This window comes from Nicotiana tabacum, chromosome 12 (genome assembly GCF_000715075.1).
Source record: "Nicotiana tabacum cultivar K326 chromosome 12, ASM71507v2, whole genome shotgun sequence".
In the NCBI taxonomy this organism is placed as follows: domain Eukaryota; kingdom Viridiplantae; phylum Streptophyta; class Magnoliopsida; order Solanales; family Solanaceae; genus Nicotiana; species Nicotiana tabacum.
The window spans coordinates 27,576,953-27,649,041 of record NC_134091.1 but is presented as its reverse complement, the minus strand read 5'-3'; the positions used below and the strand labels follow the sequence as shown (position 1 = coordinate 27,649,041).

General features: G+C 39.1%; 1 protein-coding gene and 1 non-coding gene across 2 annotated transcripts; one reads left to right on the top strand and one right to left on the bottom strand.

Moving 5' to 3' along the window:
• Nucleotides 1–50,332: 50,332 nt before the first annotated feature.
• Nucleotides 50,333–52,204, bottom strand: LOC142167062 (uncharacterized). The gene is made up of 3 exons (XM_075227215.1): nt 51,746–52,204; nt 51,390–51,555; nt 50,333–50,997 (listed from the first exon to the last, which is right to left on the bottom strand). The coding sequence occupies exons 1-3, from the start codon at nt 52,202–52,204 to the stop codon at nt 50,333–50,335; spliced, it is 1,290 nt and encodes a 429-aa protein (XP_075083316.1).
• Nucleotides 52,205–53,889: 1,685 nt separating this feature from the next.
• On the top strand, nt 53,890–53,996 carry LOC142167651 (small nucleolar RNA R71). The gene has a single exon (XR_012697740.1). It is a non-coding gene; the product is annotated as a small nucleolar RNA R71 (small nucleolar RNA).
• The last annotated feature ends 18,093 nt before the right edge of the window (nt 53,997–72,089 follow it).

The following is a 72,089-nucleotide window of genomic DNA, read 5'->3' as shown; positions in this document are numbered from 1 at the left end:
GCTAGGTTGATGGGGAGGAGGATGTTGCGAGAGAAACTATCTCTTTCTTTTAGAGACAATTCAAAAAGGAAAGTTGCCATAATGACTTTTCGGTTCTGAGTTGTATCCCTAAAACCATTGAGGAAGCATATAATGATATATTAACAACATTACCTACGTTGGAGAAATTGAAATATGTGGTGTTCTCTATGAGTTCACAGAGTGCTCTAGGTCCTGATGGAGTCTCAGGGAAATTTTACCACTCATGCTAGGAAATCATAAAGGAGGACCTACTACTAATGATTCTTGATTTTTTGCAGGTACTGATATACCAAAGGCACTCACTCACACTTGTTTGGTACTCCTACCTAAGGTGGATAGCCCGCAGTCCTTTACTGAACTAAGATCAATAAGTCTTAGTAACTATACATGCAAGATCATTTCTAAACTGATGAATCAGAGATTGAGTCCTCTGATGTAAAAATTGGTATCTCCTAATCAGACATGGTTTATCATAGGGAGGTCTATCACAGAAAATATTATGTTGACACAAGATATGGTTCACAATATTAATAAACCATCACTTGCTGGGAATGTAGTTTTTAAAATTGGATATGGCCAAAGCATATGACAGGGTCTCTTGGAAAAACCTCTGTCAAATACTAAGGCAAATGGGATTTTCAGAATGTTTGATAGATATGGTGTGGAGGCTCATGACTAATATGTGATATTCTATAAATATCAATGGAGTTAGGCATGGCTTCTTCAAATCTAGTAGAGGAATCAAGCAAGGGGATCCTCTTTCTCCATCCCTCTTTGTGATTGGGCAGAATTATTGTCAAAACTTATGGATAGCTTAATTGGCTCAGGATTCAATCCATACTTTACAGAAAAGAAGGGTCCCACCATCACTCATCTGTTCTATGCTGATGACACCATACTATTCTCATCCTGCGACTCATTATCATTAAATATGATGATGGACAAGTTGAGGCTCTATAAACAAGTTTCAGGACAGCTGTTGAATAAAGAAAAGTCTGGATTCTATACTTCTGTTCAGGATGATGATCCTAGGATATCTGAAATTCAAAGGATCACTGGCTTCCCTAATTGTCCATTTCCTATACAGTATTTGGGGTGTCCTATTATGTGGGTAGGAAAAAGATAATATATTTTAACAACATGGTGGCAAAGGTGGAGGGTAGAATGCAAGGGTGGCAAGGCAAATTACTACCATATGGAGGAAGGGCAATTTTGATCAAGTATGTTTTACACGCTTTACCCCTGCACTTGATATCAGTAGTTCACCCCCCAAAAACTGTCTTAAAGAAAATCGACAGAATAGTTGTCAACTTTTTCTGGGGGAAGAAAGTTAACAGAAATAAGAGGCATTGGATTGCTTGGAATGATCTGTGCTTTCTAGTGAGTGAGGGAGGAACTGGATTTAGATCACTTCAAGATATTTATAATACTTTTTCTGCTAAATTATGGTAAAATTTCAGGACTCAAAAGACAATGTTGAAAGAATTCCTGGAGGCTAAATATTGCAAGAGGTCTCACCCTTTGGCAAACAAATGGGCTTATGGTTAGTCTCATACACGGAGAAGATTAATGGACATCAAGAAGGATGTTGAACCATCTATTTTCTGGAGATTAGGGAATGGAGATGTGCATTTTTGGTGGGATAACTGGACAGGTATGGGAGCATTAGCTACAGTGACTCAGGTAACTAGAGCTTATAAGAATACAAAGGTCAAAGAATTCATACACAATGGGACCTGGAGGCATGACAAACTAATAGGTCTTCTCTTGTGAATGTGGTCAATACTATTCAAAAGGTGGAGTTTGATGAAAGGAGAAAAGATTGCCCATACTGGTTACCAAAATGTACAGGAGCTTTCACTTGCAAATCAGTTTGGGACCTTCTCAGGAAAAACAAAGGGGGGTACTTTCACTTGTAAAAAGGGCATAAAAATATGCCTTTCAAGATCTCATTTTTTATGCTAAGGTTACTTCAAAATAAGATCCCTACTGATGAAGCTGTGAGGAGGTTTGGTATTGTGACCGTATCTAGGTGCAACTGCTGTTATAATCATGAGAAGGAGACCATTGATCATTTGTTTAGTAACAACCAAGTAGCCAGAAGTGTTTGGTCCTTTTTCTGTAGTTCATGTGGCATTAGTTTTGTCCTTTTACAGATAAGGCAGAACCTCATGAAATGGTGGATGACTAAGAGCAACAATGGTGTCCACACTGTAATGCTTCAATGTTTACCATCCTTAATATGCTGGAAAATATGAAAGAGCATATGTGCAGCAAATTTTGAAAACATTCGAATGTCAGCCAGACATATCATTCATCAAGTGTCTAATACCATAACGTTGATAATTAACTGTCAATTCCCTAATCTTCAACTCCTTCAGTCTTGGATAGACAAATGCATAGTTGTAGAGAAGATGTCACCAGTAATTCACTTTCAGATAGTTTGCTGGAAGAAACCTGTGAGTGGATATGTCAAATTAAATGTGGGTGGCTGCAGTAAAGGTAATCCAGGTTCAGCTGGATGAGGTGGGATTATCAGAGACCATCATGGTGATTTAGTGAAGGCATTTTCTGATTTCTATGGCATTTGCAGTAATAATGTTGCCGAGGTAAAGGAAGTTCTACAAGGCATCCAGATGTGTTGCCATCATGGTTTGAAAATGTTGTTGTGGAGTTAAATTCATTGTTAATCATCAATATGATTAATAGGAAAACAAAGGCAGATTGGCATATCAGACATGAACTTGAACAGATTTGGGAATTGACTCAAACAAGAAACTTTCAATTTAAGCATATTTTCAGGGAAGGTAACAAGATTGCAGATCAATTAGCAAACCCGGAAAAAGTCACAAAAGCTCATGGTATCTTCAACCAAGTTGTCTCCCTTGCTAGAGAGGTTGGAGCTTCTTTGAAGTTTGAGCAAGAGGAAATACCTAATTTCGGGTTCAGAGTGAAAAGGAATTTGTTTGTAGTTAATGATATCATCAATTGATACTAGGATTACACATAGCGTGTTTGGGACATATCTGTATGTATGGCCATCTTTTGAGAATATAGACATATCAAGTAGTAGAGAGGAGTCCATCAGACTTTTGTCAATTTCTTATACACAAGTGCACTTTAGATTGGTGGTTACTAATCTACAATATGTAATTGAGGCTAAGGTGTATGTCCTCCTCCGTGTAATCAAAGTTTTTGAAATATACAGGTTGGAGTCCGGCCTAACTCCGCCATCGAGATGATGGAATTTGATTAAAAAAAACTACTTGTTGCTACAAACACAATAACTTTTGGAAAATACACAAATAGTCATTATACTTAATAATCAATACACTTTACATGTACATTAATCTCCAAAAATTCCAAATTCATATATAGAACAATACACAAATTATTATGTCACGAATGCCAGATATTTCATACTTAATATGCAAGATCCAGATATTTAACTTTTTAAAAGTTTCATATAAATCGCTAGATAATTAACAGTATGACGTGTAAAATCTTTTTGAAGTTATTCACCGCCATAAAGCAATCAATTCTAAAATATTCGCAAAGACTGTTAAAACCCAAATGCGAAGGCGCTTATAAATCTCATTAAAAAATCCTTATCTAAAATGTACTCCCTCCGTTCATTTTTAGATGACACATTTTGACTTTTCTTTCACGCCCCTTAAAAAATAATAAATGAAGTGGATAATTTATCATGATACTCATATTAATTGATGCATATTTTATTAGATTTGAGAAAATAATTTGAAATGAGTAATAAATATTGTGAGTATAACAGGAAAAAAAAATTTATCTTCTCTTGATATGCGTAAAGTGACAAATAAAAATAAAAATATATTTTTAGTATACATGTCAAGTAAAAGTGAACGGAGATAATAAAAGAAGAAGACAAATAAGTTATCAATTCAAATATCCAATTTGCGTCAGTCAAATCTTTTTTTCAGCTTATTCTCGATAGCTTAAGGAACTATTCCCTCTGGTTCACTTTAATTAATTTTTTTGATTTTTTTGTGTGATCTATAATATTTAATTTTTTCTGATACCAATAAGAATTTTTTTTTTCAAAGTTGTCATTAGAATAAAGAGCCTAGAAATATTTTTTATATTTTTTATAAATAAATTAAGGTTAATATAATTAATTTTATTGTTAATTAATACTAAAAAGTAAATTAATTAATACATATGAAAATAAGAAGTATAAGGAATAGCCGTCCTTTGTTAATAAAGTCGGTTTACTTTACTGTGATCTTTACTACTACCGTCTTAGTTTTTTGTTGGCACTTGCTCTCGCTGGACTTTTGTCCAGAATGAAATGTACTACTATTAATTATACGTTTTTGGCAGTTGAACAGTGAGGCAGTGGCAATGTCAAATATTTCGCCAATATATTCAAGATTATATATATAGAGAGTATAATTTTTTATATATAAAATATTCCTTCTGTTTCAATTTATATGGTACTTTTAATTTTTGTACAGCCAATTTGATTAACCTTTAAAGATAAATATGATTAGATTATTTTAATATTTTAAAATTAAAATTTACATATTCAAGAACTATACGAAAAGTACTATAAATTACAATTCATCTTATATCAATATGATCAAAAAATTATTTTAAAATATTGATCAATTATTTTATATTTTAAATCTCGAAAAAATAAAAAGTGAGAAGTATAAATTTTCAGAATTTTGACCTATTTGTACTGCATTATAAACTTATTTACCCCTCATACATGGGTTATTACTTAATTACATTAGTATATACAATTTACCATTTATATACAAAATAATATATTAGACTCCAATCTTATCCATTTTAGACTTCATTCTTCTCTATTTTTCTTTTCGGTATGGATATTTCTCTCTTAGTTCCTCTTCGATTCGACTTTTGTAGACGAACATGCTCGGAGCTTTGAAAAATGGTGAAGAAAAATGATTCAATTGGTTAAAAGCCATAGAATACATACACGAAGCACCAACACAATTGGGTTATCAAAACTTTTTCTAGATGAATAAACAAGACATTGTGAACATGAGTAGCGTTTGGAACTAAACAAAAACTAATTGACCGTGTAACTAAAACTAAACTGAAGTTGGTCGGGTATACATGAGCTTAAACTCCATTGATAGCCATTATAAAGTTTAGAAGCTTAGAACCTTTGAATTGGAAAATCGAAATTTGCAAAATTGTTATTTGTTTGGATTTGGTGTTGTTACAAATGATTGGGAATAAACTTAGGAGTTTATATCTCAATTGTGAGAAAATTTGGTGAAAATTCTATGTGATTTTGGTTGGAATTTCATATTGAAACTCGAAAAAGAAGACATAAACAAATTGTATATATATATATATTTTATGTTGAGTCTAGAAACGATATATAAAATATATATATAACATACATAATTGTATATAAATTATAGTTTTTGACATGATTCTATACACAAATTTTATATTTAAGTTGTAGATAAATTATAAATTTTGACCGAATTTGTATATATTTTGTAAAAAGATTTAGTTACCTTCTGTAAATATAAATACTTAGATAAAACCAAATTAAATAAATTTAAAATCTTGTATATATACAATCTTGTCCCTAAATTTTCGACAAAAAATATTCAATTGACCGCTCTTTACTGTACGTGACTACACCACTGCAGTGGAGCTAATTGGACTATTACAGACCCATCTTTGGTTATGGATCTGCAACTTCTGTAAAACCACTTTGTATGGATCTGCCACTGTTGTTTACTTGTTTTGATTTTGGGTTGTGCTTGTTCCTTTTCTGGTTCATTTGGGTCGAAAACATAAATAGGGGGGAAATACGCAAATAGCCAGCACACTAGTATTCTTAACTCTGCCTAGCCCGAAAAATTAATCTATACATAACCTTATAATAATGTGGCCAAATTAATTAGTTCCTCCAATAAAAACCCGTTACAAAACAATACGAAGAGGAAAAGAGGCCACAAAAAATCAGCCGAGAATCACGTTCGCTTCCAAACCCCAACGAATATCTTTGGTTCAAATAAACGGAAAAATCACATACATCAAATACATAATCAGGGACATTTGGACACACTAAAACTGAAAATCATAAACAGAATTTAATAATTATACATTGATTATATAATGTGTATGCCATTTGTATAACATAAAGACTTGGATTATACATCTCATATACAAATTATACTATATACATAAAATAATTATTGTATATATAGTTCTACATTAATTATACAACACATATGCCATGTGTATTATATAAAGGTCTAAATTATACTTCTCAAATATAAATCAAATATACATAATATAATTTATTGTATATATAACTATACATTAATTATACAACACATATGCCAATCGTATAATATAAAAATCTGGATTTTATCAGTGTTTTAAAAGGCGTGGGGCGTAAGACGAGGCGTTTTACATATGCCTCAACGAGACGTAAGCCCCGAGGCATGGGGCGTAAGCCCCATAGGTATTTAATTTTTAATATTTATAAAATAATATAATGACAGTAAATATTTATAAACATGTAAAATTGCATAAAAATTAAATATATATATATATATATATATATATATATATATATATATATATATATATGTGTGTGTGTGTGTGTGTGTGTGTGTGTGTGTGTGTGTGTGTGTGTGTGTGTGTGTGTGTGTGTGTGTGTGTGTGTGTGTGTGTGTGTGTGTGTGTGTGTGTGTGTGTGTGTGTGTGTGTGTGTTTGTGTGTGTGTTAGGCGTAAGCCCCATGGATCTTTAACATTTTTAATTTATAAATTAATAAAATAACATAATAACACAAAAAAATATAAAATATAAATTAAAAGTTAAAAATTAAAATAAAATTAAAGGAACTCATAGAAAATAAATATTTAGCATGATTCTTAAGTATAACTAATGCATACAAATCACGTATAACGTCTTTAACTTTCAAATAATTAAAAACTTACAATTTCTTTAAAAAAAATATCAAACTCCACATTTTACCTTCCTAAAAGTAAATAATTAATAAAATCTTATTAGTACGATAATTAAAATATTACTCCTTCATGAATAAATACAAATTAGTTTAAGATATCAAAATAAAAGTGTATAAAAATGAGGGACAAATGAACTAAGACACGACCAATAACAAATGAAGATATAAATTCGCAATACTATGTCTCACTATTAGAGTTATGCTCAATCTTCATATTTCTATCGATGAATAGAACTTTTATCATTAATTTGTTAAAAAATTTTGAAGGCCAACGATATTAATTAGGAAATTCGACATGTGATTTGCGTTAGAACTGTTAGGCGAGCCCCGAGCGTTGGGCGTTAGGCGTGTTTAGGGTGCTTTGCAAGTGCCCCGTACAGATTTTAACTCCGCCATACATGAGCCCCAGGGCGTTTTGCAAGTGCCCCGTACAGATTTTAAAACATCTTTTATTATTCTTCAGTTTACTCATGTATACTGTAACATACATATTACAGAATACACTTATATACATGTGAATTTAGTTTTACATTTGTTTTTAGGGTTTTCTAAATACATTTTCTATAACAGCCTTCACTATTCTTTTAATTGAACCATGTATGCATCAACATACATGGTTCATAATACACTCATATACATATATATACATTAACAGAATACACGTCTAAAAAATATGTGCTATATTAATATATTCTATTGGTTATATTATTAGGCCATGCAAAGGAAGCTGAACACCGACATTCATGCCGATCAACACCCACATGCTATTTTAACCGAAGACACGTTAAATGCATCTACATAGGTTAATCCTGTTTGTGGTGAAGTAAGAATGGAGGAAAAAACTACATCTGAGGTGTCGTGTACTATACCACCTATATCTGATGAGGGTATATCCAGAGAAGTACATGTATCACAATTTGAGTTGGCGGATAAGTTTCTTCCAAGTCAAATTTCAGAAACTAGAATTCTGTTACATCATGCAGCAAAAAAATGTTGATTCAACCCCTTTACCCTCTCATAGGAATCGGCGTCCAAGTCGATGGTATTCTTCGCCTTACGAGTCAAAATTCGACTCTGCTGGTTAGTAAATTATTAAACAAAAACTATGTATTATAAAGTTATGATCTATTTTCCCATGATATCTATAATTAAATGTCTCTATTAATGACTTCAATGAACAATAGGTACCTCAGTAAAGTTGACTCCCATATTTGATAAAAAAAATACCCCTTTGAAGATGATTTAATATCAGGGCCACATCCTACATTAGTCATTCAGAAATACGAGAAATGGGTTCGTGATGGTCTTCTTGCTAAACATGATCAAAAGTAAGTTTTTTCCCCGATATGTATAATATGTATTTATCAATTAGAAAGTGGATATAATATTTTTTCCAATTCCTTGTAGAAATGATATGGAAGACCATTACAAGAAAAGCAAGTCAACACTGCCTAAGCCGTTGGATTTTGGAGTTGATCAAGTCACTTCAAAAAATTAATTTTACCTTCTCTCATTTGACGGTAAACTATGGAATGACAATGTAAGATATAACCCTTCTAACTTCAGTTTAATTTATTTTTTTCTGTTTGGTTTGTCTAATTGTATATTTCACAATTTTGCTAGTGACATACAAATTCTTTATTCATTTGTATTTACATAGTTGATGTGGTATGTAGACAAATGTATTCTATATTAACAGAAATAAAGTTAAATATTGTATTCACCGTTCCTAGGACAGTTTTATCTGTTGCTGGTTTAATTCAATGAGTTCTGTGTATTCAGTGTATTTAATTGTATTCAGATTTATATTTGTTTCACTGTTTTCTCTAGCAATTTGTTAAAAGCAGTATGTATTCTTCATTAGTTTCTTAATTGTACGACTGATAAAGAGCAATATTTTAGTTATAAGTATGTATTTAACTGTAAGCAATATTAAATACTCAAATATATTTAGTAGTATGTATCTAACTGTACACACTATATTCAATTTGTTTTCAGCAGTACTGGCTTCTATATTCAACTTCTTCAACATACAATACATGTATATATAAAGTTTCTTTAATGAAGTTTGTTTTCTTTGATTTCATTCAATGTACTAATGCTATGTATTCAATTTTATATATAGCATATTGATGTCATATTTTACTACCTGAGAAAGAAGGGCAAGTACAACCAAACTACCAACTTCAAATATACAATTGTTGATTGTATATTCAAGACAAGAATTGCTGAAATCTTCGACAGGTATGCTGATACAGATAGTAATGCAAATGTAGCTAAAGAAGAGGATGTGGTATGTGAGTACATAAGGGGCTACAGATTGCTAGCTAATGTACCATGGCATACTGTTGAATATGTCTTAATACCAGTCAACTTGAAGGACAAACTTCATCGGATATTGGTAGTTGTCTCATTCAATGAGAGATGTATCAAAGTATATGACTCATACAGATCAGCAGGTCATGATGCCTATGTGGGTTCTGAGATAGATAAGCTTGCTAAGCTTGTACCTCTGTATCTATCGATCAGTGATTTTTATAGAGATAAGCAAGGCATAGATTGGTCTCATGACTCAGCATACAGTGACAAGGCACAAACTGATTCCTTTGATGTTATTTTCATTTCAAATCTTCCGCAACAAAAATCTGGGAGCATGTATGTATTCAATCCTCTTGCTTGTATCATTTAAAAATCTAATAATATGAATTATTTTTAATTGTTTCAATCTACATTTTCAGGAATTGTGGGTTGCATGTCGCGGCATACGCAGAGTATCTAAGCACTTTTGGTTTGGTTCCACAAATAACATTTGATGCCAATTTACTCCGTCAAAGATATGGTGCCCTCCTTTGGGACTATGCTATGCGGAAGATAGACGATGATTCCATAAGTGAGAACAAAGCACCCTCAAATATTGTTAGGCAAATCACGTATTCGGATACTTCTGTGAAGATAGTTTTAGAATAGTTTTCAATGAATATAGTTTTGGAAGATAGTTTTATGTGAATATAATTTTTTTAATATTGTTTTGGTAAAGATGGTGTTCTGTTAAGAAAAACTCATGTTTTCACTTTATTCACTGTATCCACAGTGTTTATTCAGTTGTTTATAATTTCAAATATTCATGTTGTTTCAATGTTTTGTGCAACAGTTAATATTCAGCAGTTTGTATTCATATGTATTCATCAGATGTATATATACAATATGCATTCATCAGTTTACTAAAAATAATTCTTTAACAGATTGTATTCATAAGTGTGTGTATATATATATATATATATATATATATATATATATATATATATATATATATATATATTCAAGAGATTGTACTGTATGTGTACTGCATTTTATATTCACATGTATTCAAATATATTCAGGAGATTAATATATTCAGGAGATTACTTATGTATTCAATATATATTCTGGACATTGTAATATATGTGCTCTCATTTTGTAATCACATATATTCAAATATATTTAGCAGATTGTATTCATATATATATATTCAGAAATTGTATATATTCATATATATATTCAGCAGATTGTATATGCATCATGTTTTGAGATAAATTGCAGAGATTGTACTGTATGTGTACTGCATTTTATATTCACATCTACTCAAATATATTCAGTAGATTAATATATTCGTGAGATTGTACTCTATGTGCTCTACATTTTGTATTCAGATGTATTCAAATATATTCAGATTATACTATATGTGTATTGCATTTTGTATTCATAAGTATTCAGATTATATTGTATGTATAATGCATTTTGTATTGATATGTATTCAGCAGATTGTAATTATGTATTCAGATATAATGCACCTGTGTATATTCATGTTTATTCAAAATATAAATGATGTATGTATTCAGCAGTTTACTAAATTATATTCAGCAGTATGTATTCACGCAATAATCCAATACACCAACTAATCAATATGTAATATTTCAAAATGTCACCGGAATCTATGACACATCGTTATTGCAGTAATACAAGTCAGAATGTGAACTAAGTCCTACGTGGAGCATTTCTACAAGTACACTTATTATGTCCTCCCTGCCCACATATGCTACACGAATGTTGATTTTTCTTCTGCAACAATTCATTGAACGGCTTATCGCGCTTCTTCTTTGGCCTTCCAGGAGGTATTTTCCATTTGGGTGGTAAGACAACTTCCTCTGATATATGTGCTGGTATATTCCATTTATTTCGGTCAGGCAGCGGATACACGGACACCTCGTATGTCATTACAACAGACTTTGATTTGTAATAGTCCGAGCAATAATCTTCTGGCATTAGAAACTTGCTCTTCAAGACATCCCAAGCGTGTGGGCATGGTAATTCGTCAACTTGAAATCGCCTACAACTGCATTTTTTCTCTAAGAGGCAAATGGTGTAATGCCTTCCTTCATCGTTCACCGTATGCAAGTATTTAGTCGATGGTACAAGCTATATTTAAACATAGACCTATAAGTTTTGAACATTTTTAAAAAAAGTCATATATATATATATATATATATATATATATATATATATATATATATATATATATATATATATATCAAATAATATTAATTAAACAAAGAATACAATTTATACAATTAAAAAACAATTTAAATATACAGCAATAAACTTTATTTATCTTTCAAAATTATAATCTATATTGAATTCAAACAAATATGTATGTATAAAATACAATGAAATACAAACATATATGTAGATATAAAATACAAAGACATACAGTGATATACAATAAAATATATTGAATACCGTGGAATACAGTCTATATTTAGGCTGGCAGAATATTAAAGATGATGACATTTTAACTGTTGAATATAGTGATATACAGTAACATATAGGCTATTGTAACAACCTGGCTGGTCGTTTTGGGAGTTATAGCTATGTTTCTCCTATTTCTGCTTCCTTTATGCTTTTAAGCTATATTATGATATACCGGGTTGGTTGGTTCGGGTCTGGAGTGGTTTCGGGGTGGAATGAGATACTTAGTCTCTAAAGTAGAAGCTTAAGTTGGAAAAGTCAACTGGATGTTGACCTATGTGTAAACGATCTCGGAATTTAATTCTGATGGTTCCATTAGCTTCGCTATGTGAATTTGGACTTAGGAGCGCATCTGGAATGTGATTTGGAGGTCCTGGATAGAATTAGGCTTGAATTGGCGAAATTGGAAATTTGGCAATTTTTGGTTGGCAGTGGAAAATTTGATATTGGGGTCGAAATGGAATTTCGGAAGTTGGAGTTGGTTCGTAATGTCATTTGTGACGTGTGTGCAAAATTTGAGGTCATTCGGACGTGGTTTGGTTGGTTTCAGCATCGGATATCGAATTTGGAAGTTTAGAAGTTCTTAGGCTTGAATCCGAGGGTAATTTGGTAATTTGATGTTGTTTTGAGTGATTCAAAGGTTCGACTAAGTTTGTATGTTGATATATGACTTGTTGGTATTTTTGGTTGAGGTCCTCAGGGCCTCGGGGTGATTTCGGGTGATCAACGGAACAAGTTTGGATATTGGAGGATTGCTGAAGTTGGAACTCAGCTGTCATAATCGCACCTGCGGATGTCTCATCACAGGTGCTAGCCCGCAGAAGCGAGCAGGATGTCGCAAATGCGAAGTTGGAGGAGCTGGGTAGAAGGCGTAGGTGCGATGAAGTTCCCGCACATGCGAGGCCGCAGAAGCGCACAAGAGGTCGCAGGTGCGGACAATGTCGAGGTAGACTGGATCCGCAGGTGCGTAGGATAGGTCGCATATGTGAGTCGGCAGATACGGATAGGTGATGCAAAAGCGGAAGTGAGAAAGTCAGGCAGTGGCCGCAGGTGCGAGGTATTTTTCGCACCTGCGTGGTCGCAGATGCAGAAATGGAGCGCATGTGCGAAGTCTGGGCATTTAAGTGACTTACGCAGGTGCGGTTGTTCGGACTGCAGGTGCGGTAGCGCAGAAGCGAGAAATTATCCGTAGGTGCGAAAAACCTGGGCAGAAGCCATAAATAGAACCCTTCGCGAATTTAGTTCATTTCCACCATTTTCAAGTCGGTTTTTGGAGCTTTTGGAGTGATTTTTGAAGGAGTGATTCAAGGGTTATCAGTGAGGTAAGTTGCTTGAGCCCTAATACTCGTATGTATGGTGATTTCCCGTTGTTTAATCATGTAATTAGTAAAAATGAGGGGTTACGGCATGGGATTTTAGAGAGTTTAATTTAAGGATTTTGAGGGACCAAACAATGTCGGATTTTGATAAATTTCATATGTATGGACTCGTGAGTGAATGAGCTTCCTAGTTTTGTAAATTTTGTCAGATTTTGAGACGTGGGCCCGGGGGCGGGTTGAGCCAATTTTGGGTTTTGGGCTAATTTGATAGTTTTTCTTGTGAAATTCATTCCATTAGCGTATATTGATGGTATTGTACTGATTGTGAATAGATTCAGAGCATTTGGAGACCGAATCAAGGGGCAAGAGCATTACAGAATAGGAGTTCTACGCTGTTGAGGTAAGTAACAGTTTTAAATATAGTTTTGAGGGTATGAAACCCGGAGTTTGGTATAATGTGACTGTTTGGGGGTGGCACCCTTGCTAGGTGACGGGCGTGTGGCTGTACACCGTGGGGGATTGAGACTTTGTCCGTCTCGGGAGACTGTGAAGCCTAATAGCCTTTATTTGTGTTTATGTGCATTCCTGTTTTTACTAAAACTTGACTGCCTTTCATGTTAGAAGTCATGCTTAGGCTATATTCCGTTCATGGTAGTTATACTCAATCATAGTGATTCTTGTACATGTTTACCTTAGTCTCTATTATTTGTTTTACCCTGATGATATACTGTAACACTTTGATTTGGGCTGATTTCCCTTTCTTTATTGAGAGCTATGAGACTAGAGAGGTTCATGACTGAGTAAGGCCGAAGGCCTGATTGTGAGGTATTGTTCTATGGCACGTGAGTAGTCCGTGCAGCGCGTGAGTTGTCCGTACAGATCCTTATGTTTATACTATGGCACGTGAGTTGTCTGTGCAGCACGTGAGTTGTCCGTGCGGATCCAGATATGATATTTTAGCACGTGAGTTGTCCGTGCAGTACGTGAGTTGTCCGTGCTTATAGCGCTTGGGCTGTAGGAGCCCCTCATGAGTCTGAACACCCCCAGTGACCGCAGGTACCTATTGAGAGTGTGTATTGAGGGCTAAGAGCCAAGAGTGTGAGGTTGAGATGGGTTGAGTGACTGCTGCCTTGAGAGGCTGTACCTGCTTTATTTATTGTTGCACTTGGTCGTTATCTGTTGTTGTTGTGAAATTTCTGGAAGATTCATATCTGTCTTACATGAGTGCGAACTATTTTGACTTATACCACAAGATTTGAAAGCACGTTCACTCTTTGCTGAAATTTTTTAAAATGAACTGTACTATATAGCTCGTCACGGCTTCTCAGTTCCTTATTTATTTCTGTTACTTGCTGAGTTGGTTATACCCATGCTACACCCTGCACTTCATGTGCAGATCCAGGTGTGTTTGATTACGGAGGTCGTTGAGTTCGGGAAGATCGAGTACCGGAGACTCCGAGGTAGCTTCCAGCGTCCGCAGGGCCTTGTCTCTCCTTCTATATATTTCTTTCTGTCTTGTATTAATACTTAGACACTGGTTGTATTAGTTTGGTTATCCAGATGCTCATGACTTAGTGACAGCCCGATGTCTGGCTATTTTTCCGCACTTATGTTTTTATTTGGGCTTTACCCCGTATTTATAAAAACTCCAGATATTTTAAATATCTTAATTCACTTATTTTAAATTTTGAAAGAGACTTGGAAAGGTCGGCTTGTTTAGTACCACGATAGGCGCCATCACGACAGGGTTAGTTTGGGTCGTGACGGATTGGTATTAGAGCCTAGGTTACATAGGTCTCACGAGTCATAAGCGGATTTAGTAGAGTTTTGCGGATCGGTATAGAGATGTCTATACTTATATTCGAGAGGCTGCAAAACCTTTAGGAAACTTCACATTCTTGAATTCTTGTTGTGCGAATCTGTTGATTCTAGTAACTAAACATCTGTTGTTTCATTCTCTCACAGATGGTGAGGACTCATGCTACCGGTACCGCCAGCTAGGGTCGCGAGAGGCCAAGGCCGCGGTAGAGGCCGTGGTAGGGGCAGAGGTGCAACCCATACAGCAGTTGGGGCAGTACCTGTAGATCCACCAGTTGTCCTAGATCAGGACCAGGCTCCAGTTGTTGATGCACCAGCTCAGGCAGCACTTGTGCCTATTGTGATTCCAGGCCTTCAGGAGGCCCTAGCTCAGATTCTGACAGCATGTACCGGCCTTGCTCAGGCGGTCTCTATCTCGACAGCCACAGCCACTTCTCAGGCTGGGAGAGGCACTCAGACTCCTGTCGCTCGCACACCCGAGCAGGTTGTTCTGGGACTTCAGACACCGGAGGCACCACCAGCCCAGCCGGTTGTAGCTGCACAGGATTATGTGGTTCTTGCTATGCTTGAGGATGATCAGCGTAGGTTGGAGAGGTTTGGGAGACTCCAGCCACCACCTTTCAGTAGCACAGAGAGAGATGATGCTCAGGATTTCTTGGACAGGTGTCAGAGGATACTCCGTATTGCTGGTATTCTGGAGACTTATGGGGTCTCATTCACTACCTTTCAGTTTTTATGGGGCTGCACTCAGATGGTGGGAGACTTACGAGAGGCGTAGGCCTGTTGGCGCAGCACCCCTTACTTGGAAGCAGTTCTCTGTGGTCATTTTGGAGAAGTTCGTGCCTCAGTTCCGTAGAGAGGAGCTGCGCAGACAGTTTGAGCAGCTTCTCCAGGGTGATATGTCGGTGATGCAGTATGAGATGCGATTCTCAGAGTTGTCCCTTCATGCTATCTGGTTGGTTCCCATAGACAGGGAGAGTATCATGAGGTTTATAGACAGTCTCACTTTTCAGCTACGGTTGCTCATGACCAGAGAGAGGGTGTATGGTGCTACCTTTGATGAGGTTGTCGACATTGCTCGGCAGATTGAGATGGTTCATGGTCAGGAGAGGGTTGAGAGGGAGGCAAGTGACCTCGTGGTGAGGGTGGATTCAGCGGTGCTCATTTTAAGGGTCAGTTCCAGCACGGTAGAGGTCGTCATTTCAGACAAGCTCAGACAGCTCGGTCATTTCACCGGGGTACATCATCTGGCCATGGTTCTCACAGTCATCAGCAGAGCCAGTCATCATTCAGTGCACTACCAGCGTAGAGTTCTTATCATGCCCCGCCCTCTCAGGTATCCTCGGGTAGTTCTTTTGGGCATCAGGAGTAGCAGTTTCGTCAGAGGAGGGGTTGTTTCGAATGCGGAGATTTTGGTCACATTATTAGAGATTGCCCTAGGCTATTGGGTGGGACTCTACAGTAGAGTACTCTGCCGATAGCACCAACACCAGTTCCTCCACCACCCGCCCAGCCAGCTAGGGGTGGAGCTCAGCTAGCTAGGGGCGGAGCCCAGTCAGCTAGGGGTCGCCCTAGAGGGGGATGCAGATCAGGGGGTGGCCAGGCCCGTTTCTATGCCCTCCCTGCCATACCAGATGCTATTGCTTCAGATGCTGTGATTACGGGGATTGTCTCAGTTTGTCACAGAGATGCCTCCGTATTATTTGACCCTGGTTCCATGTATTCATATGTTTCCTCATATTTTGCCCATTTTCTGGATATGCCTCGTGAGTTTTTAGTTTCATCTATTTATGTATCTACTCCTGTGGGCGATACTATTGTTGTGGACCGCATATATCGGTCATGTGTGGTGACTATTGGGGGTCTAGAGACACAAGTAGACCTTTTATTGCTCAGTATGGTTGACTTGGATGTGATATTGGGTATGGATTGGTTATCTCCATCTCATGTTGTCCTATATTTTCACGCTAAGAAGGTGACGTTGGCTATGCCGGGACTTCTAAGGGTTGAGTGGAGCGGTTCTGTAGATTATGTACCAAGTAGGGTGATTTCATATTTGAAGGCTCAGCGTATGGTTGAGAAGGGTTGCCAATCTTATTTGGCTTTTGTGAGGGATGTTAGTGCAGAGACTCCTATCATTGATTCTGTTCCGGTGGTACGTGATTTTTCGGATGTGTTTTCTGCAGACCTGTTGGGCATGACGCCTGACAGGGATATTGACTTCGGTATCGATTTGGTGCTGGGCACTCAGTCCATTTCTATTCCACCGTATCATATGGCACCGGCAGAGTTGAAAGAATTGAAAGAACAACTTCATGAACTTCTTGATAAGGGGTTTATTCGGCCTAGTGTGTCACCTTGAGGTGCACCGGTTCTATTTGTGAAGAAGAAGGATAGTTCCATGAAAATGTGTATTGATCACAGGCAGTTGAACAAGGTCACATTCAAGAACAAGTATCCTTTGCCTCGTATTGATGATTTATTCGACCAGCTTCAGGGAGCGAGGGTGTTCTCCAAGATTGATTTGAGGTCCGGTTGTCACCAGCTGAAGATTCGGGATTCAAAAATTCTTAAGACAGATTTCAGGACCCGATATGGCCATTATGAATTCTTAGTGATGTCTTTTGGGCTAATCAATTCCCCAGCAGCGTTCATGCATTTGATGAACATTGTATTCCATCCCTATTTGGACTCATTCGTTGTTGTATTCATTGATGACATCCTGGTGCAATCTCGTAGCCAGGAGGAGGATGCTCAGCATTTGAGGATTATATTACAAAGATTGAGGGAGGAGAAGTTTTTTGCAAAGTTCTCCAAGTGTGAGTTTTGGCTCAGTACAGTAGCATTCTTGGGACACGTGGTGTCCAATGAGGGTATTCAGGTGGACCCAAAGAAGATAGAGGCGGTGCAGAGTTGGCCTAGACCGTCCACAACCATGGAGATTAGGAGCTTCCTTGGTTTGGCGGGTTATTACCGTCACTTTGTGGAGGGATTTTCATCTATTGCATCGCTCTTGACCAAATTGACCCAAAAGGGTGCTCCATTCAGGTGGTCGGATGAGTGTGAGGAGAGCTTTCAGAAGCTCAAGACTGCTTTGACCACAGCTCCAGTGTTAGTTCTGCTATCAGCTTCAAGTTCTTACACCGTGTATTGTGATTCCTCGATGATAGGCATTGGTTGTGTTTTGATGCAGGAGGGTAGGGTGATTGCCTATGCCTCGCGCCAGTTGAAGAGCCATGAGAAGAACTATCATGTCCATGATCTTGAGTTAGCAGTCATTGTTCACGCCTTGAAGATTTGGCGTCATTATTTGTATGGGATTCATTGTGAGATCTATACTGATCACCGGAGTCTGCAGCATCTATTCAAGTAGAAGGATCTTAATTTGCGTCAGCGGAGATGGTTGGAGCTTCTTAAGGACTATGATATCACTATTTTATACCATCCGGGGAAGGCCAATGTGGTGGCCGATGCTTTGAGTCACCGGGTGAAGAGTTTGGGGAGTTTAGCGTATCTTCCAGCAGCAGAGAGACCTTTGGCATTGGATGTTCAGGCCTTAGCAGGCCAGCTTGTGAGATTGGACATTTCGGAGCCTAGTCGGGTATTGGCTTGCGTGGTCTCCAGGTCTTCTCTTTATGATCGTATCAGGGAGCGTCAGTATGATGACCCCCACTTGCTCGTTCTTCAGGACAGGGTTCGGAGAGGTGATGCTAGGGAGGTGACTATTGGTGATGACGGCGTGTTGAGGATGCAGGGCGGGATATGTGTGCCTAATGTATATGGGCTTCGGGAGTTGATTCTTGGGGAGGCCCACAGCTCGCGATATTCCATCCATCCAGGTGCCGCGAAGATGTACCGGGATTTGAGACAACACTATTAATGGAGGCGGATGAAGAAAGATATAGTTGAGTTTGTAGCTCGGTGTCTCAACTGTCAGCAAGCTAAGTACGAGCATCAAAGACCGGGTGGCTTGCTTCAAAGATTAGACATTCCGGAGTGGAAGTGGGAGCGGATCACCATGGACTTTGTAGTTGGGCTCCCACGGACTTCGAGGAAGTTTAATGCTATTTGGGTTATTGTGGATCGGCTGACCAAGTCCGCGCACTTCATTCCAGTTGGTACTACTTACACTTCAGAGCGGTTGGCTGAGATTTACATCCGAGAGATTGTTCGACTGCATGGTGTCCCAGTTTCCATCATTTCAGATAGGGGCACTCAGTTTACATCACAGTTTTGGAGGGCAGTTCAGCGAGAGTTGGGTACTTAGGTTGAGTTGAGCACAACTTTTCACCCTCAAACGGACGGGCAGTCCGAGCGCACTATTCAGATATTGGAGGACATGTTGCATGCTTGTTTCATTGACTTTGGGGGTTCATGGGACCAGTTCTTGCCGCTCGCGGAGTTAGCATATAACAGTTATCAGTCGAGTATTCGGATGGCTCTGTACGAGGCTTTGTATGGGAGGAGGTGTAGATCTCCAGTTGGATGGTTTGAGCCTGGTGAGGCTAGGCTCTTGGGTACAAACTTGGTCCAGGATGCATTAGATAAGGTGAAATTGATTCAGGAGCGGCTTCGCACGACGCAGTCTAGGCAGAAGAGTTATGCAGATAGGAAGGTCCGTGAGGTATCTTTCATGGTTGGGGAGAAGGTTTTGCTGAAGGTATCACCCATGAAGGGTGTTATGAGGTTTGGGAAGAGGGGCAAGTTGAGCCCCTGGTTCATTGGGCCTTTTGAGGTGCTTCAGAGGATAGGGGAGGTGGCTTATAAGCTTGCCTTGCCACCCAGCTTATCGAGTGTGTACCCAGTGTTTCATGTTTCCATGCTCCGAAAGTACATTGGAGATTCGTCCCATGTTTTGGATTTCAGCACGGTTCAGTTGGAGGGTGATGACTTATGATGTGGAGCCGGTGGCTATTTTGGATTGGCAGGTTCGAAGGTTGAGGTCAAAGGATATAGCTTCAGTGAAGGTGCAGTAGAGAGGACAGCCTGTGGAGGAGGCCACCTGGGAGACCAAGCGGGAGATGAATAGCAGATATCCACGCCTGTTCGAGACTCCAGGTATGTTTCTAGACTCATTCGAGGACGAACGGTTATTTAAGAGGGGGAGGATGTAACAACCCGGCGGGTCATTTCGGGAGTTATAGTCTCGTTTCCCCCATTTCTGCTCCCTTTATGCTTTTAAGCTATATTATGATATACCGGGTTGGTTGGTTCGGGTCCGGAGTGGTTTCGAAGTGGAATGATTGCGGCGTGCAACCCGATCTAAACAACATACTTGTGGTGGCGTGCCACCCGATCCACACATAACAATAAATAAGGAAATACTCATCAAGCCATAATGCTTATACCTACGAAATACCCGAATATCAACCACAAGCACGCCAAGTGCAAAAATACATCTCTGGGGAGACGGATAGCGCCATATGCTACAAAAACCCAAGCACAACTAAGGTGCAATAAATGACTGGCATCTCGAGAGCCATCCTGCTCATATAACACCACAAGCTACACGAGATCACAACACATGTGCAAATAATCAAGCGGTCTACAACCCACTTGGTACAATAGAGTGTTACATGAAATAGCTGACAGTGGGAATAACATCTAATGCCCGAAGACCCCTCCGAAAACAACGCTATGCTGAGATGAACACATCCGGCCTGATATAGGCCCACATTTACATTTAGATCCATCCATGGACCTCAAGCCGATTCTGATCATACCGTACTGGGCTAATAACCTTTCAAGGATCCATAATAACCATTTTCATGACATACACGAGAAGCCGTCCAATCCAGACCAAACTCCCATAGTCCACAATCAAATGACTAGAGCGCTTTTCAGGCATAAACTCTCACATTAGCAATAGTGCCAGAATCTTTATACTTGGTTTCAATCCTTAACAATTAAGTGACTAACATGTAACACTTATACAAATCTCCCCGTGGGAAACGCTCCCACGACCTTCCGCACCAGGTAGCCAAGTCCGCACATCCATACCACCAATCGTACTAATTCTGTAAAGCAAATCAAAAATCGATAAATCAATAAACAAAGCCTCTTACACAAGGCAACGCCCTCAGGGGACACTAAAGAGAATGCCAGCTTAATCTGAACATCTGAATTCTTCCCTGCTCATACGAGTTCGTGACATTCTTATCATCATCGAGCCTCAACCTTGATCCTCAACTTCCAATTCACATGCCGCTCACTGCACCTATCATGCCGTAATGCGAGGGTACAAAAATTCATCATAACCCCTGAACTACTAGTAAAATTAAACACTTAATTGGCTAGAAGCCTTTCACTTAACTCATTTCAGAAGAACCATTAGAACACACAATTGAATTCCCAAACCACAAAAATTGTAACCTCAAGTCGAAATATAGACCACGATAACTCTTCAGGGATCCATTTACACATAACAAGGCCATTTGAATCAAATACCTCTCAAATCAATCAACTTATGGTGGTTGTCAAGCCTGCACGTACAACCACAAACCACACGTATAACTTAACACGCCGAAGAAACTGATCATTGCCACAATCATGCTAATTCAAACCATTACTAGCCGACCCTACTTCTTCCAATTTACTATTGACTTGCCTTGGAAATAATAATAGCTCCATTCAAAACCATAACTGAACTTAACAACACTCATCCCGAGTGACCCAATTCAAGAGGCCACATCCTCTCAATACCTATGAACCGTCTCATACCCTCCTCACACGTACAATAACATCTCAAACTGGTACACCCATTCTGAAAGACCTTCCGCGAATCTAAAACTGTTTCTCCCATTTCTCCAATACTGCCCTGCGAACCCGATGATAACATAGAAAATTCCCTAAGTATTCTTCACACTCTATTGAAAAATCCCGGTCTTCACATAACGAACCCCAAAAATCCTTAGATTCCGCACTTACATCCTTAAACCCATTAGAACTACTGTTGAGAGTCACCCACTCTGACCTGGTCCCGAATATAATCAAACTCCAACGCTTTGTTAGCACATGAACACTCTCAAGGAAACAACCAGATGAATTCTATTCCTTGTACATCACATCCACAAGAAGCATAAACTCTGAGTCTTCCCAAAACTTGCACATGAATCGAAAAGGCAAAATATAGCACACATTCATCAAGTCATTTGTGCAAATTACCCCTGGTGTTTTCTTTTCTTAGTCATAAGTAATCTACCAATGCACTAATAACCAGAAACCGCAAAAGCAGACAACCACGCTTTTCAATCGTAGACGGTGGGCTCCCCCACTTAGCTTTAAGTTACCATCACATAAATACAGAACCCACAAAGATTCCTCCTTCTAAATTACCATGATCTCGCACCGTCAACCTGCCAAATTTTTCGTAGTCTCTTGTTAAAACTTTCATGAACATTCCAAATTTATCAGTCATAATCGCATACTCGACCTCCTGCTGGGTGAATCGCGCTCAAATGCACCCCTCAAAATAAGGTATGAAACGATCGATTGCAATTATAGTAACCCAACGAAGAGTCAGGATCGAATCCACAGGGAGCTAGATGGGAGTTAAGAGTATATATTCTAATGCGTGAAATTGAATTATCTTAATTTGCGCTTCCACGAGAAAGGGTTTTGTTTATATTTCTATTTTAAAACTAAAGATTGCAAAATAGAGAAATAAGACTAAGATAATTGTTTTTGATGTTTTTCAAATAGGTAAAAGCATAGGGATGTGACCATTACCTAGGTGTTTGCCTAATGGAATAAAATCTAAATTCTTATTTTGTTGGTCGGGGTGTATTATAGCTATCAACTCTCAACTACCCACTCAATACCTCTCAGTCATAGAATGATTTTGCCCAATTTGGTTTTCTCAAGACCAAATGGGTATCACACAATACAGTTGATAAAAACTCAAGTCGGGTTATTACTATTTCTAGGTTGAACCCTTTAATTGGGTTAATCAATCTCCCGATTGACCCAATTCCTTGTCAGCCAAGTTTTTCTAGACTAAGTCTCTCTTTCTCAAGTAGAGACAAAGTCAAATAGGCATGAACTAATATTTGCAACCATTAATTTCATAAATTAAAGCATGAACTAGGCTAAATAATAAATATCCAATCATAAAAAAGAACTAATTTAATTACCCATAAGGTGAACACATTAGGGTTAGGTCACAACCCTAGTAAAAATTTAGCTACTCATGCTTACAATTGAAGAAAGAGAAGAAGAAATACTAATTAAACTCATAATGTAAAGTTCAAATGATAAAATTTATAGTAAAATATACCAAAATGTAGAAAACTTCCCAAAGAGGCAAAGAAAAATGGCTATAGAACTTGCTGATGTCAAAACTTGACTTAATTTTATGAAACTTATCTATTTATACAAGGCTGGAAATTTCGAACAAAAATGCCCTTCGGGAGGTTCTGTGGCCGCACAATTCCATGTGCGGTCCGCAGAATTATTCAGCTTGCAGGAGTTGGGATTCTGCGGCCGCACAATTCTAAACTACGGTCGCGAGACAACATTTTTGTGGACCGCAGATTTAGCACTGCGGCCGCAACCTAGTCTTCTGTGGTCCACACTTTTATGTCTCCGGCCGCAAGGCACTTCTTCTGCGGCCGCACAATTCTTATGCGGTCCGCAATTATGAGGGACTCGGAACTTGGAAATTTTGCACACCCTCTGAAGTTGGTCTCAAGCTCTTCTTTTTCAGCCGCACAATTCATGTGCAGTCCGTAATTTGCTAGAAAGTATGATGAGTTTTCCTTCGTTGTTTGCGGTCGCAGGTGGAATTCTACGGACCACACTTTTAAGCTTCTGTGCCTTTTATTGCCTTGTGTTTAGACTACTTCATTTTGAGTTGGATTTAATCTCGGGAGTCCAACTTCCAACATTCCTACAATTTTGCACATTTCATTAGTTTCGGGAACACAATTCAATACTTTTAGATTAAAACAAAAGCTAAAAGGCGCTAATAAGTTGTCAAAATCCCCACTTATCAACTCCCCCAAAATTAAGTCTTTGCTTGTCCTCAAGCAAATAAAATAGTTCCCACCTCTACAAGTTGAGGGTCATTTCAGCCATTCAAAGGTGAGCCATTCACACATCAGTTGGGACCAACAATTACCCACACTACTTATGCATCATCAACAAAGTGACAAGTTAAACATTTATGCACGTATAGTTCTAATGTGACACTTGAGCATCAAGAGTTGACTTTATTCATCAAGGAAGCTCGCTCTCTCATGTAGGTCATTGTGGATCCCAAACTCCTCCTCCTCTACTCTCCGTTTTCCTAGCTCACTTATGAATTTTAGCACTCAATCCAAAGATTTGCGAAAGGTTCACTATCCCTCTCAAGATAATGTTGCAAGTATGGCCTCAAGTACCATAGGCTTGCCCTTCATGTAGATCGCCACTAATGTAAGCTTACTCGGCTTGAAATTAGGTAGGACTTCTTTTGGGATGTAATGAAGGATTTTAGGTTAGGGTTAGATACAATATAGTTAAGTGGTTACACCGTTCCTTAAGTACTCCATCTTTTTATTCTCGGCTCATACCTTGCCAATTCTTTGAGGCATTTTCTTTTCCTTAGGGGACTAGAGAGACTTAACATCACTCTTTCTTGATCATTACACTCATATTTCGCCTTGTTCGGGCTCATTGCCTTTCTTTGAATCCCTTCAACCCTTTTACTTATTTATTTTTTAAGCAATTTTCTTTTTGTTCTTTTCTTTTCTTTGCCTTTTGTTCTCATCATTTCTTTTCTCTATTTGCGCCTTGATACCCTTTTTCAATTTCCTCGTCTCTCCCCCAAACTTACATTTTTAGCCATTTGTTTCACATGAGTGTTAAGGAAATCTCGGGTGCCAAGAGAGGGTCACAATAGAATAGGTAAAGGCTTGTAACATGGTTTTTAAATAATAAAGGCTAAAGGCTCGAAGAGGTTGACTAGGGATGACATCATTGGTAGGCAATAACGAACTCAAACGGGCCAAGGAAAGCTTACAATCACTTCTCAAGCCAAGCAAAACTTAGGATTTCGCCTTGAAACACATTCGGGGCAAGTTCTAGACCTTTCACATGGGTACTTGGACTAACAACAAAGTATCTCACCCCTCACGCAACTGGATTGTTAAAGAGGAAAGAGTCAAGGGAACACATTCAAGATTGAAAATTACTATGGTTCGATCAAACCACTCAATGATTGCCTAAGTCAACACAAGAGTCACAAAGTTACTAACTAGAACTATTTCTTTCAAAAACCTTATTTCTAACCATGAGCACGTAGTTAAGTATGTTGACACCAAGTCAAGCATGTTTGACTCTTCGAGCATGACTTAATTAGGTCTTTTTATTCAATACTACTAGTATTATTACCTAAACACAAAAACCGACTCAGTCCCTTAAGAAGGTTGTCACGCCATCCATTGTTGGGAAAAGTCACTCGGTTCACACAAAAACTACTTTTGAAAATAACCATGGCATTAAGAAAACTAAAAGATTATTATCTACTAAAACATAAAAAGAAGTTACTAAATCCAGAAGAAGCTATTAATTCAAAAAGAAGCTACTCACTTAAACACTAACTAATAAAAAAACAAACATAAAGAAGCTACAAAGCAAAAAACTATTGTCTCAGAATCACCAAATAAGATCAAATAAACTCTGCCCCCCCAAATAAAAATAAGCATTTTCCCCAATGATTAACAAAATATGAGTAAAGGAAGGGAAATAGTGAAGAAGACTTCCTATGGCTCCTTGGACATCTCTGTGTCCAAAGAAATGTCACCACCCTCAGTATCTTCCAACTGGATCTCATCATTCTCAACTCTGGGAGTGACTGGGTTTGGTGAACATCTGACGCACTGCCTCGGCAGTGTCGGCAGTAAAGTCTGGCTCCTCAGACTAGCCAGCTGGTGCTGTAGGTGCTGCAGGATATGGGCCTGGATGGTGTAGGTCAAGCGACATATCAAATGGAATATCTCCGCCTGCAGCAAGCTTGGTAACCTGTCTCCGGAGCTTGTCCACTGACTTCTTGGAGGCCTGGCACTTTCTTATTTTCTTAACTTCTTTTACCAGCTCTTCGATCACTAACCCATGTTGTACCAATATAGCCATGATAGTGTTCTAGTTGTCCAGGAGCTTCTTTAGAGTGCCTTTCACTGATGGGGGCATTTGAAGTGCCGGCATAGAGGACTGTGCTGCAACAGTATTGGATAAGGCAGACAACTTTGCAGTGGCTGTCTGCATCCAGTTGTTGAGGCTCGCCAATATCTGGGAGACTAATAGTGCAGAGAGTTGAGCAGTAGGCATGGGCACCGGCTTCAAAGCCAAGGTGGAACCTGTGACAGGGATTATTGTAGGAACTGAGGATGGTGGTGGAGGCATAGCTGCGACACTAACTGAGGGATCGGCCGAAATGGATGGAATATCAACTGCCTCTGCAACTACCACTGATGGCTCATCAGACTGGCCTTTGGTGGTAGATGGCTGACCCTTTTTCTTAGGGTTGTGTGCATCCATCAAGGAGTACCAGGAGAAAGGCTTCTTCGGCCGCACCTTTGTATCAAAGTCCCTCGGCTCTACTCTCGCATCTGTGAGATACTCTGTAATGGTGTTGGGATACGAGTAGGATGTGTCAGCTTGCCGAGCGACCATAGAGATATTGGCTGACAACACGACACCCATATTGATAGGGTACCCGGCCATGATGGAAGCCACTAGAACTGCCCGTAGGATAGGAAGATATGTCTCATTCTGGCACAGGTCTAGTCGGTTGCATACAAAGGTTTGTCACCCCTTTGCCTCAAAGCTCAGTGTACTCCTGTGAATAGAAACCCCTATTGTGATCCATGGTGGTGGTGGCCCAGGAGCTGCTAAAATCTCAGCTAGCCAAGGACGAGCTGCATCCCCAAGTACACATTTCTCTAAGTACTCTGTGGGCTCGACATCATCAAACCACCCCAAGTAAGTGTTCAATGTGATGATTATATTGCACCTTGAGGTTCCTCACTTTAATTACCTTTGTCCCTTTCTTGATATGCGCCACATTGGCGTAGAATTCCCGGACAAGGTACTCTTTCACATCCACCACGCTTTGGGTAAACCACATCCACCCTTTGCGTTCCCAAAACTACCTCAAAACTGCAGGGTTATACTTTTCTAATTCTTTCAACTGAAATTGTCACTCAAAAGTGAGTGACCTCACTGGCCACTAATCACAGAAGCTGGATAAAGCAGCCAAAGTGAAAAACTGATCCTCCCACACCCCTTTCTTCTTCGACTTTTCAAGGCCGACAACTGTAGCTTCTCCCTCTATGCTATCATCGGGGATGTCCTGAACTGATGTCTCTGGTGCCTGGGGGATAGGTGTAGTAGAAGGCTCAGAAGCCTGACTGGCACTCTTCGAACCCTCAGAAGTGTTGTGTGATGTGGATGACTCATCCCTAAGCTGATACCTCTCTGGCAGCCTTGACTGGACAACCGACTGCTCATATATAGAGGCTGAGTTGCCCTATGATGCTTCCCTAGATGGGGCATAAGAACTGGTCTCGGAAAGGTCTACACCTCCCCCTCTGCCGGCTGCTGTTTTCTTCCTAATTTCCTGCTGTTGGGTACTAGGCTAGGGTCTCTTCCCTTATTCCCGAGAAGGGTCACCCCTTCCTTTTGAAGTGTCTCCTCTACCTCTATATCGAACCATTTTCTATACCAAAAAAAGGCGATTGTTAGAAGCAATTCAAGTTCAGACATACAATGAATGTAAGGACACACCAGAAGATACAGTGAGGGACACAGTTGAAACATGTTTGTAGGGTAGAGATTTGCAGTCCGCAGATTTTTCATTGCGGCCGCAGAACCATGCCTTACTAAAGTATCTTAGACTTAACTTCTGCGGACCGCACAATTTCTTGTGCGTCCGCAGATTTCAACCAATTATGAACAGACAGTCATTTTTACCTAGGGCTTGCAATTTTTGCACAATTTTGATATGGAAACAACATCTAAGCATGGAAATATATATACCCATTCCCCCTAGAGCATTTTCCAGTCTACCCACTATAGATTTACCCTACATGGTTGTTCAAATAGATTCAACAGACAAATGGTCTAAATTTCTACTGAAATTATAAAAATTAAAAGAAATTAACAAGATTATGAAGCATTCCAGATGTGAATGAGTGCAAGAGATGAGTGATCAATAGTTGCTAGGCTTGTGGGCAGATAATTTAACAAGAAATTTCAAATTTGTGCAAGTTGTGAGCTCAGAGAGGGAAAAGGGGAACAATTCCATAGGCTCTCTATTTATACACAACGATTTCTGTCAAGGGAAAGGGAAGTGAGTGCGGCTTCAAAATTCTTATTGCAGACTGCACTCTGTTACCTGGGGGCCCAGTTGCCCTTTTGTTGTGTGGCATGTAGAATTTGGTGTGCGATCGCAGATTTTGTTGCGGACCACAAAATTCGTGTTGTGGCCGCAGATCGACCCTTTTTCCGACAGGACAACTTCACAGAGATATCACCTTCCACCTTCAATTTATGCGGTCCGCAGTTTAATTCTACGGCCGCAGATCACCTTCTGATGCAACAACCATAATTGTGCGGTCCGCACAATGCAATTGTGGTCCATACTTCTTTCCACGCTAAACCAGATTTCTGGGCACAATTCCTGTAAAGCACACTTATCCCTGCAACACACTTAAAATCAAGTTAGCATAAAAATAACTTGTAATTACAAAACAAACAAAGAAAAGAAAAAAAAACACATGGATTGCCTCCCAAGAAGCACCTGATTTAACGTCGTGGCATGACGCAGATTACCATCATTTGAAATGAATCACCGCCACGACGTGGCCATCACCAACTTTTCCTAAATAGTGCTTCACCCAGTGACCATTGACTCAAAATACCTCATTGTTTTTGTTCTTCAAGTGCAATGCACCAAAATGTGTCACACCCATAATTTCAAAGGAACCATTTAGACTTTAGCTTTTCGGGAAACATTCTCAATTGTGAGTTGAACAACAATACAATATCACCCACCTTCAACTCTTTGTTCCAAATGTATTTATCATGAAGATATTTCATGTTTTCTATGTATAAGGAAGAACTTGCATAAGCATGGTACCGGAACTCATAATTCATTTAAATGTGCAAATCTCAAGTTAGTGGCTACATCCCAATCAAGATTCAACTTCTTTAGAGCCCACATGGTTTTGTGCTCAAGTTCCACTAGAAGATGACAAGCTTTGCCGAACACCAACCGGTATGGAGACATTTCGATAGGAGTTTTGAAGCAGTTCGATAAACCCATAATGCATTATCAAGATTATTTGACCAATCCGTCTGGTTAGCATTCACTGTTTTGGACAAGATACTCTTTATCTCCCTGTTGGAGACTTCCACTTGACCAATAGGTTGTGGATGATAGGGAGTCATAACTTTATGAGTAACATCATACTTGCTAAGTAAATTGTCAAAAGCCTTGTTGCAAAAATGTGACCCCCATCGCTTATGATAGTTCGCTGGGTACCAAACCTTGTGAAAATATTCTTCTTCAAGAACACCACCACACTTCTCGCTTCATTGTTGGGTAGAGCAATGACCTCAACCCATTTAGACACATAATCAAATGTGACCAAGATGTAGGTGTTTCCATAAGAACTCACAAAGGGACCCATGAAGTCAATATCCCACGCAACAAAGATATCATTTTCCAAAATGGAAGTGAGAGGCATTTCATTCTTCTTCGAGATTCCACCAGCCCGTTGACATTCATCACATCTTTTCACTAAATCACTTGTATCTTTGTAAAGAGTGGGCAAATAGAAACCGTAACTTAGCACTTTGGCAGTTGTTCTTGCTCCACCATGGTGATCACCATATGGCGAAGAATGACAGGCCCCGAGAATATCACTTTGCTTTTCTTCCGGTACACATCTTCTAATTACCCCATCCGTACAAATCCGGAAAAGATATGGCTCATCCCAATAATAATCTTGACAATCCCGTTTGGTTTCTTCCTTTGATTTGAAGAGAACTCATCCTGTATAACTCCATACACAAGGAAGTTTGCTAGATCCGCGAACCATGTCACCTCCTTCATTGAAATAGCCAAGAGTTTCTCATCAGGGAAGGGGTCATTGATTTCAAGGCCATCATGCGGCCTCCCCTTTTCCTCCAAACGAGACAAGTAGTCCGCCACTTGATTTTCACTCCCTCTTCGATCTTGGATGTCAATATTAAACTCTTGCAACAAAATAAACCATCTCATCAACCGATCTTTGGAATCTTTCTTGCTCATAAGATAACGAAGTGCCACATGATCCATGTGGACAATAACTTTTGCACCCATCAAGTACGGGCGGAACTTCTCAATTACGAACACAATGGAGGAGCTCTTTCTCCGTAACAGTGTAGTTGACTTGGGCACCATTCATGGTCTTACTAGCATAGTAGACCGGATCAAAATTTTTGTTGATGTGTTACCCCAAAATAGCTCCAACCGCTACGTCACTAGCATCACACATGAGCTCAAAAGGGATACTCTAATTAGGAGCGGTGATAATGGGAGTGGTTGTCGACTTGAACTTTAACAATTCAAAATCTCTCATGCAATCTTCATTGAAGTGAAACTTAGTATCTTTCCCTAAAAGCTTGCACAACGGGTTCACCACTTTAGAGAAATCCTTGATGAAACGCCGGTAAAACCCCGCGTGGACTAAGAAACTCCGTACGCCTTTCACCAAAGTTGGAGGTGGAAGTTTAGAAACCACCTTAATCTTTACCTTGTCGACTTCAATGCAATTCTTTGAGATCTTGTGGCTAAGGACAATGCCTTTCTCGACCATGAAATTACACTTCTCCCAATTTAACACCAAATTTGTTTCTTCACATCTTGCTAATACTTTATCCAAATTTGCCAAGCAATCATCAAAGGAATCCCCAACCACCGAGAAATCATCCATGAAAACTTCAAGGTAGTACTCCACCATATCCATGAAGATATCCATCATACACCTTTGAAAAGTCACCGGTGCATTACATAAACCAAATGGCATCCGCTTGAATGTGAAAGTACCATAGTGTGCCACAGGGAGGCTTCTATATTATTTGACCCTGGTTCCACTTATTCATATGTATTATCGTATTTTGCTCATTATATGGATATGCCCTGTGAGTCCTTAGTCTTACCTATTTGTGTATCTATACCGGTGGGCGATATTATTACTGTGGATCGTGTGTATCGGTCGTGTGTAGTAACTATTGGGGAACTGGAGACTAGAGTTGATCTCTTATTACTCGGTATCGTTGATTTTGATGTAATCCTGGGTATGGATTGGTTGTCTCCATGTCATGCTACTCTGGACTGTCACGCAAAAATTATGACGTTAACGATGTCGGGGTTGCCAAAGGTTGAATGGTGTGGTTCTCTAGATCTTATTCCTAGTAGTGTAATTTCTTATTTGAAGGCCCAAACGTATGGTTGGAAAGGGATTCTTGTCATATTTGGCCTTTGTGAGAGATGTTGATGCAGATGCTCCTATTATTGATTCAGTACCGGTCGTGCGAGACTTTCTGGATATATTTCCTACAGACCTGTCGGGTATGCCATCCGACAGGGATATTGATTTCGGTATTGACTTGGTGCAGGACACTCAGCCCATTTCTATTCCTCCGTATCGTATGGCACCAGTTAAGTTAAAAGAATTGAAAGAACAACTTGAGGAACTCCTTGAAAAGGGGTTTATTAGGCCTAGTATGTCACCTTGGGGTGCACCGGTTCTGTTTGTGAAAAAGAAAGATGGTACTATACGGATGTACATTAATTATAGGCAGTTGAACAAAGTTACAATCAAGAATAAATATCCATTGTCATGTATTGATGATTTATTTGACCAGCTTCAGGGAGCGAGAGTGTTCTCCAAAATTGATTTGAGGCCTGGGTATCACCAATTAAAAATTCGGGATTCGGATATTCTAAAGACGGCATTCAGGACTCGTTATGGCCACTATGAATATCTTGTGATGTCTTTTGGGCTAACCAACGCCCCAACAACATTTATGCATTTGATGAATAGTGTATTTCAGCCATATCTTGATTTATTTGTCGTGGTATTCATTCATGATATTTTGGTGTACTCAAGTAGCCAGGAGGAGTATGCACAACAATTGGGTATCATATTACAAAGGCTGAGAGAGGAGAAACTTTATGCCAAATTCTCTAAGTGTGAGTTCTGGCTTAGTTCGGTGGCATTCTTGGGACATATAGTGTCTAGTGAAGGTATTAAGGTGGATCCGAATAAAATAGAGGCAGTTCAGAACTGGCCCAGACCATCCTCAGTTATTGAGATTCGGATTTTTCTCGGCTTGGCCGGTTATTATCGTCGTTTCATGGAGGGTTTCTCATCTATTGCATCGCCTATGACAAAATTGACCCAAAAAGGTGCTCCATTCAGGTGGTCGGATGAATGTGAAGAGAGCTTTCAGAAGCTCAAGTCAGCTTTGACTACAACTCCAGTATTGGTGTTGCCTAAAGGTTCAGAGTCTTGTACTATATATAGTGACGCATCGCGGATTGGTCTCGGCGCAATACTTATGCAAGACGGTAGGGTGATTGCCTATGCGTCCAGACCGTTAAAGGTACATGAGAAGAATTATCCAGTCCACAATCTTGAGTTAGCAGCTATTGTTCATGCCTTGAAAATTTGGCGGCATTACTTGTACGGTGTCCAGTGTGAGGTATATACCGGTCATCAGAGTCTACAACATTTGTTTAAATAGAAGGATCTTAACTTGCAGCAGCGAAGGTGGTTGGAGTTACTTAAGGATTATGATATCACCATTCTCTATCATCCCGGAAAGGCCAATGGGGTGGCCGATGCCTTGAGTCGTAAGGCAGAGAGTTTGGGCAGCTTAGCATACTTAACGGTAAAAGAGAGGCCTTTAGCCTTGGAGGTTCAGGCCTTGGCTAATCAGTTTGTTAGATTGGATGTTTCCAAGCCGAATCGAGTTTTGGCCTGTGTGGTTTCTCGGTCTTCTTTATATGATCGCATCAGAGAGCGCCAGTATGATGATCCACATCTGCTTGTCCTTAAGGACACGGTTCAGCACGGTGATGCCAAGGAAGTCACTATTGAAGATGACGGTGTATTACGGATGCAGGGCAGGCTATGTGTGCCTAATGTAGATGGGTCGAGTGAGCTGATTCTCCAGGAAGCTCACAGTTCGCGGTACTCTATTCATCCAGGCGTCGTGAAGATGTATAAGGAGTTGAGACAGCACTATTGGTGGAGGCGGATGAAGAAAGATATAGTTGGGTTTATATCTCGATATTTAAATTGTCAACAGGTAAAGTACGAGCACCAGAGACCGGGCAGATTGCTACAGAGACTTGAAATTCCGAAGTGGAAGCATATTACCATGGACTTCGTAGTTAGACTCCCACGGACTTTGAGAAAGTTTGATGCTGTTTGGGTGATAGTAGATCGGTTGACCAAGTCCGCACATTTTATTCCAGCCGGTACTAATTATTCTTCAGAGCGGTTGGCAGGGATTTATATTCGTGAGATTGTTCGCCTACACGGTGTGCTGTTGTCCATTATTTTAGATCAGGGTACGCAGTTTACCTCACAGTTTTGGAGGGTAGTGCAGCGAGAATTGGGCACACAGGTTTAGTTGAGTACAACATTTCACCCTCAGACGGACAGACAGTCCGATGCACTTTTCAGATATTGAAGGATATGCTACGCGCTTGTGTCATTGATTTTGGGGGTTCTTGGGATCAATTTCTGCTACTCGCAGATTTTGCTTACAATAATAGCTACCAGTCAAGCATTCAGATGGCTCCGTATGAAGCTCTATATGGGAGACGGTGTCGGTCTCCAGTGGGTTGGTTTGAGCCTGTTGAGGTTAGACTATTGGGTACTGACTTGGTTCAGGATGCTTTAGAGAAGGTCAAAGTAATTCAGGAACGGCTTCGCACGGCATAGTCTAGACAGAAGAGTTATGCCGACCGGAAGGTTCGTGATGTTGTTCACATGGTTGGGGAGAAGGTTCTGCTCAAGATTTCACCCATGAAGGGTGTGTTGAGGTTCGGGAAAAAGGGCAAGTTGAGCCCTCGGTATATTGGGCCTTTTGAGATACTTAAGAAAATTGGGGAGGTGGCTTATGAACTTGCTTTGCCACCTAGTCTATCAGGTGTTCATCCAGTGTTCCATGTATCCATGCTCTGAAAGTATGTCGGGGATTCGTCTCACATTCTGAATTTCTGTACAGTACAACTGGACGGTAATTTGACTTATGATGTGGAGCCGGTGGCTATTTTAGACCGGAAGGTTCGAAAGCTGAGGTCAAAGAATATAGCATCAGTGAAGGTGCAGTGGAGAGGCCAGCCAGACGGAGAAGCTACTTGGGAGACTGAGCAGGAGATGCAGAACAAATATCCACACTTATTTGAGACTCCGGGTATTATTCTAAACCCGTTCGAGGACGAACGTTTGTTTAAGAGGGGGAGAATGTAACGACCCGACCGGTCGTTTTAAATATTATAATCCTGTTCCCCCATTTACTGCTCAATTTATGTCTTGCAATTGATTTATGACTTATCGTGTTAGTTGGTTCGGGTCCGGAGGAAACTCAGAGTGAAATGAGACACTTAGTCTCATAATTGAAAATTTAAGTTAGAAAAGTGGACCGGATATGGACCTATGTGTAAACGACCTCGGATTTGAATTTTGATAATTCCAATAGCTTCGTATGGTGATTTTGTGCTTAGGAGCATGTCCGAAATATTATTTGGAAGTCCGTAGAGGAATTAGGGTTGGAATGCCGAAAGTTTAATTTATGAGGAGTTTGACCGGGGGGTTGACTTTTTGATATCGGGGTCGGAATCCGATTCTGAAAATTGGAATACCTCTGTTATATCATTTATGACTTGTGTGCAAAATTTGAGGTCAATCGGACGTGATTTGATAGGTTCCGGAGTCGTTTGTAGAAATTAGAAATTTCAAAGTTCATTAGGCTTGAATTGGGGGTGTAATTCATGGTTTTAGCCTTATTTTAGGTGATTTAAGGGTTCGACTAAGTTCGTATGATATTTTAGAACTTGTTGGTACATTCTGTTAAGGTCCCGAGGGGCTCTGGTGAGTTTCGGATGGTTAACGGGTTGGATTTTGGACTTGGAACTCTGCTAGAATTTTTCTGATGCACCATCTGGTTTCCTTCATCGCGTTCGTGAGTGGAGCCTCGCGTTCGCGTAAAGGAACTGAGAGACTGGCAATATTTGCTCTTCGCGTATGCGAAGAGAAGAACGCGTTCGCAAAGGGTGGACTGGGTGTGCATCGCGAATGCGAGAGATGTTACGCGTTCGCGAAGAAGAGAGGAAGCAGCTGAGGACCCCAGGCAATTGGTCTACGCGTTCGCGTAGGGGGTGTCGCGTTCGCGTAGTGAGGGGGAATGAAGCATCGCGTTCGCGATGGGTTGAACGCGTTCGCGTAGAAGGCCGTGCGGATCCTTATATTATACTACAGCACGTGAGTTGGCCGTGCGGATCCTTATTTTATACTATAGTACGTGAGTTGGCAGTGCAACACATGAGTTGGCCGTGCGGATCCAAATATTTATATTATGGCACGTGAGTTGTCCGTGCAGCACGTGAGTTATCCGTGCAGATTATAGCGCTTGGGCTATAGGAGCCCCTCCAGAGTCTGTACACCCCTAGTGAGCGCGGGTACCCATTGAGAGAAAGATGAGGGCTGGGAGCCCAGGGAGTGATGAGGGTTGGGAGCCTAGTGAGTGATTGTTGTCCTAAGAGGATGTACTTGATTTCCATTTGTTGTTGCACTAAGTTGCTATCTGTCATTGTTGTGAAATCTCTGAAAGATTGTCGATATACGGATTACATGAACATGAACCGTATAAAATTTGATTTGACATTAATCTGCCACATTTGATAGCATGTCTATTCTTTGCTGGAATTACTCGAAATGAACCATAACTGTGTAGCTCGTTACTATCTTCAGTTCCTTATTTATTATTGTTACTTGCTGAGTTAGTTGTACTCATACTACACCCTGCACTTCGTGTGCAGATCCAGGTGTTTTCAGACATAGCGGGTATTGATCCTTTCGCGTGGTTGATTTTCAGGAGATTTTGAGGTAGCTGCCGTGATCTGCAGATCTTGTCTCTCCTTCTCTATCTCTTTGTTTACCGTATTTGGTCTCAGACTATTATATACTATATTTTCCAGACTTGTATTCATATTAGATGCTCATGTACTCAGTGACACCAGGTTTTGGGGAGTGTTTGTATTGTATTTAAATATTATATTTTCAACCTTAAAGAGAAGTTTTGGTTTATTAAGATTTTCGGCTTGCCTAGTATCGAGATAAGCGCCATCACGACAGGTTGGGATTTTGGGTCATGACAATTTATGCTTATGTCCGTCAAATATATTTCTGCTCGTGCTTTGTCAAATTCTAGTATAGTTTAAGATATCGTCTCACAGAGATTGGAAAATCTATGCTACAAACTTGTAGTATTTTAGTTACTATTTGAGAGAACCAAATTGATGAAAAGAGAGTAGGATTTTGAATTTGTAAATTACTTAAACAAAAATAACTTTTAAAAAATTTATATTTAAAAAGTATTGGGAATCATTGAATTCACTTGACAATATTTTTATAATGAAATCTCAATTTCTACATATATTTCACTAATGGATTATTGCTTATTGCTAATAAAATTATGCTTTGCTCACTAGAAAGTAAACAATTAATAATACTCCTTGAGGTTATATTATTTATAGACTTACGACTAGTGACGATAAGACCGAAATATATATCTTGCCTTAATTGTGCCAAGAAGTAGTAAAGACCTCTTGAGATTATCTTTATGAAAAAATCAATGATATTACTTATAACAATTCCTTCGTGGGAATTAGAATTGAAGTAAGCAAAAATCAAGATTTGGAATGCTAGATTGCTGAAAATTACCCTCTATATATTTATTCACGCTAGTCAATATGTATCAATTTTGCTTCGTGAGAATTACAAAATCAATACAAGTAACTTTTAAAATAAATAGATAGATGTGACTAACTAAAATCTAACATCCCAGTACAATATAAAAGTGGAGCTAGAGAATCTCAGGCCAAGTATGTAATAAGATTGAGAAAACTATTATAAATATATATATCAAACTTAATCAATTATCCCAACAGAAAGACACTACTCCATTATAGAGTATTTGAAAAAGAAAGGACTTTTATAATATGGCCTATATTGCCAACACTACCAGAAAATCTGAAAATTACAAGAAGTAAAGAAAGAAGAACAAGAAAGATTAAGAGACCAAAGCTTTAGAAAATAAAGTGGCTCTTTTGTTCCTTTTTTCCTCGATGCCTACTACACAGAGAGTTGGCTTCTATTTATAAAAGTGCATTTCTTCTTGAAATGTTGTGATCTTAACTGAAGAAGATACATAGTGAGGAGAATGTGTCCCGAGGAAGATGCATCTTGAATAAGATGCGTCATAACCTTCTTACGTTGTGAATTGAATTTGTTACGACCTTCTCATTTCTTTCATTTTCTTGCTTTATTAATAGTATTCTTATCTCCTGCAAAATATTGTTAGAAAATACATAGAATCTAAATATTATATAAATACTTTAATTAAAATACTATTTTTTAAGTAAATAATATATGAATATTTTATATTCATCAGACTCCCCTATACTTGAATTATTGCTCGTCCTCGAGGAGAATTATTTTATTAGTAATTATTGTTTCTTATAGACTAGAAAAATAAGAAAATAAAAATTCACATAACATTCAAAACCTATAAGTTTTTCAAGTCACCAGATCTTTACCTTGTTTCTACTTCTGCTTTTGTTTGACAAAAAATTTCATCTCCTCCTTTTTACAAACCTTTTGAGATTGATAATATTATGATCACAATTCTTTAGTTTCTCAAACTTTGTCCATATGCTTTCCCTTCATGTCAGTCTCTACTAATGTAGAATCAACATTGATTTTTAAAATCTTTTTAGGACTTTTTCGGGCTTTTATTGTTAGGCTTAGTGCTGGTAAGAGTAAATGATATATTTATAGTGACTGTGTTCCTTCCAGCTTTATAATGTGAGCCAATTATTTCACCAAAGGAACTAGTACAACTTAATACAAAGAAGATGAACTTTAGAGATGTCTCCAGTTCAATTATTAACAATAATTAAGTCAACATTCCTTTCAACAGAAGCATCCTTTATAAGTTCGAACTTCTTACACCAAGAATTTATTCCATAAGTATATTCACATGTTTTTTTAGATTGATATATACACGAATCCACCTTTCTCTAAACACAAACTTTACTCCAAAAAGTATTCCTTCATCCCTTGCTTACATAACCATTTCTACTCAATTATAGTTGGAAGAAATCTTCATTCTTTGGTTAAACCAATATGGTGTAACAAGAAGAATTAGTTTATCCTTTCTCTTCTTCTTTTTTTTTTCAATATGGATCAAAGTTGGGTGCTAAAGAAAAATATATATGTGTGTGTAGGGGTAGAAACAGAGAGGCTAAAAAGTGAATCAAAGAAAGCCTAATTTCATTTAAAACTCAATGTTGTCTATAATTTTTCCTTGATAGACATTTGAGGCAAGTTCTAGCAAAGCTTTATTGATTCTATTTGTTGAGATCATAATACTTCTCAATTCCAACTATTTCCCAGATTAGGAGATTCATTCTTTCCTTCACAAAAACACAAATACAAACTTGAAAGTTATATGGCATAAATAAAAAAATATGTTTGAAACCATGCGAATAATTATTTGAAAACTTTAATATTATACAAGAACAACAATTAAGAATAAAATAAAGATGAGTTTATTTGTATTTATAATTTAAAGACATAAAGAGGTAAAAATAATTATTCTACATGTAAAAAAACAATAAAAATCTTTTTGACTTTCAAATTTACAATCACAGAAGAAAGCTTGAAAGAAACTGTGATCACACATATTCTATGTGTAATAGACTGACTAATTTAAGACCTTATCAGTCATTTGATCTTGGTTTAAATATAAACCAATAATTACCTGAGCCAATAATTAATTTGCACAATTAAACGGTTAACCAACTAGTCACTTAGGCATACCGATCACTATGGAATAACTCCTGTATAGGTGACTCTATTTTTGTAGAGGCCTTCATAAGATGTTCTGGTTGTACAATAACCTGAATATTAACCAGATCAATTGGTTAAGCAATTTTATTATGCAAATTTATATGGGACTTATAAGGCTCCATTGCTTCACATTCACTGGCTACGGATAGGAAAATATAGTTCTGAGTTTAATGTCGCCAACTCGACTTATTTTCTACATGATTCTTCATTCAATTAGAGTAATGTCACGACGCAAAATTCAACTAGTCGTGATGGCACCTAACTCATCCCGTTAGGTAAGCCAATTTCCAACTAACCAAATTTCAATAATAATTATTAAAGCAATTTAAGTGAATAAAGATTCCGATCTTATATAATCCCCAAGAACTGGTAGTACAAATCATGAGCTTCTAAGAATAGAGTGTACAAAGTAAAAATGAAATAAATACATAGTCTATTTGAATAATACATAAACAGAGCTTTTATAAATCTAAGGCTACCCTGAACAAGAGGCAGCTACAACAGGAACGCAGGTACATCTTCAGATCCCGCAACCATCGAGCACAGCAACAACAGTAGCCAACATCTGCACGAAATATGCAGAAGTGTAGTATCAGTACAACCGACCCCATGTACTAAGTAAGTAAAAAACCTAGCCGTAGGTTCAAAGTAGTGACAAACTTCTACCAAGGCGGGTCCAAAATCACTAGTCCATAACAACATAAAGCAAATAGTACCAGAAGAAACACAGAAAAATGCTCAGCCGAATCATGATTTCAAAAATAATAGTTCGTCCTTTCAAATACATCAGTGAAAACCTAAATCGTTTGCCGAAGTTGCCAAAAATATGAATAATTTGAGAACAATAATTCTTCCAAAAATCATTTCAATAGTAAATAAAATATCTCATTTTCTTTCCCAGATAACCAGTGTAAAACAAATGCATCACTATGTCCATCTGTCAACATGTATGAAAAATCATGAATAATGTGATACCGTACAGCATGAGGAAAATACATCTCTATGCATATATGTCATGTGTGTATGTCAATGCAATGTATCTCAAAGATTGCACTCATGTACTCACAATCTCAGAGTACTCAGTCTCATTGTCTCGCATTCTCTCTCACTGTGCTCATCACACTCAATCACTCAGCGCTATACCATACCTGCTGCGGTGTGCAATCCGATCCCTGTTTATAGTCGACTGGGCTCACTGGGGGTGTGCAGACTCATAAGGGGCTCCTACAGCCCAAGCGCTATAAGCACGGACAACTCACGTGTTATAGTATCATATCTGGATCCGCACAGACAACTCACGTGTTGCACGGACAACTCACGTGCTATAATAATATCTGGATCCGCACGGCCAACTCACGTGCTATAATAATATCTGGATCCGCACGGCCAATTCATGTGCTATAGTATAATATATATAAAGCCAACATGGCCTGCTGCGGCGTGCAGCCTGATCCTAAAAATATCCTCACAATCAGGCCTCGGCCTCCCTCGGCCATCAATCTCTTCAGTCTCTCTTTCATGGGCTCACAATGTCATGAGAATAGCCCAAAAATGATGATATGATGTATCAATAAATAACAACAAAAACTGAGATATGATATGCAATGAAATGAATATGACTGAGTATAAATTTTCATTTTAAAATAAATATTTCACAATAATATGACCTATGTGGGTCCCAATAATACTGGCACATAGCCTCAACATGATTTTTAATATGCTTTTCAGCTCAATTTCTTTAACTCATAAAATCGCATGGAAAATGCCAAGATCATTTAACTACAAACTTTCACAGAAATAATTATGTCATAATTTCTATAGTGCACGCCCACACGCCCGTCACCTAGCATGTGCATCACCTCCCAACAATTCACGAAATACATATATTCAGGGTTCATACCCTCAACTCCAAGATTAGAAGAGTTACTTACCTCGAACAGGCCCAATCCAATGTCGAGCAAGCTAAGCAATGCTCCATTCTGCGTGTATCAACTTCCAAACGGCTCGAATCTAGTCACAATAATTTGATTCAGTCCTGAAAAATTATAAGAATTAATTCCATATCAAACTACTAATATTTTCCAAAAATCCAAAATTACGTCCCAAAAATCCCCCTGGGGCCCACGTCTCTGAATCTGATTAAAATCACAAAATTCGAACCCCCATTCAACCACGAGTCCAACCATATCAAAATTATTCAAATCCGACCACAACTCGACCCTCAAATCTTCAATTTAAACCAAGAGGGCTTTCAAACTTTTCCAACTCAATTCACCAATTAAATGATAAAACCAACCATGGATTCGGGTAATTTAACCAATAATGAGTTAACAACACTTACCCTGTTATTTTCTCTGAAAATTGCCCAAAAATCTCCTCAATCCGAGCTCCAAATCGTTAAAAATTGAGTCCCATTTTTTGAACTTAAACTTTCTTTCCAGGCCTCTCTTCTTCACGAACGCGACAGGTCCCTCGCGTTCGCGTAGCACAAAATGTGCTGCCCAAAATTTGCTCTTCGCGAACACGAGACACTGCTCGCGAACGCGATGCTTTAGAGAGCCCTTCTTCGCGAACGCGAGCTCCCCTTCGCGAACGCGAAGGCAAAAACCCATGCCCATTATTTTTCCCTTCGCAAACGCGATACCCAAACGCGAACGCGATGCACAACCCAGCTCCTCTTCACGAACGCGAGACCCCATTGCGAACGCGAAGAGTAAATCCTTCCTGCCTTAAATTCCTCTTCGCGAACGCGAGGGCCCACTCGCGAACGCGAAAGAGAAAATCCGAAAAATGCAGTAACAGATATCAAAAATCCCACCAAGGCCACAAATGATCTGTTAACCCCCCCAGAACTCACCCGAGCCTCTCGGGACCTCAAGCAAATATACTGACAAGTCTTAAAACATCATACGAACTTAGTCGAGCCCTCAAATCACCTCAAACAACGCTAAAACCATGAATTGCACCTCAATTCAAGCCTAATGAACTTTGAAACTTTTAATTTCTACAAACGATGCTGGAACCTATCAAATCATGTCCGATTAACCTCAAATTTTGCACACCAGTCATAAACGACATAACGGAGCTATGAAAATTTTCAGAACTGGATTCCGACATCGATATCAAAAAGTCAACCCCCGGGTTAAACTTCCCAAAAATTTAACTTTTGGCATTTCAAGCCTAACTCCACTACAGACCTCCAAATAATTTTTCGGACACGCTCCTAAGTCCAAAATCACCATACGGAGGTATTGAAATTATCAAAATTAAATTCCGAGGTCGTTTACACATAAGTCGACATCCGGTCACTATTTTAACTTAAGCTTTAAACCTTGGAACCAAGTGTTCCAATTCATTCCAAAACCTCACCGTACCCAAACCAATTGCCCCGGCAAGTCACACAACAACTGTAAAGCCCAATTTGAGCAGTAAATGGGGAAACGGGGTTGTAATACTCAAAACGACCGGTCGGTTCGTTACATTCTCCTCCACTTAAACATACGTTCGTCCTCGAACGTGCCAAGAGTTGTTTTCAATCCATCAAATCACTGTTCCATCTTACCACACACGTACCCGGGGGTGAACCCACGTCACCCTATTCCATATGAGCTTGACAACACAATACAACTAAAACCATTGATATAACTTTAGCCCATAAACCTTGGAATTTAATTTCTAATCTTTAGAATTTCTTTCAAGACACGAATCTTACATTTACACCATGTATGAGTTTGAACAAGTTGTATCAAGTCATAACCATAACCATAACCACTGTTGATAATAAAAGAAACATGCAAAATTTCATGACCACTTACTAGATCAACAAGTCACAGAGCTCTCTCACCCCAACCAGAACTGTAATCACTTTCTGAGTCGACTTTCAATATTATACTCCCGAATATACCGAAATTAAACCTGATAGTATCCATTCCAGGTCCAATGACCTTATATTACTAAACATAGATGTTCCACAGATATACCGCACCAACATAACTCAGAGCCACAACCCGTGCAATCCGTGCACCAATAAGCAACAATTCAAATGTACCAAGTCATGGAAAATGACTCAAATGAGAGAACTGCCCTGCCAGATTAACAAGTACCGCCACAATGAAATGTTGAAAATTCATCATACACCGTAGAACCATCACCCGATTCTAACACAAGGTTCATATTATATACCCGAGCCACCCTGCTCTAAATTAATAACGACGGAGAGGCAAATGACAAAAATGTCACACAAAACCTGAAAGGACATAATCACTACGCTATCGCTCATGCAATACCCAAATACTCATCACGCTCAAATTCTGCTATAAGGCTCAAATAGAACCGCACCATCTGTGCACATAATCAATGAATCACAACTCCTCGCAGCATAAAGGAGTAACTCACAGATCATTTCAGAACACGAATAAGTTCAACATCAACCAAATGACACGTCCCTCAACAATAGCAGTATGGAGCCAACCATTCCGGCTCGGTGTAGAATACACATCTTAATTGGGCCTACCAATGGACCGCCAAATCAACTCGGGTTACACACAAACAGATAAAAATGCCTCCGAAAATCCATAATGACTGAATCATAACACATTTTATAATCTGGCTAGCTCCGGCCACAACTTCACAGTCCATAACCATGAAACAATCTGCTCCTGGGAACTCCCAATCTCCAAATCCATAGAACACGCGAATCAACATATTTGATTCCATCTCCACCGCCTGAATGCCTAACACCTCTCTCATACACGATCATCCCACGAGAAATACTTTGAAAGTTCTTCCGTACCACTTGACAAAATTTGAATATTAGCAATCTATCAACCATGTGAGTACTGCAATAGTAATTTATACATCTGTAAGTCAAAATACAATGCGCCTTCTAAAGTCTGCCCCTTTCTCATACAACACCAAGTAGTAATAGTATTCATCTAGTTATTTGAAACGGTCCATGCTGTCCAACATTAGTCACCTTCTCTTCAAGAATGTACTGCCACCTTGTACATGAAAATCTAGCTTTCGTATAACACATAACATCTATCTTGCCATCATGTGAAAAGCACAAGAATCTTATTATCAACTTTGAGTCACCAATAATTTACATACCATTTTAGTTAGAAACCTTTCTCTTGCTTCTTTCCAGGAAGAAATCACAATACACAACACGTTATCCATACCGGTAGAAACCATCAAGAATACTTTGGAATCCATTTGCACATAATCAATCCCTACAAACCTTAGCATAGAATCACAACGCCCTACGGCCCATAAGCAATTGTATTCTTCTTAAGCACCTTCAAAAATACCACAACTATAACACTCACTCTGAGAATACATTTTGTGAATTTGAAATTGTTCTTCTTACCTTCCTTATACAAAAAAATGTAGAATCTATAGTCATATAGAATTTTCGCAAGTCCAGGCACCATCAAATGCAAATTTCGGATTTTTTTTTATCCATACACAAGTTCGGAGAAATTCTCAATTGCTATATATAAACTTCGAACCTATTGGAACCTTCTCGAGAGTCTCCCCCTTTGTTCAAATCCAAATTACACTGCCCAACTGGGCCAAGAGACACGCGCCCCATTAGCACCACAACACTCAAAGAAGTAACTCTACTTTAACACCACATATCAAATTCATACTCCGTGCGCACTCCGTCATTCACCAATAACAACTCACTCATCCCACGAATTTCATATACTCATACGTGTAGTATAATCCTTAACCAGGAATTTCCTTATTTGAGTCATCCTCGATCTCAACTTCTGCAAGTCATAGCTAACTCACAAATATGCCTCATACCAAAATTAAAATTTAACACCTAACCATGAAATCAAATTGTCAATAGCAGACTCCCCCACTTGGCTTAAAGCCATAAATTTAAACACTCGATAACTCACAATATCCATACTCTATTACTGTCATAATACCGCAGTCGGTTCAACAAAAAATCTTTCTCAAGCTCATACAATGCCAACCATAAAATACCTCAATCATCCACTAAGCTCGCATTTGTTCTCTTGACGCTCAAGTCAACTTTCTCAGCAAGATTCAAATTCAAATCTCCACACATACACCCCGTCGGCAGAAAAGAAACTCTCTAATCACATCATAAGGAATACACCTACGTAGATTACTCCACAGGGGATAACCCACCTGCTTAGTCTCAAACTGGTATCTTGTTATACCCTTTCGCAGTCACAATTACTATGCAATCACTTAATCTTTATGAGTCCAAACTCATTAGCTACACATGAGAGTTTAATTTGTCCCAAAATTTAAACACGTGAATGATCTTTCAAAACATTCACACTCGAGACTCTACGTCACATCAAATCAAAAATAAGCACCCAATGGCCTTCCCTTTACATATCAAGGAAACACTTCTCGTTATGTTCAAATTGTCTTAACACATCCCGCAGTCACATCATACCTATCATACCGCCATTCTACCACTCATCGAGCCACAAATTCCACTGTAGGGTCATCACCAGACATATGAGTCCAATTGTACAAGTTACAACCGAAGCTACCGAGCTTAAGTTGCGGTCTAAACCTGGCCTCAAGTCCTCCAGACTGGCCCATCACCAAAACATAGAATACTCATCTAGACCTTCGTTCATGAAATCACAAGCCAGCGATGCACAGCTGATACCGAGCGCTCATGTGTGCATACGAATACGTGGAAGGAATTCAAAGAGTTATGTCTCAACCTGAATCAATCTCGCACGATAAGGAAAGAAATATAGGAAGTATATATCTTAAATGCCCTGTAGCCTCGCGAAGATACGTATGGACGTCATCATACCGATCCGCAAGACTCTACTAGAAACTTGCTCATGATTTGTAGAACCTATGAATCTAGTGCTCTGATACCACCTTGTCACGATCCAAAATCCAACTAGTCGTGATGGCACCTAACCCATCCCATTAGGTAAGCCAATTTCCAACTAACCAAATTTCAATAATAATTATTAAAGCAATTTAAGTGAATAAAGATCCTAATCTTATACATTCTCCAAGAACTGGTAGTACAAATCATGAGCTTCTAAGAATAGAGTGTACAAAGCAAAAATGAAATAAATACATAGTCTGTTTGAATAATACATAAACAGAGCTTTTATAAATCTAAGGCTACCCTGAATAAGAGGCAACTACAATAGGAACACAGGTACATCTTCAGATACGCAACCATCGAGCACAGCAACAACAATAGCCAACATCTGCAGGCAATGTGCAGAAGTATAGTATCAGTACAACCGACCCCATGTACTGAGTAAGTAACAAACCTAGCCGTAAGTTGAAAGTAGTGACGAGCTTCTACCAAGGTCGGGTCCAAAATCACTAGTCCACAACAGTCCATAACAACATAAAGCAAATAGTTCCAGAAGAAACACAGAGATAAAAATGCTCAGCCAAATCATAATTTTAAAAATAATAGTTCTTCCTTTCAAATACATCAATGAAAACCTAAATCGTTTGCCGAAGTTGCCAAAAATATGAATAATTTGAGAACAGTAATTCTTCCAAAAATCATTTCAATAGTAAATAAAATATCTCATTTTCTTTCCCAGATAACCAATGTAAAAAAAATGCATCACTATGCCCATCTGTCAACATGTGTGAAAATCATGAATAATGTGATACCGTACAACATGAGGAAAACACATCTCTATGCATATATGTCATGTGTGCATGTCAATGCAATATATCTCAGAGATTGCACTCATGTACTCACAGTCTCAGAGTACTCAATCTCATTGTCTCGTATGCTCTCTCATTGTGCTCAGCATACTCAATCACTCAGCGCTATACAATACCTGCTGCGGCGTGCAGCCCGATCCCTGTTTATAGTCAACTGCGCTCACTGGGGGTGTACAAACTCATGAGGGGCTCTTACAGCCCAAGCGCTATAAGCACGGACAACTCACATGCTATAATATCATATCTGGATATGCACGGACAACTCACGTGTTACACGGACAACTCACGTGCTATAATAATATCTGGATCTGCACGGCCAACTCACGTGTTGCACGGCCAACTCACGTGCACGGCCAACTCACGTGCTATAGCCAACATGGCCTGCTGCGGCGTGCAGCCCGATCCCAAAAATATCCTCATAATCATGCCCTTGGCCTCCCTCGGTCATCAATCTCTCCAGTCTCTCTTTCATAGGCTCACAATGTCATGAGAATAGCCTAAAAATGATGATATGATGTATCAATAAATAACAACCGAGACTGAGATATGATATGCAATGAAATGAATATGACTGAGTATAAACTTTCATTTTAAAATAAATATTTCACAACAATATGACCTTTGTGGGTCCCAATAATACTGGCACATAGCCTCAACATAATTGTTAATATGCTTTTCAGCTCAATTTCTTTAACTCATAAAACCGCATGGAAAATACCAAGATCATTTAACTACAAACTTCCACATAAATAATTATGTCACAATTTCTATAGTTCACGCCCACACGTCGTCACCTAGCATGTGCGTCACCTCCCAACAATTCACCAAATACATATATTCAGGGTTCATACCCTCAACTCCAAGATTAGAAGAGTTACCTCGAACAAGCCAAATCCAATGTCGAGCAAGCTAAGCAATGCTCCAGAAATTCCATTCTGCGCGTATCAACTTCCAAACGGCTCGAATCTAGTCACAATAATTTGATTCAGTCTACAAAAATTATAGGAATTAATTCTATATCAAAAGACTAATATTTTCCAAAAAACCGAAATTACGCCCCAAAAATCACCCGTGGGGCGCACGTCTCGGAATCCGATAAAAATCACAAAATCCGAACTCTCATTCAACCACGAGTCCAACCATACCAAAATTACTCAAATCCGACCACAACTCGACCCTCAAATCTTCAATTTAAACCAAGAGGGTTTTCAAACTTTTCCAACTCAATTCACCAATTAAATGATAAAAACAACCATGGATTCGGGTAATTTAACCAATAATGAGTTAAGAACACTTACCCTATTATTTTCTCTTAAAATTGCCCAAATATCTCCTTAATCCGAGCTCCAAATCGTTAAAAATTGTGTCCCATTTTCTGAACTTAAAACTTTCTGTCCATTCCTCTCTTCTTCACGAAAGCGACAGGTCCCTCGCGTTCACGTAGCACAAAATGTGCTGCCCAACATTTGCTCTTCGCGAACGCGAAGGTAAAAACCCATGACCACTTTTTTTCCTTTCGCGAATGCGATACCCAAACACGAACGCGATGCACAACCCAGCTCCTCTTCGCGAATGCTAGACCCCATCACGAACGCGAAGAGCAAATCCTGCCTGCCTTAAATTCCTCTTCGCGAACGCGAGTGCCCACTCGCGAACGCGAAAGAGAAAATCAGAAAAATACAGCAACAGATATCAGAAATCCTACCAAGGCCACAAATGATCCGTTAACCCTCCCCCCTCCCCGAAACTCACCCGAGCCCCTCGGGACCTCAACCAAATATACCGACAGGTCGTAAAACATCATACGAACTTAATCGAGCCCTAAAATCACCTCAAACAATGCTAAAATCATGAATTGCACCTTAATTCAAGCCTAAAACTTTGAAACTTCCAATTTCTACAAACGACGCCGGAACCTACCAAATCACGTCCGATTGACCTCAAATTTTGCACACCAGTCATAAATGACATAACAGAGCTATAAAAATTTTCAAAACTGGATTCCGTCCTCGATATCAAAAAGTCAACCCCTCAGTCAAACTTTTCAAAAATTCAACTTTCGGCATTTCAAGCCTAACTCCACTACGGACCTCCAAATAATTTTTCGGACACGCTCCTAACTCCAAAATCACCATACAGAGTTATTGAAATTATTAAAATTAAATTCTGAGGTCGTTTACACATAAGTCGACATCCGATCACTATTTTAACTTAAGTTTTAAACCTTGGAACTAAGTGTTCTAATTCATTCGAAAACTACAGCGGACCCAAACCAATTGCCTCGACAAGTCACACAATAACTGTAAAGCGTAATTTGAGCAGTAAACGGAGAAACGGGGTTGTAATACTTAAAATGACCGGTCGGGTCGTTACAATTAACTGATGGTTGTTTCTCAAATTGCCCTCCAAAATATAATTTTAGTGTGTGACCATTTACTTTAAACTTTGCTCCACCACTGATCTACTAAATCTCAATAGCACCATATGAAGTAACATTTGTAACATTGTAAGGACCTGTCCATCTGGATTTTAATTTTCCGGGGAATAGCCTGAGTCGGCTATTGTAAAGAAGTACCTTATCTCCAATTATGAAATTCTTTTTTCGGATCAAATTGTCATGCCATATTTTTGTTTTTTCTTTTAAAATTCTGGCATTTTCATAGGCTTCCATCCTCAGCTCTTCTAATTCATTAACCTGAAAAAACCTATTTTTACCAGCAGAGGTCAAATCAAAGTTTAGTGCTTTCAATGCCCAAAAAGCATTATGTTCTAATTCAACTGGCAAATGACAAGCTTTTCCAAAGACAAGTCTAAATGGGGATGTTCCAATCGGCGTTTTGAATGGTGTTCGGTAAGTCCATAATGCATCATCTAATTTTAAAGACCAGTCTTTCCTAGAAATTCCAACAGTCTTCTCAAGAATTCGTTTTAACTCGCGGTTCGAAACTTTAACTTGTCCTTGAGATTGAGCATGATATGGTGTTCCTGTTTTGTGAGTCACACTATATTTTGATAGCAAAGTAGAGAATTGCCTATTCATGAAATGAGTTCCTTGGTCACTAATGATGACTCGCGGTGTGCCAAATCTAGTAAAAATATTTTTTCTAAGAAAATTGCACACTGTACGGGCATCATTCTTTCTTGTGGGGATTGCTTCAACCCATCTTGACACATAATCCACAGCCACAAGAATATACTCAAAAGAGTGAGAAGAAGGAAAAGGTCCCATCAAATCTATTCCTCAAAATTGCACACTAACGATTGCAATGGCATTTCATCTTTTTTAGTGATGTTACCTGTTCTCTGACACCTATCACATTGTGCAATATATGTTCGGGCATCTTTAAAGAGTGTCGGCCAGAAGAATCCAGATTCCAAAACCTTAAAAGCTGTTCGATTTGCTGCATAATGACCTCCAATTGCTCCATCATGGCAGTGATATAAAATTTTGGTCATCTCTTCTTCGGGTACACATCTTCTAATGATATTATCTGCTCAAAATTTAAACAAGTAAGGTTCATTCCACAGATAATACTTTGCATCAGATATAAGTTTTTTCCTTTGTTGGTACGAGAGATCTTGGGATGTCCACTTTCCAACCAAGTAGTTTGCAATATCTGCAAACCAGGGTGGTTGAGTCACCACTGAGTCGATTGAAAAAATATGTTCATCAGGAAATTCTTCCTTTATCTCACTAAACTCAAGGGGAGGATTTTCTAATCTAGACAAATGATCAGCTACCTGATTCTCCGTCCCCTTTTTATCTTTTATCTTAAGATCAAATTCTTGCAGAAGTAAAATCCATCTTAACAACCTAGGTCTAGTATCCTTCTTTGCTAAGAGGTATTTCAAAGCTGCATGATCAGTGAAAACTGTGACATTAGTTCCTATCAAATATGGACGAAATTTATCAAATACAAAAGCTACTGCTAGTAACTCTTTCTCTGTTGTGGCATAATTAAGTTGAGCCTCATTCATTGTTCTACTAGCATAGTAAATGGGACGAAAAATCTTATCTTTTCTCTGGCCTAAAACAACTCCTACTGCTATATCACTAGCATCACACATAACCTCAAAAGATTGATTCCAATCAAGAGACACAACTATAAGGGTAGTTGATAACTTTTTCTTAAGGGTCTCAAATGCATCTAGGCAATCACCTGAAAAATTAAACTTAGTATCTTTCATCAAGAGGTTAGTCAGCGGTTTTGAAATCTTTGAAAAGTCTTTTATGAACCGTCTGTAAAAACATGCATGACCTAGAAAACTTCTAATGCCTTTAACAGTTGTGGAAGGGGATAATCCTACTATAAGATCAATTTTAGCCTTATCAACTTCTATCCCTTTAGCAGTGATTTTATGTCCTAAAACAATTCCCTCAGCAACCATAAAATGATATTTTTCCCAATTAAAAATCAAGTTTATCTCTTCACATCTCTTAAGAACTAAAGTCAAGTGATAAAGACAATCCTCAAATATTTTTTCAAAGAGTGTAAAATTATCCATAAAAATCTCGAGAAATTTCTCGGTCATGTTAGAGAAAATTGCTGACATGCAACGCTGAAATGTAGCAGGGGCGTTGCATAAACCAAATGGCATTCTCCTATAAGCATATGTTCCATGTGGACACGTGAAGGTTGTCTTATCTTGATCTTCTGGTGCAATTGGTATCTAGTTATACCCTGAATAGCCATCAAGAAAACAATAAAACCCATATCCTGCAATTCTTTCCAACATTTGATCAATAAATAGCAAAAGAAAATGATCTTTTCTAGTAGCATCATTGAGACGTCTGTAATCAATACAGACTCTCTATCTTGTGACAGTCCTGGTAGGTATGAGTTCATTATTTTTATTTTTAATAACTGTCATACTTCCTTTCTTTGGTACTACCTGAACAAGACTTACCCAAGGACTGTCTGAAATAGGATAAATGATACCTGCCGCCAGAAGTTTTACAATCTCCTTTTTTACCACTTCTTGCATTGTTGGATTCAATCTCCTTTTGGGTTGGACTATTGGCTTGTAGCTATCCTCCATGAGGATTCTGTGAGTACAAACAGTTGGATTAATCCCTTTGATATCTGCTATTTTCCACCCTAAGGCTTCTTTGTGTGTTTTCAAGACTTCAATTAATCTTTCTTCTTGTTCTGCAGTCAAAGAAGATGAAATAATCATTGGACATTGTTCTTTCTCAAGATAAGCATATTTTAAATGAGATGGGATAATTTTAAGATCGATTTTTGGTTGAACTTCTTCTGGTTGCATCTCCTGATCCTCAGAATCCTTTTCCAATATTTCAGCTTCTCTTCTGATGGTGGGATCATCATTTTGTATGGTGCATGATTTGGCCAAGCATCTTTCCATTGAGTCTTGAATTAATTGATCATCTCAAAATTCATCTGTAAGATAACTAATTATGTCAATTAAAAAGCATGAAGATGATGATTCATCTCCGGAAAATCTTAGTATCTTTTGCATGTCAAAAATGACGCTTTCTTCATCAACTCTTAGAATTGGTTGTCCTTGATGGACATCTATAATTGCTCTACCTGTAGCAAGAAATGATCCACCCAAAATAATTGGTTCATCAGGACACTACTTCATTTCAAGCACTATGAAATCTATAGGGAAAACAAATTTATTTACTCTCACAAGTACATTTTCAATTATTCCCTTAGGTTTCTTAGTACTCTTATCTGCAAATTGAAGAGAGACACCAAGATTTTTTAACTCACCAAGATTTAGTTTTCTAAAAATAGAAAATGGCATCAAGTTTATTGAAGCTCCAGAATCGCAGAATGCTTTTTCAAAATACATTCCTCCCAAAGTGCATGGAATTATAAAACTGCATGGGTCACCCAGTTTTTGCGGTAGCTTATTTTGAAGAATAGCACTATATTTTTCCGTTAGCATTACCACAGAAACTTCTTCTAATTTCCTTTTGCCTGACAAAATTTCTTTCAGGAATTTGGCGTAAGAAGGCATTTGCAACAAAGCATCAGTAAAAGGAATATTAATGTGAATCTATTTTAAAATCTCTAAAATATTTGCAAATTGACTATCAAGCTTTTCTCTTTTCATTTTTTGTGGAAAAGGAATTGTCACAGGGAGAGGTGTCATTTTTTCAATATTCTTCTCATCATTTTTCTTGACTTCTTTATCTTCTAATTGTTCAGAGGGTGTTTCAAAATTCTTACCCTTGTTTACCTGTTGTTCTGACTGGTTCTTTTCTTGTCTAATAGTATTGGTTTCATCAAGCTCCTTGCCTGATCGTAAGGTGATGGCCTTAAGGTATTCCTTTGGGTTTTTCTCCGTATTGCTCGGTAAGGGGCCTTGAATTTTTTCTGACACAAGAGTTGCCAATTGGCTCAATTAGATTTCCAAATTTTTAAGGGTTGAATTTTGGCTTTCCATTTTTTCATCAGTGACCTTAATGTATTTGTACAAAAGGTCATCAAGACTTAGATGTGCTTGCTGAGGCTTTTGCTGATATGGAGCTGCTTGCTGATAAGGTCTGAAATTTGGTTGCCCATGGTTTTGATTTTGGTAACCAGGTGGACCTTGTACTTGTGGCTTTTGGAAGCTTTGAGAGTTCTCAGCACCATTTGAATTTCTCCATTGAAATCCTGGATGTTTATGTGCCATTGGACTTCCAAAGGGGTATTGCTTGTAACCGATTGCATTGACTTGTTCGTCATTTTGATTGATTGCTTGGCATTCATGATTCAGATGGTTTCCTCCACACATATCACAAGCCTCAGACTGACTTGGTTATTTTGTATTCACCTGAAAAGATTCAAATATTTGTACAAAACAACAATTTGTTGTGTTAGTGTGTTTAAAGCACCAACTTGATTTACCGTAGCGGACTTTTTGATGATTACACGCTCAGATTGCCATTGAATGGCATGTTCAGAAATTTTATTCAATAACTACAATGCTTCTTCTGTGATTTTTCCCATCACAAAACCTCCTGCAGCTGCATCAATCACATTTCTAGAAGAGGGTTTTAACCGTAATAAAAAATATACAATTGCATGTGTTCAGAAATATCATGGAGCGGACATTTTTTTAACATTGCTTTTAATCTTTCCCAAGCTTGATAAACTGAATCAGTATCAGTCTGTAACAAATTAGATATGTCTTTCCTTAACTTTATTGTTTTAGCAGGAGAAAAATATTTATTCAAAAACTTCTGAGTCATCTGGTCCCATGTGGTAATTGACCCTTGAGGTAAACTTCACAACCATGTTTTGGCATCTCCTTTAAAAGAAAAAGGAAATAGCCTTAACTTGATAGCTTCAGGAGGTATTCCATTATACTTAGCAGTTTCAACAAGTTCCAGAAAATCAATTAAATGACTGTGTGGATCTTCACTTGAATCTCCAATGAAGATACAAGATTGTTGAATTGTTGGAATCAGGTCGGTCCTGATTTCAAAGTTGTTGGCTTCCACTGGAGGCTTCCTGACACTAGATTCATAGTTGAAGAGGTCAGGTCTAGCATAATCCCTTAGGATTCTGTTTACTGGTCTTGGTGCCACTTCATCAAACTGATCTTCTAAATGGACTGGTGGTGGTACTTCGGGTAGATTGTTATCATCTTCTAATTGATGCTCCATTCTGTCACAAGTTATGCTTTGAGAAGATAATGCTTGTCCTTTCCCGCGCAATCGAAGAGATCTTTCAATTTCAAGATCGTAATTAGCCAACTCTTTTATAGAAGAGCGGGTCATAAACTACTTAAAATTTTGAAAGTAAATTTTTTTTTACATTAATTCCTAATGTAGTGCTAGTAATTGATAACTAAACTAAAGAAAATTTCAAAGATAGATAGTTAGTGAAGAAAAACAAATACCATAATATTGTAGATAATAATACTAGTAATTAGGATACTAATAAAATATATATAAAAAAAAAGATATAAAAACAATGAAACTAACAAGCGTTAGTAGTAATACTAACAACTAATTGAGATAATAGAGAACTATTAAGTATAAACAAAAGTTGGACTACTGAATAATAATAGTTATCAGTGAGAATAACACTGTAGAAGTACTAATGATAATAATAATAATAATAATAATAATAATAATAATAATAATAATAATAATAATAATAATAATAATAATAATATAATATTATAATAATAATAATAATAATAATAATAATAATAATAATAATAATAATAATAATAATAAGAAAATCATAATACGTAAACAACAAACTATATTGAAAATAGAAAAAGAAGTATGTCGAAGTACTGGCAATGAGAAACAAAAAATGATACAACATGTGATAGTACTAGAAATAATTAAACTAAATATAATGAGGGAAAGCTAATGATAGCAATAATAGGAAGAGGTACAAATATGTTTTTGTTTTTTTAAAAGTGTTGTTACAAAACGAAAATGATAAAATTAATATGTAGTGATAATACTAGCAGAAAAATAACAATAATAAGATCTCAAATTAGTAACAAAATATTAAATCTGAAGTAGATGTATGCCAATCCCCGACAGCGGCGCCAAAAGTTTGACGAGGTCAATGTGTATAGGATATTTCAGCTCGTGCTTTGTCAAATTCTAGTATAATTTAAGATTTCATCCTATAGAAATTGGAAAATCTATGCTACAAATTTGAAATATTTTAGCTACTATTTGAGAGAACCAAATTGATAGAAAGAGAGTAGGATTTTGAATTTGTAAATTACTTAAACAAAATAACTTTTGGAAATCTTATATTTAAAAAGTGTTGGGAATTATTGAATTCACTTGACAATAATTTTATAATGAAATCTCAGTTTCTACACATATTTCACTAATAGATAAATGCTTATTGCTAATACAATTATGCTTTGCTCACTAGAAAGTAAACAATTAATAATACTCCTTGAGGTTATATTATTTACAGACTTACGACTAGTGACGATAAGACCGAAATATATATCTTGCCTGAATTGTGCCAAGAAGTAGTAAACACCTCTTGAGATTATCTTTATGAAAAAATCAATGATATTGCTTATAACAATTCCTTCGTAAGAATTAGAATTGAAGTAAGAAAAAATCAAGATTTGGAATGCTAGATTGCTGAAAATTACCCTCTATCTACTTATTCACGCTAGTCAATATGTATCAATTTTGCTTCGTGAGAATTACAAAATCAATACAAGTAACTTTAGAAATAAATAGATAGATGTGACTAATTAAAATTTAATATCCCAGCACAATATAAAAGTGGAGCTAGAGAATCTCAGGCCAAGTATGTAATAAGATTGAGAAAACTATTATAAATATATATCAAGCTTCATTAATTATCCCAACAAAAAAATACTACTCCATTATAGAGTATTTGAAAAAGAAAGGACTTTTTTAATATGGCCTATATTGCCAACACTACCAGAAAATCTGAAAATTACAAGAAGTAAAGAGAGAAGAACAAGAAAGATTAAGAGACCAAAGCTTTAGAAAATAAAGTGGCTCTTTTGTTCCTTTTTTCCTCAATACCTACTACACAGAGAGTTGCCTTTTATTTATAGAAGTGCATTTCTTCTTGAAATGTTGTGATCTTAACTGAAGGAGATACATAGTGAGGAGAATGTATCCCGAGGAAGATGCATCTTGAGGAAGATGCATCTTGAAGAAGATGCGTCTTGAAGAAGATGCATCATAACCTTCTTGCATTGTGAATTGATTCTGTTACGACCTTCTCTTTTCTTTCATTTTCTTGCTTTAATAATAGTATTCTTATCTCCTGCAAAATATTATTAGAAAATAAAGAGAATCTAAATATTATATAAATACTTTATTTAAAATTGTATATTTTTAAGTATATAATATATGAATATTTTATATTCATCAGTATCCTCTTTTCTTGTGGAACGGTCCAAACGGCTCGGCAGTAGATAGATGCATTTATGAATCTTTCCGCACGTCCATCGGCAGTATACACATTATTCTGGATCGGGTCGTACGACCTCGGCATAAATCGTGCTTAATAATACTCGGAGCCTAATCATACTTGATATTATTTTGTGGCTTATGGGGTTACACTTATTAATAACGGGAATTTATTTGGAAATTATTAATTTGTGAAAGAATTATTTGCTCCTGCTTGTTAATAAGTTGTTATTATCATTTACATAATTCATGCTTATTTAGAATTTTTGTATTCATATTGTTAGCCTATAGTAATTGTCGAAGTCGACCCCTCGTCACTACTTCTTCGAGGTTAGACCAGATACTTACTGGGTACATGTTGTTTATGTACTCACACTACACTTCAGCACTAATCATGTAGGATCTGAGGCAGGTGCATCTGGCGGTCCTACTGATGCGCATCCCAGATATCCCGAGGCCTAGTGGTGAGCTACTTCCTGAGCCATTCTACAGCATCTAGAGTCTCTCCTTTGCACTTATTTCTGTCTATTTTCATTTTAGATAGTAGCTAGAGCTTTGTATAATCTTTTAGTGCTCATACACGTGTGATACCAGGTTTTGGCACACACACTAGCAGACATATAGTTTTGGATTATTCTATTGTTATGATTGCACTCAGCTGCTTCCGTCTACTCATTTAAAATTTGATGTTTCTTAACCTTTTGATTAGTGAAATTTAATTGCTTGAAAACTTATTAAGAAGAGAAATGACTTGTTTTAATTCATTGTTGGCTTGCCTAGCGATAACGTTGGGCGCTATTACGGCCTATAAGAGAATTGGGTCGTGACAACATGGTATTATTGCATTAGGTTCATGTAGGTCTCACAAGTTATGAGCAGGCCTAGTAGAGTCTTGCGGATCGGTGCAGAGACGTTCATACTTATCTTCGAGATGCTATAGGGCGTTCGGAAACTACTCCTTCTCATCTCCTATCGTGCAGTTGCTTTGGTACTAAGTATCTTTATTTTATTCTTTCACAGATGATGAGAACGCGCGCAACAGATCTTCCAAACCATGGAGGAGATGCTCCCCCTGTTGTTAGAGGCCGAGGCACAGGCCAAGGAAGGGCTCCAGCCAGTGGTAGAGGACAAGGATGTCCCAGAGTTGCTCCAGCTATTCCACCAGTGGATCCAATAGAGGATCCTATCATCGAGGAGCAGGGCGATGTGCCAGCAGCAAAGCCAGCCCCAACGGATTTCATGTCCGTGCCAGGTTTCCATGAGGTCATGGGCCGTATGCTGCGGTTCATGGATTCTATGACCCAGGCTGATTTATTTCCAGCAGACCCAGCCACATCTCAAGCGAGAGGGGGAGCACAGACCCCTACTACTCAGGCTTCAGGACATGTAGCTGTCGTATATCAGACCTTGGGCGCACCATCTGTGGGCGGAGCTCAGCCAATTGCAGCAGCTATACCTGAGCCCAGACCAGCTACAGCTAGTGATCCGCAGAAGCTATTGGATAGATGGATCAGGCTTCATCCTCCCGTCTTTGGAGGTGAGCGACATGAGGACCCCTAGGACTTTATTGATCAGTGCAGGGACAGACTGCACAACATGAGCATATTGGAGTCCTATGGGGTGGATTTTTCTACTTTCCAGCTGAAGGGCAGGGCCCGTAGGTGGTGGCAGTCATATCTCTTCGGCAGACCAACAGATTCACCTCCCATGACTTGGGACCGGTTCACCCATATTTTTCTGGATAGGTATATCCCGACCTCTCAGAGGGAAGAGTTACGATTTCAGTTCGAGCAGCTCCAGCAGGGTCAAATATCAGTGACCGACAATGAAGCGGGGTTCTCTGAGTTGTCTCGCCATGCACTTATGATCATTTCCACCGATTCAGAGAGAGTGCAGAGGTTTGTTGTTGGTTTGCACATTCGCATTCAGGCCACCATGTCCCGAGAGGTTGAGATGAGGTCTTCTTACGAGCTAGTTATAGATATAGCTCAGAGGATCGACGGTGTACGTTAGCATAGCCGGGAATAGGCTACGAGGGATAAATGGTTTCAGCATCCTGGAGAGTTCAGAGGTGCCCCGGCTAGGGGCAGAGGCCGGTTCGTAAGGGGTCAGTCTAGCAGGACCACATATCCAGCACCGCCGCCTCCTTGAAGTGCTCCAGTGTGACCCTATTTCAGTTCCATGCCAGAGAGTTCATATCGCCCACCAGCCATTCAAGGTTCCTCCAGTGGGTATTCAAGACATCAGGGCCAGACTTCAGGTCAACAGTCCACCGTACCGAGAGGTTGTTTCCACTGCGGGTATCTCAGTCATGTGTGGAGGTTCTACCCCAGGCATTGGGGTAAGGTAGTGCAGCAGGGTCAGAAGCCTATGATTACAGCACCAGCTACCCTACCAGCCGTCCGACCGCCCAGAGGCTGAAGGCAGGTGGGTAGGGGCCATCCTAGAGGTGGAGGCTAGTCAGGTGGCGCTCCAGCTAGGTTCTATGCTTTTCCGGTCGGACCAAATGCAATGGCCTCAGACACCGTGATCACATGTATTATTTTTGTCTGCAGTTAGGATGCTTCAGTACTATTTGACCCAGGATCTACACATTCATATGTTTCCTCTCTATTTTCTCATTTCCTAGGTGTTCCTCGTGAGTCCTTGGGTACTCCTGTCTATGTGTCCACTCCTGTGGGCGATTCTGTTATTGTGGAACGGATCTACCGGTCCTGCATTGTTACATTCTATGGTTATGAGACTAGAGTGGGTCTTTTGTTGCTCGATATGACCGACTTTGAGGTCATCCTGGGCATGAACTGGTTATCTCCATATCACGCCATCCTTGATTGCCATGCCAAGACTGTTACCTTAGCGATGCTACAGTTGCCTAGATTGGAGTGGAAGGGTTCGTCTGTCAGCACATTTAGCTGGGTTATCTCTTTTTTGAAGGCGACATGGTCGAGAAGGGTTGTTTGGATTATCTAGCTTATGTTCGAGATACTACCGCAGAGATTTCGGTGATTGAGTTAGTGCCCGTGGTCCAAGAGTTCTCCGATGTGTTTTCTTTTGATCTACCAGGCATATCACCAGATCGTGATATCGATTTCTGTATTGATTTAGCTCCAGGTACCCAGCCTATCTCTATTCCACCTTATTGTATGGCTCCTAAAGAGTTGAAAGAGTTGAAGGAACAACTTGAGGAGTTGCTAGCAAAGGGGTTCGCCAGACTGATTGTATAGCCTTAGGGTGAACCAGTGTTATTTGTTAAGAAGAAAGATGTGACTATATGGTTGTGCATTGATTACCGTCGGTTGAACAAGGTTACCATAAAGAACAAGTACTCGTTTCCATGTATTGATGATTTGTTTGACCAGTTGTAGGGTGCCAGGGTGTTCTCTAAGATCGACTTGAGATCGGGGTACCATCAGTTGAAGATTCGGGATTCGGATGTTCTGAAGACGGCTTTCCAGACTAGATATGGCCATTATTAGTTTCTAGTGATGTCCTTTGGCTTGACTAACACTCCGGTAGCATTTATGGATTTGATGAACTGGGTGTTCAGGCCATATATTGATTCGTTTGTCATTGTCTTCATTGATGACATTTTGATCTACTCATGTAGCGTGGAGGAGCACGAGTAGCATTTGAGAGTGGTGCTTCAGACCTTGCGGGAATAAAAGCTATATGCTAAGTTCTCCAAGTGTAAGTTCTGGTTGGATTCTGTGTCATTATTGGGACATGTTGTATCAGGCGAGGGTATTAAGGTAGACCCCAAGAAGATCGAGGCAGTTCAGAGTTGACCTCGTCCTACCATAACGACTGAGATCGGGAGCTTCCTCGGGTTAGCAGGTTATTATCGTCGGTTTGTGGAGGGCTTCTCATCTATTGGAACACCTTTGACTAGATTGACCCGGAAAGGTGATCCGTTCCAATGGTCCGATGATTGCGAGGCGAGATTTCATAAGCTCAAGACCGCATTTACTTCAGCACCAGTGTTAGTGTTGCCTTCCGGTTCAGGGATGTATACTATGTATTGCGACACTTCGCATGTTGGTTTGGGTTGTGTATTGATGCAGGAGGGGCGAGTTATTGCATATGCTTCACGTCAGCTAAAGCCACACGAGAAGAATTACCCTGTACACGATTTGGAGTTGGTTGTGATTGTTCACGCACTTAAGATCTGGAGGCATTATCTTTATGGGGTGTCCTGTGAGGTTTACACCGATCATCGCAGCTTGTAGCATTTGTTCAAGTAGAGGGATCTCAATATGAGGCAGCGCAGGTGGCTTGAGTTAATAAAGGATTATGATATTACCATCCTTTATAATCCGAGCAAGGAGAATATAGTTGCGGATGCCTTGAGCAGAAAGGCGGATAGTATGGGTAGTTTAGTATTCATTTTAGCAGAGGAGAGGCCACTAGCTTTGGACATTCAGTCCTTGTCTAACAGACTTGTGAGGTTGGATATTTCAGAGCCCAACTGAGTTCTTGCATGAGTCGTCGCTCAATCTTTAATATTCAAACAGATCAAGGCTCGCCAGTTTGACGATCCTCATTTGTTGGTTCTCAGAGAGACGGTACTACAGGGTGGTGCCAAGGAGGTTACTTTCGGTGTGGATGGTGTTCTGAGACTCCAGGGTCGCCTATGTATTCCTTATGTGGATGGATAGAGGGAGAAGATCCTAGAGGAGGCACACAGTTCTCAGTATTCGATTCATCCAGTGCTACGAAGATGTATCGCGACCTGAGGTAGCATTATTGGCGGCAGCGGATAAAGAAGGACATAGTTGAGTATGTTGTGAGGTGTCTAAATTGTAAGCAGGTTAAGTATGAGCATCAGAGGCCAGTGGCCTGATAAGTGGGGATTTTAACTGCTTATTAGCGCCTTTTAGATTTTGTTTTAATCTAAAAACATTTAATTGTATTCCCGAAACTGATGAAATGTGCAAAATTGCAGGAATGTTGAAAGTTGGACTCTCGAGATGAAATCCGGCTCAGCAAGGAGTAATCAAAACACATGGCAATAAAAGGAAAAAGAGCTTGCAAAGTGCAGACTGCAGAATTCCATCTGCAGCCACAAACAATGAAGAAAATTCTAACTGATTTCCTAACAAATTGCAGACCGCACAGGAATTGTGCGGCCGCAAATGAAGAACTGGAGATGAACTTTAGAGGGTGTGAAAATTTCCAAAGTCCAAGTCCCTCAAGATTGCAGACCGCACAAGAACTGTGCCACCGCAGAAGTAAAGATGCGAACCGCAGAAGACCATATTTGTGGCCGCAGTGATAAATCTGAGGACGGCAGAAACATTGCCTTGCAGCCGCAGTGGAGAATTATGTAGCCGCAAAATCCTAGCTCCTGCAAGATGAAGACTTCTACGGACCGCACATGGAATTGTGTGGCCGCAGAACCTCCCGAAGGGCATTTTTATCCGAAATTTCCAGTCTTGTATAAATAGACGAGTTTCACAAAATTAGGTCAACTTTTGACATCATCAAGTCCTGTAGCCATTTTTCTTATTTTAACATAGATTTTATCATTTTGACTTTACAATATGAGTTTAATTATTATTTCTTCAATTTCAAGCATGAGTAGCTAGATGTTTACTAGGGTTGTGACCCAACCCTAGTATATAAACCTTATGGGTATCTAATTTAGTGCTTATTTATGATTGGGTGTTTATTATTTAGCCTTGTTCATGCTTTAATTTGTGAAATTAATGGTTGCAAATATTAATTTATACCTATTTGACTTGGTCTCTACTTGAGAAAGAGAGACTTAGTCTAGGAAAACTTGGCTGAACAAGAAATCGGGTCAATTAAGAGATTGATTAACCCAATTAAAGGGTTCAACCTTGAGTTAGTAATAACCCGACTTGAGATTTTATCAACTGTTTTGTGCAATACCCATTTGGTCTTGAGAAAGCCAAATTGTCAAAACCACTCTCTGACCGAGAGGTATTGAGTGGGTAATTGAGAGTTGATATCTATAATACACCCCGATCAACAAAATAAGCATTAAGGTTTATATCCCATTAGGCAAACACTTAGGTGATGGTCATAGCCCTAGGCTTTTTACAAACTTGAAAAACAACAAAAACAATTATCTTAGTTTTATTTCTTAACTTTGCAATCTTACTTTTAAAAACAGAAATAGAAATAAAACCAATTTATGAAAGTGTAAATTAAGATAGTTCAAACTCACGTACTAGAATATATACTCCTAACTCCCATATAAACTCCCTGTGGATTCGATCCCGACTCTTTGTCGGGTTACTATTATTGCAATCAATCATTTCATATCCTTATTTTGAGGCATGATTTGGACGAGATCATGGCCTACTCCAGCAGATGACTATACCTGAATGGAAAAGGGAGCGCATTACTATAGAATTCGTAGTTGGGTTGTCGCACACCTTGCGGAAGTTTGATGCAGTTTGGGTCATTATCGACAGGTTGTCAAAGTTGGCACCCTTCATTCCAGTTGCGACCATGTATTCTTCAGAGAAGTTGTCCCAGATTTACATTCAGGAGATTGTTCGGTTGCATGGTGTGCTTGTATCCATCATATCAGATAGAGGCCCTCAATTTACTTCACATTTTTGGAGGGCAGTACAGAGTGAGTTGGGGAACCGGGTAGAGCTCAGCACAACATTCCATCCGCAGACTGACGGGCATTCAGAGTGGACAATTTAGATTTTGGAAGATATGCTCAGAGAATGTGTGATTGACTTCGGAGTGTAGTGGGATCGATTCTTGCCTTTGGCCGAGTTTTCTTATAACAACATTTATCAGTCCAGCATTATGATGGTTCCATTCGAGGCCTTATATGGTCGGTGATGTCGTTCTCCCGTCGGATGGTTTGAGCCTGGCGAGGCTAAGTTATATGGTACTGATTTGGTGAAGGATGACTTGGAAAAGGTGAAGTTGATTCAGGACCGGCTTAGCACAGCATAGTCCAGACAGAAGAGTTACGCGGATCAGAAGGCGCATAATTTATCATTTATGGTAGGTGAGAAGGTTCTCTTGAAAGTCTCACCGATGAAGGGAATCATGAAGTTCGAAAAGAAGGGCAAGTTGAGACCAAGGTTTATAGGCCCATTTGAGGTGTTGAGACGAGTTGGAGAGGTTGCTTATGAGCTTGCTTTTCCTCCCAGTCTGTCGGGAGTTCATCTGGTTTTCCACGTGTCTATACTTCGGAGGTATCATGTCGACAAGTCGCATGGGTTAAACTTCAGCACGGTTCAGTTAGATGAGAGCCTGGGTTATGAGGAGAATCAAGTTACCATTGTTGACAAGCAGGTTCGCCAGTTAAGGTCCAAGAATATTTTTGCGGTTAAAGTTCAATGGAGGGGCCAACCAGTCTAGGAGGCGACTTGGGAGGCCGAGGAGGACATGCGGAGAAAATATCTACACTTATTCAGCACTCCGGGTATGATTCTAGACCTGTTCGAGGACGAACGTTTGTTTAAGATGTGGAGAATGTAATGACCCGACCGGCCGTTTTGCTTTCTAGATCCCCGTTCCCCTAAATGAGACTCCCCGTATGCGTTTTAACTTTTTTATGACTTGCGGGGATGGTTAGTTTGGAATTTAGAAGGGTTCGGGTCGAAATCGGAATACTTGGTTCCTTAACGTTGGCTAAAAGGGGCTAAGTTTGACTTGAACCAACATTTTGGGTAAAATACCTCGGAACAGGGAATTCATGGTTTAAATAGGTTCGTACGATGAATTTGGACTCGGGCATATTTTCGGATCGGGTTTTGGATGACCCGGGAGCATTTTGGCGCTTAATATAGATAGTTGGCACCTTGAAGGTTTTAAAGTTCTTTAAATTTGGTTTGGAGTAGTTTTTTGTGTTATCGAGGTCCGTTTGGGATTCTGAGCCTGGAAATAGTTCCGTATGGTATTTAAGACTTGCATGCAAAATTTTGGGTCATTCCAAGTAGTTTAAGTACGAATCGACGCATTCGGAGTAAGTTGGAAATATTTAAAGTTCATAAGTTGATCCTATTCGTTTTGGGTTGTGATTCTTAGTTTTAATGTTGTTTTTCGTGTTCTGAGGGTGCGAGTGAGTCCGTTTTATGATTTCAAACTTGTTGGTGTGTTTGGACAGGGCCCGGGGGGCCCCGGATGCCATTCGGACGAAAAGCAGAGGTCGTTTGTCCTTGGGTGCATAGTTGAAGCACCAAGCTTCTAGTGTAATCGCACATGTGGCCCAGTGTGAACTGCCCAAGGATCGTAGATGCGGAGAAATGAGCGAACCTGCGAGCATGCAGGTACGATGGAAATAATCGCAAGAGCGTCCAAAGCCGTAAGAGCGACCCTCGCTTCGCAGAAGCGGATCCGCAGAAGTGGGCCAGTTGTCCGCAGATGCGGAGAGAGCAGCCTGGCCATGGTCGCAGATGCGCGAGTCGAGCCGCAGAAGCGGGATCGCAGATGCGTGACTTGGCCGTAGATGCGAAGGGTCAGCGGTCAAGCGTGTTTCGCAGAAGCAGAAAGTTGACCACGGAAGCGGTCCCGCAGGTGCGGAAATACTGCTGGGCAGAAGGGTTCATTTAAGTCGGGAGTTAAACCATTTTTGACTCATTTCCTTTATTCATTGGGCAATTTTGGAGTCTTTGGAGAGGGGTTTTCACCTAGCACTTTGAGGTAAGTGATTTCTATACAATATGAGTTTAACATAGATTATGGGTAGATTTTAACATGTAAAATTGTGAAAATCATAGGTTTAGATGAATAACCCTAGGTTTGATAAAACAAAAATGGGATTTACCCATGATAATGGTTATGGGATTGTGTGAAAACTATATATTTGAGTTCGTGAGGTTATGGGTAAAAACTTCCTTCGAAAATTTCCAGAATCAGGGCACGTGGGCCCGAGGGTGAATTTTAGGGATCCTTCAATTGGGGTTGGGTAATCACGCTAATAGTTCGAGTATGAACTTTTGAACATGTATTGATTAATTTATATAACATTTGACTAGTTTTGGATTGTTCGGCACCGAGTTGAGGCTTTAGAGGGAAATAGTGACCGGAAAGTGAGCCTTGAGACAAGGTAAGTCTCTTGTCTAACCTTGTGAGAGGGAATTTTTTCCATAGGTGATTTAAATTAATATTTTCTTCTAATTGTATGGTCTACGTATGCACGAGGTGACTAGAGTCCGTACGTAGCTACTATTTATGCTTATGTCCGGATAGTTTAGGACCCAAATCATGAATTACTTGTAATATTTGCACCTTACTTGTTAATTTAAGTGCCTAAATTATATTAGAACTTGTTAGAGGAATTGTAAAAGACTAAATTTTACTTACTTGAATTTTTAGCGGGTTACTTGACCGTTAATAGAAATTTTATTACATTGTGTATTAGCCTTGTTATAATGTTTAAGTCAAATGCTTATAAAGTATCCTCTCTTCTTGTGGAGCGGGCCGAACGCCACGGCAGTAGATAGTCTATGGATCGTGCCGAACGTCCCTCGGTAGTGTACACGTTATTTTGGATCGGGCCGTACGACCTCCGCATAAATCGTGCTTAATAATACTCGGAGCCTAATCATACTTGATGTTATTTTGTGGCTTATGGGGTTACACTTATTAATGACGGGAATTTATTTGGAAATTATTAATTTGTGAAAGAATTATTTGCTCCTGCTTGTTAATGAGTTGTTATTGTCATTTACATAACTCATGCTTATTTAGAATTTTTGTATTCATATTGTTAGCCCATAGTAACTGTCGAAGTTGCCCCCTCGTCACTACTTCTTCGAGGTTAGACTAGATACTTACTGGGTATATATTGTTTATGTACTTACGCTACACTTCTGCACTAATCGTGCAGGATCTAAGGCAAGTGCATATGGCGGTCCTACCGGCGCGCATACCAGATATCCCGAGGCCTAGTGGTGAGTTACTTCCTGAGCCGTTCCGCAACACCTAGAGTCTCTGCTTTGCACTTATTTCTGTCTATTTTCATTTCAGACAATAGCTAGAGTTTTGTATAATCTATTAGTGCTCATATACTTGTGACACTAGGTCTTGGCATACACTAGTAGAAATATGGTTTTGGATTAATCTATTGTTATGATTGCACTCAGCTGCTTCCGTCTACTCATTTAAAATTTATTGTTTCTTAACCTTTTAATTAATGAAATTTAATTACTTAAAAACTTATTGAGAAGAGAAATGGCGTGGTTTAATTCACTGTTGGCTTGCCTAGCGGTAACATTGGGCGCCATCACAGCCTATAGGAGAATTGGGTCGTGACGCAAAATCCCCACTTATCACTCGGTAGCAAGTAAAACTCTTCGTAGAAACTTCATCCAAATCACGCAATCGCTAACCTGTTCAAAGAAGATAGCCCACATGTGGAATTCCATACCGACATCTTCCAATGACGTTGTACAGGATACAACTACCATGAAATCAATAAATCCCCCTGAGCCATGATCGTCCGCCAGATGTAAGAGTCTGTTCTTTCCCCATAGACATCAATTGAAAGTCCGACAATACGTTCCAAACTCGAAGTCATGTTGCATCCAAAATGATAATCAAGTTTTCATACCCCTCTTCATTTCAGGCAAACTCCTCTTTGCCATATTCAATCTTCCTCAGTGCAGTAGCCTATATCCCAAATAAAATAGTAGACCTAGTCACTTTCTACCATGATTCCCAAATCGCTCTAAAATTTTCTCAAGGCATGTGGCTATCCTACTACATAATCCATATGCTACTCTGCCACCCCCACTTTGGTTAAACTATCTCCTAAGCAACCTCTCGACCTCTTCTTTTCATACTTGACCTACTAGCAATTCAATCACCGCGAGACACATCCTACAATGTCCTTCCTCCTCCTTTGCTGCCAAAATTCTACCCCAAATCATAATCCATCTGTAGCATCCAAACAGATAAATTGCCACCAACTCTAAGACTCCCCGAAGATTATCTTTCTCGAGCCATCAACATTAGAAACACCAATTCGATTCTGAAACCGCTACAGACCGCCATCTCTGAAAACCGCTTCCCGGCACCATTTCATAACACCCTGCCCCGAAGGCAAATCAAGAAGACCATAACACCAACGAACCTTAATGCGTCCAAACAAGGACGACGACACCATATCACACATGAGAATTCCACTACGCTCGAAAATATCAAGTCTCGTTACTCCATCAACAAAATCCTGAACATCCATAGTCCGATTGCCTTTTCTCCACTGGAATTAAATGTTGAACCTCTAAACCATGAACCGAGAAGTCCTCCTTTCGAGTCATTCACTGTCGCGACCCATAAATGAGAAATCTACCATCCACAACAACACAGCACGATAACAACGCATGAACATCATAAAAATATGTGCACAATCTCAAAACCATAGGTAATACTGATACAGGGCTGAAACGACAAAACATCTTTCCATAAGACGACGATAAAAACTTGCTTGATTATGCAGAGAGAAACATCTTGCACCACATTTGCAGTACCACTATAAATCCTCGATGCCCAATTGATAACAAGTGCTCCACGTCACATAAGATTGAGTAGGAAGAAAATGAAGTCATAAGCTTCAATGGAATCAAATCGCACGATGAGGAATCAAGAATGGAAGTGCTCCTAACAACCTTGTAGCCTCTTAAAGATAAGTACCGACATCTCCGTACTGATCCGCAAGACTCTACTAGACTTGTTCATGATTCGTGAGACCTAAGTGAACCTAACGCTCTGATACAAAGATGTCATATCCCGAAATCCACTATAGGCCATGATGGCGCCCAACATCGCCGTTAGGCAAGCCAACACTTAATTATTCATTTTATATTTTTTAAAATCATGAATCTTTCTTAGATAGAGAGGTCAGTGTATCAAAATAAGTCGCAGTTATGTACAGTTTTGTTAAAATAATAAGTGAAAGTGAATATGCCCGTAGTCCCAATTTAAATATGCAAGACAGGGGGATCTCCTGGAATACGTCTGTAACCCCAATTTAAATATGCAACGCAAGATGAAATGACAAGTATGGCATCGAGTTATACAGTTTACACTGAACACGGATAAGGAAGGTAGAGAATCAACTAAGCATGGCGCAGAGAATGTCAAAATAGGCAGTTAAAACACGTAAGCATGCTTCTCTAATCTAAGCTAAACAATTAAACGTATTAGTGCAATTTAATAAGGGAAAAACAGTTTATGATTTAGAAAGGAAAAACGGGATTTTTGCAATAATAGCCCGTGTACGTACTCGTCACCTCACATACATGGCGCCCACACATCAATTTAATATCAAACATCCTAAAGGGAAAGTCCCCAACATAAGGTTAGGCAAGCCACTTACCTCGAACCGCTCAAATCAACTCGATATCACGTTCTTGCCATGAGTATCCGACTCCAAATGGCCCGAATCTATTAAAATTAATTTCATAATGTAAATATAACTACAAGTAACTAATTTAACTAATTAATTCGAAGCTAAAGCGTGAAATTAGGAAAAATGCCCAAAATGTTTCCCCGGGACCATGTCTCGGATTCGGGTAAAAATTACAAATTATGAGCACCCATTCACTCACGAGTTCACTCGAACAAAAATCATCTAAATCTGACGTCAAATTATCATTCAAATCTCAGATTTTCAATTGGGGAACCTTTTCCCCCATTTCCAAACTTTTACCCTCAAATTCCTTAATTTGATGAGGAAAAGAACAATAGATTAATGTATTATGATCAAAATAGAGTTATAATTAGTTACCCAATAGTTCTCCTTCAAAATCCCTCGAGAAATCGTCTCCTACCGATCTCTAAATCGAATTTTGTGTTATAAAATTTCAAACCCTCCAAAATCCCCTTTTCTGCCCAGCGATCCTCGCACCTGCGGTCCAAACGGCGCATCTGCGCATTTCATTTACCTCATCCGCCTCCGCACCTGCGATGAAAGGGCCACACCTGCGCGTGTGCACTTGCGGAAATCCCTTCCGCTTCTGCGGGCCTTGCACACATGCGATGAACCTAACGCATCTGCGGGCATTGTATCAATGTAAAACAATCCATAACAAATTCTAGAACACCCCCAAAATCCGATGTCACAAGTACATGAGCATCTACTAGGAATATAATAAAATGCAACATCTGTCTGGAATATAATCTAGACAGGAGAATATAAATAATTTTGATGGAGACTCTAAATGCTACGGATCGTAACATGGAATGCAGCTCACCATAAATTCTCCACAAAAATCATGCCTCTGTGCCCAAAAGACCACCAGAATTATATATGCCTGCACAATAAGTACAGCAAGTGTAGCATGAGTACGTAAATTAACGCGTCCCAGTAAGTATCTAGCCTAACCCCAGAGAAGTAGTGACGAGAGGTCGACATCGACACTTACTAGTGGTCTAATAAATCAGATTAGTAGGAAGTAAACAAATTATACGGCAAGGTAATAAACAGTATAATCAAATATAGGTACGTGGTATGATCCTCCTCTGAACAGTAAACTCAAGCTCTCAATTATCAGCTACCTCCTCAACCGGAGTCTATATGAAATGGACCTCACAAGATAGGTCGTCACAACTCAAATCAGAAAAATGTACGGATACGCAGGTTTCTTGTCAAATATTACGCATGACGTTGCCGAGGCGAACGACCCGATCCTATAAGAGTATTTATAGAAATGTCGAGGGTATCACCCGATCCCATAATAATGTGTACACTATCGAGGGTCGAATGACACGAACCGTAGGTGCATCTATTATACTGCCGAGGCGAACGGCCCATTCCCATGAGAATAAGAAGCTTTAACGGGTCCTTGACCCACTCCGAATATACGTGTACGTTATGAAATTTAAGAAAAACTTTGCAATGAGTATGCATAACGTGGGAGAAATTTATAAGGGAAGCACAAATTACTTCGCAGATTATCAAGTAGCTCGTCACATCTCTACAATAGCGAGTCTATCACCCTATGCAAGTCTAGTCTCAAGTCGTAACGAGAAGTAAAGGAATTAAACAAGCAAATATAACTCAAATAGTACAATTATAGTATGGCATGGACCTAAGTCTACCCGGACATAATCAGGAATTCTAGCATACGCACATACACTCGTCACCTCATACGTGCATAGCTCCCAAAATATGTAGCACATAAGAATATAATACCTACGGGTAAGTTCCCCCTCACAGGGTTAGATAGGAGACTTACCTCTCTCTGAATTTCCATAACCGACTCCAACGCTACTCTAACACCTCAAACCGATGCAAGTCGCTCCAAAACTAATCAAACAATGTGCAAAACAATAAAAATATAATCTAATACTCGTAATAAATTAATTTATAACAATTTTTTACTCCGCTCGAAAAGTCATTAAAGTCAACACTCGAGCTCACGTGCTCGGATTCCGAAAATATTCGAAGATAAACTATACTCATAACATTACGAACTCAAATATATGATTTATTCTCAATTTTATGTCCAATTTCGTGGTCACAATCCAAAAATATCAATTTCTAGGTTTCTTTCAAAATTCCACAATTTCCATAAATTTTCATGTATAAATCCGTATATAACTCAAGTATTTAACTCACAATAGGTGGGAATAGCTTACCTCACAATGGATGAAAAAATTCTCTTCTTCAAAAAACCCCAAAAGTCGCCCAACCAAGTGAAAAATGAGTGAAATGGGCAAAAACCCCGACTTAAAATCATTCTGCCCAGGCCCGTTCTTCTTCACGATCGCAGAAATCCCCTTGCGATCGCGAAAGCCAACAACCAGCAGCCCAAAATTCCTCAATCGTGATTGCGAACATCCACACATGATCGCGAAGCTTTACTTCCCAGAACTATGCGTTTGCGAACCAAAGTCGCGTTCGCATAAGGCAAAATCCCTGGTCCATCATTCCTTCTCCGCAATCGCGGTTCCCAAGTCGCGCTCGCGTAGCACAAACCAGTAGACCACCAAATTCCTCCTTCGTAATCGCGTACATCACCTTGCGATCGTGATGCACAACACCAACACCAACACCAGCAACCAGTAGCATCCAAATCACACCAAACAACATCAAAACTATGAAATCGACGATTGAAACCTTTCTTTAAACTTTCAAACTTCCAACTTCAACGAACGCGTCCGATTCATACTTAAACATTCCGTAATGACGCCAAACTTTACATACAAGTCACAAATCATGATATGAATCTATTCCAAGGCTCAGAACCCCAAACAGACATCGATACCAGCAAAATTCACTTCATATCAAACTTAAGAAATTCTAAAACCTTCAAAATGCCAATTTTTTCACAACAAGTGTTGAAATACTTCCGGGCGACCTGATACTCAACCCGAATATACGCCTAAGTCTGAAATCATTATACGAAC

Coding starts and splice junctions, on each gene's coding strand:
- LOC142167062 (XM_075227215.1), bottom strand. CDS start 52,204: ATGGAAAGATGCTTGGCCAAATCATGCACCATACAAAATGATGATCCC. Junction 51,556..51,745: donor CTATTTCAGACAGTCCTTGG/GTAAGTCTTGTT, acceptor AAAGAATTGCAG/GATATGGGTTTTATTGTTTT. Junction 50,998..51,389: donor GCTACATTTCAGCGTTGCAT/GTCAGCAATTTT, acceptor TTAATTTTTCAG/GTGATTGCCTAGATGCATTT.